This window comes from Strongylocentrotus purpuratus, unplaced genomic scaffold (assembly GCF_000002235.5).
Source record: "Strongylocentrotus purpuratus isolate Spur 01 unplaced genomic scaffold, Spur_5.0 spur5_scaffold_8, whole genome shotgun sequence".
Lineage (NCBI taxonomy): Eukaryota > Metazoa > Echinodermata > Echinoidea > Camarodonta > Strongylocentrotidae > Strongylocentrotus > Strongylocentrotus purpuratus.
In genome coordinates this window covers 32,936,894-33,008,982 of record NW_022145614.1, presented here as the reverse complement: position 1 = coordinate 33,008,982, position 72,089 = coordinate 32,936,894, and the positions used below count along the sequence as shown (strand labels likewise).

Sequence of the window (72,089 nt, the reverse complement as noted above, 5' to 3'; positions counted from 1 at the left end):
TTGGTGTGTGGATGTGCGTGTGTTTATGTTTGTGTGCCTGTACGTGTGTGTGTTCCTGTGCGTGTGTGTGTGCGTGTGTATGTGTGTGTCTGTGTGTCTCTGTGCGTGTCTGTGTCTGTCTGACTGCCTTTGTTCAATGCACTGTTTTATTCCTCAACTAGTAACTTGACGCAAGTGAGATTTGGCAGTCTTAATTGTCTGATGTTCAGTCATGCATGCAGAGATTCAAATGAAAATGGTACCTAAATGTACTGGAAAGATAACTCTATCAAGACATATCATGAAACCCATGATTAAATATTCAAACAATACAACTTTTTAAAAGTGGGACATTTTTTCTGACTCACTCTGTAGAGGTGTCGTGGTGTAGTGGATAACGTCACCGGACTGTGGATCACATGACCAGCGGGTCGAGGCACGTAAGTCTCCTTCGGCAAGACATTAATCTACATTGCTATTATACACCCAGGCGTAGTAGATTAGGTAGTTGGTAGGAATTTATTCCTTGAATACTTTTAGCGCCGTATGGCAGCTTGGCTAGAACCAGGATAATAAAAATACTTTGTGGGCACCATGAGCATCCCCTGGGATGGGTACGTAAGCAATATAAATTTAGCTCTTACCATTCTAAATTTCTAATCATATTATATGCAGTTTTAAGTGGTTTGGTGTCTTAAAATATGTATGTTGCTAATCCATCGCCCACGGACTATCTGAATAACAACCGTTTAATAGTGAATAAATGAATACATGAATGATTACATGTGTGAATGTTTCATGATGATGGTTTAAGCTTAAGCCTGACATATAGCAGGATATCTATCATGACAGGACCTCGGACAATATCACAAGGTCCATCAAATTTGGAATACATTAGGAAAGAACTTGATCGGGGTTGAATAAAGAGACATTGTTGGATTTTTTTAAAGTGAGCAACAAAACAACGGAAAAAGGGGTATATACAGTGCGTCCCAGAAAAAAAACCAAACCGAGAATTATCGATGTTTCATCATAACTTAATCACAATTATAATTAATACATGACACATATTTGTTAAGCTTAGATCCTCCTCTGTCAATTTTTTTTTTTTTTTTTTTTTGGTAAAATGAATTTATTGATAAATATACGCTTTTGAACAAATCAAACAATCATACACAATCAATTGAAATAACATCGTAGCATCTTAACATAGTTCAAATAAAACATGTTTCGTTTTCTTGAATAACAGTGTTTTAAAAAATGCAGGGCTTTTTTGTTTTACAGTTCCTTTCGATCTTTAATCGGTTGTGGATTAGTCTTTTGAAAATACAAAGAATAGATACTTCATGAAACATGAGTTTGCGATTTTCTGCTGGTATAAATGTTAAATAAACTGCGTATATTTTGCATATATGATAAGAAAATTTTAACTTTTAAATATTTTGTTTTTCAAGTTATAACCTTCAATTAAAACGAACTTGTCAAAAGAAAAATTAACATTGTAAAGTTTTCGAATTATGTCTCCAAATTTTAACCAAAACAATCTTGTGCTTGCATTTTACAAATAAATAGAGATTGTCGTGTAACTGATTATCATATAAACATAAGGGATTGTTACACAATTTCCATTTGAATAAATTATACCTATTTGGTAATAAGTTGTGTAATAACTTAAAATTGAATTCTGATATTTTGTTTTCTTTCATAGCTTGTAAATTAAATGACCATATGACTTTCCAGTCGATTTGTAATTCTGTACTATTTAACATTTCTTCCCATTTCTCTTTTATTGGAGGTCTAACAATTGAATGAATAGATGTCAATTGATGCAACTCATGTGATGCATATTTCACGCATGAGTGATTAAAATCAATTTGAAGAAAGGGTACCAAAAAGCATTTGGCGGACGACATCTGAATTTCAAAGAGAAAATCACATTTCTAGAAAGTTCATTTTTTGCCCTTTCATATGACACCTCAATCAGGAAAAATGAGCTAGGAATAAATAAAGGTTCTGTTTGTTTAAAGTAGTGCTTGTATTTCCATAATTTGATGAAACGAATTCGTTTTCACTGGCTGCCTGCCGTAGCAACAAACAGAGTTGACAAAAGACTTAACTCCGTTTCGTTGACGATCAGCCATGCATCGTGTCTTTCGTCTTCTTTGTTCAAATGCCCATTTCGTCTACCTTCCAAAAGGTCTAATAATCATTTGATGATTATAATAATTTATGAATAATTATCAGACCATATGGATAGTAGACAAAATGAGCTTTAGACAAACTGGGAATAAGACCGACTGGAAATTAGACTAAATGTGTAATAGTCCAAAAGGGTAGTATATTTATTGGATATTAGACCAATGGAAAAAAGACCAAATGACTTTTAGCGTAAATGGTCATTAGACCAAGTGATAACTAGACGAAATGATTACTAGACAATGTGGATATTAGACCATATGGGAAAAGACTAATTGGGTAGTAGACGAACTGGTTGTGAATCAAAAGGCAATAAACCAATACGGCAATAACTTTATGGATTTCATTCCATTTCTATGATCAAGCATAATACAGGAATTATAAAGGGTTATATCCAATGACGATCATGGGGAGCTTATATACACCTGAAACAGGGATAAAAATAATGACCGATAAGAAATGGAATTATTATTTGGTAAAAGTCAGCTTGAGATGATGAGGGGTGGACAAACCGGGAAGAAGGGGGGAGGGAGAGGTGAAGGGGTCTTTAAAACACTGATATTTCCATCCCCATGTTCTTCCTTCACTTCTTTTTGTATCTTCTCTGATGAAGCAATTCCAGGATTGGACAAATGGGGGTGAAGCAGGAGCACCAAGTTTGATAAGTGCATACTGAGGAGTTGGTCTAAAATATAGGGAATTGGGAACCCCCCTCCCCCGAAGGTCTATAAATCGTCTTGACCCTTTACTCCTCTTTAAGTTGATTATTCGTGTATAGTGATATTAGTTGCTCGTAATATGAAATCCATAGTTCAGATCACGAGCACTTGACTTTGATTTTCACTTCGGGTTACTCTTGAAGTAAATCAACCTCAGTCATCGACATGACTTTAATGAACTTTATATTTTCAGCTGGTATCAACAACCTAGATTTGGTTTTGTATTCATGAAAAAAGGGTTCAAAGTCACCTTTGCCAAAGATATCTTATTACATGTACGTATTATGTACATACACGAAATTGCATAATGATGGAACACCCTAGAACGAAAGTGTGTAAATGAAGGCGTGTGAGACAAAAGTTAATGACTGAAAGAATATTATATATATTTTTCAAACAACAATACTTCAAAGGCTATTAGATCATTCATTCAAACAAGTCATATATCAGGATCATATACGCATAATCATCAGTTGATATTTTTCACATAGCAAGTGAGATCACTGTCGATATAAAATAATCATTGAAACAGGCCTGACCTAAATCAAACGAGATTTATGAATTATGAAACGATCAAAATATGATGCAAAGACCCGTTTGTCTCTCTTCCCTCTTAAAAAACGAAAATATTATTTGAACATTTCAGATCGAGCATTTGTTTTTATATATATTTTTTTAAATTCAATATTATTCACTTTTATGCATGCTTTCCCGACAAACGATTCGTGGGTTTGCAGAGGTTAGTACGACCTGGCAACAAATAATCGTGCATATTATACTTGATACAAAAAATTATAAACCTAATTCATATGGAATACCGGAAGCAAAACAAATTGAGTGCAGAAGTACCCGTTCCTATATTGGTATTATTGACATGAACTTTGACAACATAAAAGAGACACACACGTCATATAAAATATGTTTATTGTTCTGAGCTTTAATAGATTAGCTCTTATGAACTTCATTACGACATGCATTAAGTGATAAACCTTCGGAAGCGCAATAATAATCAAAGCTGTAACGAGAAGGAGATCGCAGACATTTCTGCGCTATGAATCATTATTGAGGGAACAGGTTTGCTTTGATTGATTGATTTATTCGAATTTATTCCATTTCAAATCAGTTGTTTCCACAAAAAAGAACATAGTTGACAAAGTAAGTTCAAAATTATGAAATGAAACGGGAACCTACTGGGAAGCATAACTTGTTTTTTTTGTAGGTTCCCTAGAAATAATATAATTTGAACATATTTTCATAAACCATTTTAGAGTGTCTAAATATACGAAAGAACAGAATGACAAGACGGGACACAAAGGACATGAAACTGACATAATAAGAGAAGACTGGACATGACAAAACAAGACATGACAAGACAAAACAAAACACAGCTGCAAACTACATAAATTAGAAGAAAATTTAGAGGGAGAGGGAGAGGGAGAGGGAGAGAGAGGGTGAAACAGGGAAGATGTGGGCGGTCTACCCATATCCTATCAGTTTAACCCGTAGGAGACATGTATTTTTGTATTAAATTATGTTTTAACCCTCTACTAAAACGTTAATATGTAGGTATATCTCTTGGCGTCACCTGTGACTGATAGGGGAAAAGCGAACTAAATCATTGTAACCCTCGGGTATCTCCTCCCGGTATAACTGATTGGAGGTGTGCAGGTGGAACACTACACCGGGGTTTCCCCCTATACTCTTATACGAATAGTGCAAAGGTGGTTCTTAATGTGCAAAGGTGGTGCACACGGCCTCCATTTAACGTCCTATCCGAGGGACGGAGTGTTCTCCACTTAACATAGCCTGCGATCTTCAGTCATCCGCCTTGGTTGGATTCGAACCCGAGATCTTTGGTTCGACAGGCAGACGCTTTATACCGACTGAGCCAACTCGCCAAATCTCTAACTGGATCTGAAAGAGAGTTCTAAAGTTTTGAGCCTGGAAATCCAAATGATTTATTCTTGCTTTTGGTAAATCTTAAAAAACCCGGCAGACCGAGTAGGATAATGATGAATATCATTGACATTCTTTGTAAACATTCGTAAAAAACATTTGGCAGTTCATTTCTATTTAAATCATACAAAATATTCCCAAATTATAACTGTTTAAATCTGTTATCTTTAGAATGCTACGTGTGTGAAAAAGTGCATCTAGGTGAGCTCAAAAATCAGAGCGACATATAACACGCAGCACTTCAATTTAAAATTCTATTTAAATGATACAGTGAGCACAATTACCCGACGCTATAATTCCGGTGGATCGACGTTGGATTAACTTTACAAATATTATTTACGTGTTCCTTTCAAGAAATAGTTATTCCCCCCCCCCCAAAAAAAAAAAACAACAAACAAAAAAACAACAAAAAAAACATTGTATTTAAAACTCTTTGAATAATAGTAAAATCGAAACAACAATGCCTGGAAGTTCATTGATTATGTTACTGAAAAGCATGTACTTCATCTTTTGTGGATTGAGGGATAATTTATTGGCTTTGATCCATTCTGAAACACGTCGATGGTCGATGGTGGCAAGCAAAAAATGTGGCTTTACGAACAATCATTGCAGGGAATTCACTTTTTAAACTAATTAGAAACAGCAAAATACAAAAAAAAATTACATTATCATTTGTCAGGAAGAATTGAAAATGAAAAGAAAGAAATAAAGAAATCCTTTTAAAGATACTATGTCCCTTTTGCAGCCAACATCAAATTCTGTAGAACTTTGCAGGAATTATGGATATGTCATGTATGTCCTATATATAAAATGTAAACGTTAGCAGTGTCCTAATAATTTATTCAAATTATGCAAGGAAACCCTTTTACTTGCTAGACTTCACTGTCAGACACTATTGAGTGACTGACTAGCTTTTTTGCTTCTTTGGTAATAACATACTTAAAATGAGATGTAAAAGGGTACTTGAGCATTTGTCTACATTAATAACCCACTACTTGTGGACAAAATTAAACTGATTGAATCTTTGCGCAGCATAAAACGTACGACCATTCGGGACAATGGTCTAAAAATCAGACTATTACTTACTGGCTCTATAGCTCTTAAGTCGATTCAACCACTAATACTCGTTATTTTCCCACTTAAAGACATTTTCAAGCCCCTCTTTATCTAGGAAAGTTCTAAATTAGTATTATCTTTCAAATGCCGTTGGATTTTAACTTTTTCATTTTTCTTGGCCTGCAAATGGGACATAGTACCTTTAACACTCCCACGAAGTAGCTGAATGGTGTACGTGTCATATTATTAATCATGCATGGATGGCCATCGTCCATCGTCATGAAGCACTCATTAAATACAATTATAATGTTCATTAAAGCAACAATTTCCGGGAATGGTTCATAAAAATCTTCATCTTTGGTCTCATGGGAAATTTGACATCGCTCGGGTATCTCGCATGATAACATATGTTATATAGATCACTAAAATTATATATATATTTTGCCATTACATTATAACTGTTGCAATGGAACCCCCCCCCCCCCCCGATGGGAATTGTTTTACTTTTGTTTACTCCAGCCAGACCAGGGAATGTCTTACTCCCAGTATAAATGGGTATATGATATATTGTATTGTTGGTATAAACATTGCCTAGTCACAGCAAATAACTCCTTGGTCATAGTCATAATGAGAAGAAGCAAAATCATTTACCAATAGCATCTAAATATATATATATATATATCTAATGTATTTACATCTCAAGTTTAAAGTAAAGTGGAAAAAGAATTATCAATTATTATCTAACGCTGATAGTAACAAAAAGATTGATTGTTATATAATCATTCACAAGAAGAGTTAATTTGGTTCGATCGATTTATTTTTTATGTAAAAATACAAATTTTAGAGAACCCTTGTCGGGCTGTCGGCAAATGCTCCTCATTGATGAGTGGATTTTCTCATAAAAATTACAATATGAACTTAACTGAACACATCTTAAACTGGTCGGATATTTTTACATGAAATCCCACAACTATTGCAAAGCCAGCAACTATTTATGAAATCATTTCTGATAAATAATTGGATATGATAATAAAAATGAGCAGACGTTACTCACCAGATTGACTCGCTGCGTAATCCACTAACACAATAAAAACTAGTATGAGGACCAGTGAAGAAGAAAGATCCATTTTATCCATCTGACTTGACCACTAATAAAGTAGATCAGTATCGATGAGATGCATTCGCAAAACACAGAGATCACTGCGATGAACTTTGCACCATCTGACGACCTTGGCGCGGCGAGACCCTTCCTGGATTGACTGAAGGTTGAATGGAACGTACAGCCCGATCCGTTGGGTATCACAAGGCTTGTAATGACCCGTGTCCATCAAGGTACTGAACTCCTCTCCAATATTCACTTTTGAAACCAATTACTTTCAAACGCAATGACTTCTGAACAGATGATTATTCTGACTTCAATATTTTGTGCAGTGAAGCAATAACATCGTTTGTATTCCTGAAATAGAGTCATGAATTTGTGATGAGAGGTACGTCCGTGTGAAGGTTCATGCGGAGGGATGTCATACTGGGTGTTACAATAATCTTATAGGTACGTAACGCTACTGGGTGGAAGTTGATGGATTGAACCCCGGATGATACGTGTATGGCTTAATATAAACATCACTTTCCTCACTGGTAGTCTACAAGCACAGACTTTCATTGTACCACAGTGATATCATCGCGATGACTGTGTCGGATGATTGATGATGGTTGTGGTGGTGTGGTGGTGATGGTGATGATGATGATGATGATTATGAAGAAGATGACGATGAATATGATGGTTAACATGATGATGTCGATGATGATTATTATTACTATAACGATGATGATTATTTTTACTATGATGATGATGGATGTCGGATAGTTATGATGATGATCATGATTATGAGGATCATCATTTCAATGATAATTTTAATAATTTTATTATTACATAATGTCAATATTGAAATTGTAATTAATATCATCCTCCGTCATCATAGTCGTCTTCTACGTCATCATTATCATAATCATCAACATCATCACATTTTGTTCATTTAACGCGTTTCTTTTGTCGTGCATTTAACATTTGTTCCCCCCCCCCCCCCCCCAAAAAAAAAAAAAAAAAAAAAAAAAAAAAAAACGTGTTTTTGTTAGCTCTTATCACTAGTTTGAAATACACTATGCCTTTGTCGTTAATCAGGTAAAATAATAATGTTACATTTTTAACATGGGATCTTCTAACATGTATACTGCGCTAAGAAGAGCAATGTTTATGCCGACTTTACAAGGTGGGCATATCATATAAGCTCGTGATATTTTCTTATTTTTCTCAATGAGAAGGATAAGGTGACTGCTGCATTCTGCATACTCTGATATTTTCTCGATACCAAGTTGCAGATAGGTTTCAAATTTTATAATTTGTTTTAGGACCTTATAATAAGGTTTGTAACTATGTCCTTGAAGAGGTTCATCTGATCTGTAATTATTCCATGAATCGAATTTCCATTGTATCACAACCAAAAAGACTGACAACAAATTCAGCAGATGGATCAGGGAGGCGGTGCGTATCCAGAAAGAACGGGACCATGTCAAGAGCCGCGACATGGGCAAGTTTACTGTATATTCCCATCCTCTTGGACTGTCGTACCCCATCTAGTGGCGATAAATGATATTATGTGTTTGCCTTAGGTAGCATCTCCGTTTTGTGTGTGTGTAAACATATAGTATTCATTGTTCAGCAGAGTTGATTACATGATTTTAAAACCCAACTGAAGATTTAATTGTTTAAACAGAAACAAAATCGTTTCTGTCATGACGGCACATTCCGGTTTGTTATTTCTTGTGAACATTTTTTCCAAAAAGTTATTTAAAAGGCTATATACTTGTAAAATATGTTATAGTATTTTCATTATTTTTTTGTTCTCTTTTAAAGACCGTCACCACTACTGGGCAAGAAGGGATTAGACCACACAGCGAGCCATCGAGGTCACTGTGACATGTGGCTATCTCATTAACTCAGCTCTCATTTAACATAAGAAAAAGAGGATCATGGGGGACCAACAGGCACCGATTGGGCGTAGTTTTTCGGTAATTAAAAAGATTAAATCTTTCTTATAGCAATTTAACACGTTCTTGTATTTGATTATCGTTGTTCTTGTGACTGATGAAGTATTTTTTAGGAACTTTGTTGTCTGAATTCGTAATAATGAGTGATTGTTTTGAAGCCTCATTCATTATGTTCGTCTACATTTTATCAAATAACACGTCGTATTTGCCTACCTATCTTCGTGCTATGACTTTCTGGTAAATGCCCTTCTGTTTACTGGTTATATTTTCTATATGCTTACAATTATAATATTGTAATGTTTCTTGTATTGAGTTTGGGGGAGAAACAGAGAGGTAGGGGCGAAAAGGATAACATTGTAATGTTTATTGTATTGAGTGGGAGTGAGAGAGAGAGAGAGATTCCTTTTATCTGATTCACTCACATTTTTGTTTAAAAAAAATTCAATTTGACATGAGAAAGATACTGTTAGCTCAAATTCTACTAGTTTGAATAATTATGTTTCCAATTTAATATTACAGTTCTGTATATTGTTCTAGCAAGAACAGGTTTACCAGAGACTTACATTTTCTGGTCGCATTATTTTCTTCAAAAACGGTAATCTAATTTTTCTTCTTCAGAAGTTATAATACTTTTGAATGGATACAGAAAGTGGAGTCGCAAAATGAAGTCAGTGCCCATACCACTTTCTTCCTTTCTTACTTTCTTTAGTATACCTTCTCTTCTCCCTGTCTGTCCGCCTCTCTCCCCCTCTCTCTCTTTCTCCCCTCTCTCTCTCTCTCTCTCTCTCTCTATATATATAATATATATCTCACTCTGTATCACTTTAGAACTATATGTCTCTTTATATTTTTGTTCTCGCGTTTTCTTTAAACCACGTCTCTCTCTACCTATAGTTCTCCTATGTCTCCCTTCTTCTTTCTCTCTCTCTCTCTCTCTCTCTTACTCAAACACACAGACTTAAATGATGCAAATAACGACACAGAGCAGATTAGACCTCAAGATAACTAGTTTAATTGTAATAAGAGACATAAGTATCAGTATTAATCTAATTATTATACACAAAAACCAACACTCACATGTGCACGCACCCCTCACACACACATGTGTGTGGTATATATACATATATGATATAAGAAAAAGTATTCAATATTCCCAGAAACAAGGGTTGCCTCTTCCATACAAAGATGTCTTACGTGGGCCTACGTGTGACTCTAATCGGTTGAAATTAAAGTTTATGATTTTATGTTTTGTATGTTTTGCTTGTTTTTAATTGTTTAATCGGATCTTTTGCAAGATTCCCAACAAGGCTAGCCAACAACACATATACCACTAATAACTAATGCCCCCAAACGAAAGAGTTGATATTTGATTTTAGATAGAAAAGGGCAGGGGCGTACGCAGGATTTTTTCAAGGGGTGGGGGGTTTAAAATCTGGCCCAAAATATTTTGCTCCCGAAAATTTGAAAATCGCGCCGGCCGAAAAGTCGCTCAGTGGGGGGGGGGGGGGGGGGGGGGGGGGTAAGCAGACACTTTTTTTTTTTTTTGGTCTCGGAATTTGAAAATTTGACATTTCTTTTTCGTTGGGGGGGGGGGGGTAAGGGGTAAGGTCACTTTACTTTAGCCGTGGGCATAATTTTTTTTTTTTTTTTTTTTTTTTTTAATTAAAAAAAAACAAAAAAAAAAAAAACAAAAAAACAAACAAAGGGGGGGGGGGGGGGTTAAGTTTTTTTAGGGGGGTTTACACACATAAAAATACCAAAGGGGGAGGGGTTTGAACCCCCACCCCCCCCCCCTGCGTACGCCCCTGGACAAGGGCATCTTTTATTAAACCAATTCAGATGAATGGTGTAGATATTGACATTGTGGAAAAATATATTATCGTGAACAGAACAATGTAAGGTTGGTTGCAACGGGAAAAGCACAGCAGAGTATTTTTTTTTTCCTACGAAAAATGAAGTCCATCCATGTGGATAGGACGATTTGAGTTTGTTTTATATTCCGATAGTACAGAGTGTTATTTTATTTTATTCTATCGTATGGTTTGCATTTTCTAGAAAAGGGGTTCTGGCGAAAGCAAGACTTGGTGGAAGATTGTAAAAGGAAAATCGTCCAAAAAGCCAACGAAATCATGATAAATTGCAATCATCCGTTATTTTCTTCTATGAGTTTCTCCGATCAGGGAGAAGATTGAGATCTCTAAGATGTAGAACACAGTAATTTACAAACACATTCTGTCCGTATTCAACCAGGGCATGTAAATAATGGCCTTTTTCTTTGATATTATGTATCGAGTTAGGAAATGATTAAAATGATTATTTAGTAAAATCAATTAGCGGTTAAGTATACGGTAATCATTGGCTCATATATATCAGTATTTACATTTTCAATTTATCAGATTTATTCCGATATACTTCAAATCAGTTTAAAAGCTAAATTTTCAATGTGTATAGTGGTAAATAATTTGTATGTATAAATATGAATGAAGAAACTTAAATTACGTAATTTAAGGAAACCAAAGAAGCCCCACCAAACGAATATCATTATTACGTATGCCATATTACTTTTTTCATCACCAACATGTATCCATGTTTTGTATCACCTTTCTGTTCTTTGTAAACTTTGTTCGGGCCTTTGTCTTTTACAAGTGAGCAAACCAAAGATCCATGTTGAATGACATTGAAATCGAATTTTTGCTGTTGATGTCATTATTATTTTGTATATTGTTTAATCGGATCTTTTCATGCAAGATTCCCGACAAGGCTAGCCAAAAAACAGAGTTTGAGTAAATCGCAGATTTTGTATAATATCGTATAATATACATACAATCATATATTATTAAACAAAGAATAATACCCACTTCGCTGGCGATGGAACATACTGTCATCGCAGAAGTAATCTCGAGGAAGCTATCAAACTAAAAAAAAGTGTAGCTCCCGAGATCACCGAGGCGATGATAGTTAGCCCACCGGCCACAGTAGTCAGTAATGATTATCTGCTATATTTCACCTCAACAACACTTTTAGGTCTAGTAGATCTAGTTATTGATCTAACATTGTATGTTCACGCCACTACTGCATACAGTTCACATTATAAAGGTAAATTTTAATTCATATTTCATAATCAGACTAGATAAATAAAGAAAAACATTTATTCACCAACAGAACCTTAATCTATTTTGTGAACATCACATACATATCTAATAACATGACAAATATAATGTTCATGTCCGTCTGAAAACGCAGGTACTTTGTACAAACTGAACGTTTTATCCACTTTGCATCAGCTCCCTTTTTTGCGGAAGAAGAAAGAAATATCAAATCATTTTAACCGCGATATAAATATGATAAAATATATGCTGAAATATGATATAAATATAATATCATTTAATAAAATATAGTGAAAATATAGTTAACAAATTTAAATTTATTTAGACTTTTTTGTTAAGGGGTATAACTTTAATACGTGTTTTCTAAATATTAAAACATTTTTTGATACGATAAAATAGCATTGCCAAGTTGTATTTAGGCAACAACAAAAAATCAATTATATTTCAATTTATATACAAGGGTAGTAACAATTTGTAAAATATTAGTAAAAAAATATATAATTTAGTGTACCTTTCCATCCCACTATCACTTTCTATAACGAAAAATAAAATTTGTGGAGGGGGGCATCCATTGTTAATTCATTAGTCAGAATGCAAATAACATATATAACATGTTGGTAGGTAGGGCTAGTCATGTTTGTCTTACCTAGCAAGAACGAATAAATGCAATTTGAAACGTGACTATTGAGATACATTTATTCGTATCTAGGCGCTTTACTAATGCACATGCATACACATTACGAAAATGACCTATTGAGAAGGGTTCGAGACATACGCGACGACTCTGTGACTATTTTGAGAGAAAATTTAGTTTAAAATTCCAGCAACACGAGAGGAAGGACCGGCTAGTCACGCGAGGTAATTGAGAACTATAGAACCCCACGAAAGTTTCGAGATAATTGGGAAACTCCCTTGCGAATGCCGTTCGAGTGTTGCGCTAACAGTCGCAGCTTAGTGATTTAATGGCTCTTAATAGACCTCTCTCCCCCTCACCCACCCATTCAAGGCTCTCTCTCTCTCTCTCTCTGTTGACGAGTGGGAACTGCAGCCGGAGTTTTACTACCCCTTCCCTTCTAGCAACTTATGATAAGTATCTGCGCTTTCTTCCTTCCATTTATATTTATAGTGTCTAATGTTTCTCACTACATTGTGTGCGTCCATCCTGTGTTCCAGTATTACTACGACCGCTTGAATGCTCTCTTCGAGAAAGAGTCGTCCACAGCGTTGAGTTCTGCGAAAATGTTCGCCAGAGTTTCTTGACTCGTTTGTTGGCACCGAATGAAATGAAAATGAAGACGCCTTGGAGACTGATGACGATGATGAAGAGATAGTCCATGAAGGGGACTCTGATGACCATAGCTAAGAACCCAAATAACCAGGCGAATCCAAGAAGAGCTGAGATCTATTTACAAATGACGAGAAGGAGGAGAGATGAAAGGAAACAGTTCAGCTATACTTGTGCTTCAAAAGTGCGACACTTAGTTGTAGTGAGAATTATTTGAAGAGAAGGACCAAACAGAAAATAAATTAGAAGGTGGTCAGGAAACAGAGAGAACAGATAATAGGACAGAGACGGATTGGGAGGGTGAAGAGAGAAAGACAGAGGGGGGGGGGGGGGGAGAGAGAGAGAGAGAAAGATAACAGATAATAACACATAGAGACAGATTGGGATGGTGGAAGGAGAGAGAGACACACACACACACACACAGACCAACACACATACGCACACACACACACACACACACACACGTACGCACACACACGCACGCACACACCCATAAACAGAGAGAATCATTATACATAATGTACGACATGTATATTGTTTTCACGGTTATGGTAATATGAAATAATTAACACAGTTTTTTTTATAAACAAAGATGCTAGATGCATTAGTAGTGCTACACGCAATACCATCTTAAAGAACACACTTAAAATGCTTTCAAAACTTTAAACAGGTGATCAATAATGTTGGTAACCACATATTACCAAGGTGTTTAAAACTTGCCAAAACGAAGGTTAATTTTCATTTTAACACACTGAACAATGGCCATTACTTGCAACCTGCGAGAACGTGTTATGAATCCCCCCCAACTTTTGTTTTCCCAAACGCCCCCCCCCCCCCCGATAGGATCAGACCACCAGAAGAAGCCAGGATGGACTGATGAAACGTCGCGGAGTAGCAAGTAGATCCACTTCCAGTAATCGCTTCACAATTCGCTATTAATTTTAGAATCATTATGCATTGAGGAAACAACACTCTTGTTTGGAACCTACCTTGACATATATTCTGAGCTCAACCGTCCATTGTTTCAATTGAGAGTCCTGGCCAGATTTTAGCATAGATGTTGTTTTCTTGATAGAATGAACTCCATGTACCGTGATGATAAAAAACACGAGATTAGATAGAAGACAAAGAGTCATTGGAATAAAGAACATTACTATGCTAGATAGTTTGGCAAGCCAGCATGTATTACTGTCGTATTCCAATAAAGGACCATTTTGAAATCCTCCGAACTGAAGTAACAAAGTGATCGAGACAAAGACGAGAGGGGTGCCCCATCCAATAACAAGAAAAAACACCATCTTACGACCAAATGTGCTAGATGAAAACGATTTCATCTTACTTGCTGCGAAGCTCCGACTCAGGTCCCAAGCAAGGATAGTCGTCCAAAAAAACGAAGCAAGGAAGAAGAAATGTGACATCGCAGCAACGACTATGCAAGGTATTCCCAACTGGGAGACTAAAAGACGAATGTACTGAAGGAAGATTTGTCCAAGGAACAACGCAACAATGAAATTCATTATGGATACACCTTGACGATTCCTCAAGGTAGAGAAGGCAACGTAAGTTATCAATGTAGCAAAGAGACAAACTGATGATGTGGCAAAGAGAACATGTCCTAGGATTATCAATGTCCTTCTACTAATGGGTGTGACCTGATCAATATAGCAGATGCTTATGGAACCATCGGGATGAATCAGAATGTCCTCTGTGTCGTACATCTGACCTTGATACAGAATAACAGACTGGTTTCCTTGATAGTCCCATTCAATGGAATCATTGGAAACCGTGAAGAAAGAGCAGGTTTGGAGGGCAATCTCGGTCCCACACATAACAAACTGATACTCTGATGAGACGTTGTCACTGCTGAACTGCATGTTGGTGATATTACTCCACCATGTTGGTCGAATATAAGTTCCATTGAAGTAAATAAGAGACTCATTGTTGATAAGAGAAGGCGTAAGATCTAAATAATATCCAGCAAACATTTCCTCGGGACAACGATATGTAATGTTTTCAGGATTTTCTTCGACATAACAGGATTGACTAGTTGATATTACTATGTCCTTGCAACCGTCACGGCTAGGAGTTTGAAGTTGATGTATGATGTCTCTCTGGATTATATCAAGAGATGGGTTCATGTCATCTCTGTAAATCACACTAAATGTTATAGTATCATTAACCACGTCTGTTGAAGACCTAACTAGACAAGGTGGGGGAACTATTGCCGATATTGTAATGTTATCCATGGTCACCTCCCTGAAACAAACCATCTCTTCTAAACACTCTACAGTTCCGTTACTTTGTTTGACTCCAAAATATTTGGATTGACAGACGGGCCAATCGGATGATATGGGAGCGCAGTTACCATTGTCATCCATTTCAAATCCTTCTATGCATTGTACTACTAGGGGCCTGATGGGTTCGGGCATTATAAAAATATCAATTATTCCTTCGTTATGCATTGGTTCGTCATACTCATACATTGGTAAATTCCGTGCATCCACATCAGTTATTATTGGTTGGCATATGACCAAGGGACCTCCGTTGCAATTACTGCATGCAGGATGCTTCCTTACAACGCCTTCAATAATGAATGGTTTGTAATAATACTGACACTCGCTGGCTATCTCTTCATTTGTCCCATTTGGACAACTTCCAGTTGTATTCACGAGGCAAAGTCGAGGTTTCGGAATAGTTTGAACAGTAGGCATGATATCAGATCCGCTGATAATCATCGAAACGTTGGACTGTAATGCGGGCATTGGTGTCATGCAGGCAAGGGTATACTCATATCCCCACCAACATTGTTGGTCTGCTGAAATGACAACAGCTGTCAAAGAACTTTCAGTATACCCATGGCAAGTAGCACAACCCAGGTTTCTAAAGTATATGTTGTTGTAGATATAAAGAACATCTATAGTTGCATTGGGAGGAACCTCTTCACAATTTCGTTTGACATCCTCCTCTAAAGACCATCCTGATGGGCACCTAGCAATCATCCTGTAACCATGTCCAAGAAATGGGTAGAATAGTGGAAGGAAAGAATCAACGATACATTCCCATACGTCAAGGTCTAATACAGTCTCGTTTGATAGAGTCTCGTTTGGTAGGGTCTCGTTTGATAGAGTCTTGTTTGATAGAGTCTCGTTCGATAGAGTCTCATTTGATAGAGTCTCGTTTGATATAGTCTCGGCTGATAGAGTCTCGTTTGATGGAGTCTCGTTTGATTCTGTCTCGTTCAGTAGAGTCTCGTTTGATGGAGTCTCGTTAAAGATTGGTAGAGGGTAGTCTGGACAGCAATCACCAAAGAATTGGCACATGTCATCGCACCTACATACAGTCGTTTCCTCGCCACCATAGCAGAACTCCTCAACACAGGTATCCGCGAAGAAAAACTCTGTGGAAAAGTTTCAAGGTACATGTATCGGTATCAATCATATTGATGTATTGTGAATCTTTATTCATTCAATAAAAACTAAACAATTCAGAAGACACAGAACAGGGTATTAAAGTAATGGTTGGGCAGTAAATTTACCGGTATTACCGCCAGATAATATTAGGAAAAAAGGCAAATACTGGAAATATTCAAAAAAGAACATCTTTCACAGTGAAAAACCTTAGGTTTTGGAAGAATTTACAATAGCATTTGATATGAATATTAAGACATATATAAAATAGTAATGATCAGGGTTCCAAATATTTATTTAATGAAATATCAATCTCAATATAAAATCGTTTCATGATTCCTTGGAGGAGGACACAGAATTGCAGTAAGTTTAGACTTGTGCGATTGTCTACGATTTGAAACCGATTTGGATGTTATTCTGACCAGAAGGCTTAATTGCATCAAAATTCTGGTTGTTAGTATTCCTTTCACTAATTACAATCATTACATCTCATAAGCATGTTTCTTAATTAAGTTGTTTTTTCGAACAATTGACGTTCCACAATTTTCATTGATCAATCCCCTGTAAATTTTGCCTGAGTGAAAACCTTGATGTCAAACCCAAAACCCCAGCGCTGTAACCGAAAATAAAAGCCGAGACAGATAGTTCATCAATTACCTATATAGTTTCTTGGAGTATAAACTTCGAAGTTTACCCTAAACCCAGGCTCTGTAACTGAAACATCTGAGGTAAAAACCAGCCACATCTCATTGTTGTTAGAGACTATGATATCAGGTAGAGAAGAACCTGAGAGAGTAGCCAATAATGATGCTGTATCATCTGGATCAAGACCAGACCCAATCCTCAAGATATCAGGGTAGAATTCCAGATCAAAGGTGCTAAAAACTGCCATGATCTGGTAGTCTGCTGGTCCAGAAACAAGCCATTGAGTGTTGACGTTATTTGGATAGTTGTTTGGGTAATTTGGTGAAACGATCGTCAAAGACTCGCCAAAACCAAAGGTAACAACTTCTGTTCCGTTGCCAAGATCTAGAAATATATGTTGAAGATTCGTGTGGTTTGAGGTTGGTAAACAGTATACGAATAAACACTGTTTTGGGAGGTTCTGGTTGAAACTATGAGCAAGAGGTGACTCCAAAAGTACTATTAATTTTGCTGAGGTGCGCAGCCCTGAAGCAAATGGTATTATTTGAGTCACTTCGGCCCATAGTAATGACCAGTACCTGGAAAAGAAGAAAGGTTTTATTTTTTTTACATTCTGCATCAACATTTAAAAAAATAATTAAACTCTTGAATAGTAATCCCAAATATTACTCCCTTTGTCAAAGTTAAAGTCACTTTAATACTTAACGCACTGCGACATGAGTACTGTGTAAAGTTTTACTAGCGGAAACAGTACTTTTAGTTAAAATACTATTTACAAAATAATGTGATTATTTTTTATCATGTGACACACTTTGTAACAATCAAAAACTAAAACATTTTTGATGCAGGATATAATAAACAAATATGCACTGTCTTGAGAGGTTCTGGTTAAAGCTATGGGCAAGTAAATGGTAAATCAGTAAAAGGAAATTGTAATTAATTAATTATTACATCATAAGCAAATATCAATTTCAAGTGGTTTTCTCGAACAATTAAAGTTTCACAATTTTCGTTGATCAATTACCTGTATAGTTTCTTGCAATAGAAACTTCGATGTTAACCCTAAACCCAAGCTCTGTATTTGAACCGTCTGAGGTAAAAACCAGCCACATCTCATTGTTGTTAGAGACTATGATATCAGGTAGAGAAGAACCTGAGAGAGTAGCCAATAATGATGCTGTATCATCTGGATCAAGACCAGAACCAACCCTCAAGAAGTCATGGTTGTATTCCAGATCAAAAGTGCTAAAAACTGCCATGATCTGGTCGTCTGCTGGTCCAGAAACAAGCCATTGAGTGTTGATGTTATTTGGATAGTTGTTTGGATAGTTTGTTGAAACGATCGTCAAAGATTCACCATAACCGACCAAACCAACTTCTGTTCCGTTGTCAGGTTCTAAAAAAAAAGAAATTATTAAACATTAAACATTTATGTTGTTTGATGGAGTATTTCCTAGATATCGAGCCATGGAGAGTGACTGTATATACACACCCACGTACCCCTCACGCACATCCACAGATATAAGGCCCTAGATGGTTGTGCGAAAATTCGGCAAACAGAGCTTTATACTCTCGATATAGAAAAATGAAGATCTTTGATGAGATGATCTTGGCCAAAATAATCTTGGCCGAGATGGTCTTCGATGAGATGATCTTGGCCGAGATGATCTTCGATGAGATGATCTTGGCCGAGATGATCTTCGATGAGGATGATGTTGGCCGAGATGATGTTGGCCGAGATGATCTTCGATGAATTGATCTTGGCCGAGATGATCTTCGATGAGATGATCTTGGCCGAGATGGTCTTCGATGAGATGATCTTGGCCGAGATGATCTTCGATGAGATGATCTTGGCTGAGATAGTCTTTGATAAGATGTTCTTGGCCGAGATGAACTTGGCTGAGATGATCTTCGATGAGATGATCTTGGCCGAGACGATCTTCGATGAGATGATCTTGGCCGAGATGGTTTTCGATAAGATGATTTTGGCCGAGATGATCTTGGTGGAGATGATCCTGGCCGAGATGATCTTCGATGAGATGATCTTCGATGAGATGATCTTGGCCGAGATGATCTTGACCGAGATGATCTTCGATGAGATGATCTTGGCCGAGATGATCTTGGCCGAGATGATCTTCGATGAGATGATCTTGGCAGAGATGATCTTGGACGAGATGGTCTTCGATGAGATGATCTTCGATGAGATGATCTTCGATGAGATGTCATCCCCGGTATGCCTAGCATGTCAGCAATATGAGTTTATGAATTTACAACGCAGCTACATGTAGAGGTGTCGTGGTCTAGTGGATAATGTCACCGGACTATGGATCGCATGACTAGCGGTTCGAGGCACGTAACTCTCCTCCGGCAAGACATTAATCTACATTGCTATTATACACCCAGGCGCAGTAGATTAGGTAGTTGGTAGGAATTTATTCCTTGAATACTTTTAGTGCCGTATGGCAGCTTGGCTAAAAGCAGGGTAATAAAACCAAAAGTTTAGTAGACTTATTGGACATTAGACCAAATGGAAAATAGATCAAATGACTATTAGCCTAAATGGTCTTTAAGCCAAGTGATAACTAGACGACATAATTATTAGACTATGTGGAAACTAGACCATATGGGAATAGACAAGTTAGGTAGTAGACGAACTGGTTGTAAATCAAAAGGTAATAAACCGAAACAGCAATACATTCATGGATTTCATTCCATACCTACGAGCAAGCACTATACAGTGCGTCCCAGAAAAAACGAAACCGAGAATTATCGATGTTTACCTGATATATGACATGTTTGAATGAATGATCTAATAGCTTTTGAAGTATTGTTGTTTAAAAAATATATATAACATTAACTAACTTTTGTTTCACATGCCTTCATTATTAAATCCACTTTCGTTCCAGAGTGTTCCATCATACGCAATTTCGTACATGTAATATGATATATTTGGCACAAGTGACTTTGAACCCCTTTTTCATGAATATTAAACCAAATCTAGATTGTTGGTACCAGCTGAAAATGTATTGTGGTTTGAAGTTTCATTAAAGTCATGGCGATCATGGAGATTGTTAGACTTCAAGAGTGATAATTCTCGGTTCCGTTTTTTCTGTGACGCACTGTATATAGCAATGACATAGGGATATATCCAATGGCGATCATTGAAAGCTCAACAAACCGGGAGGAGGAGGGAGGGGTGTTCCCCCATCCCAATGTTCTCCCTTCACTTTTTGTTCTATCTTCCCTGAAGCAATTCCGGGATTGGCCAAATGTGGGTGCAGGAGGGGCGCCAAGTTTGATAAGTGCATACTGAGGAGTTGGTCTAAAAATATATATAGGGTTCAGAGACTCCCCCCCCCCCGAAGGTCTGTAAAATTTCTTGATTCTTCACTCCTCTTTAAGTCGGTCATTAGTGTGTAATGATATTAGTTGCTTGAAATATGAAATCCATAGTTCAGATCACGAGCAATTGAGTATGATTTTCACTTCGGGTTACTCTTGAAGTACTATGATCGCCATGACTTTAATGAAACTTCAAACCACTTTATATTTTCAGCTGGTACCAACAATGTAGATTTGGTTTTGTATTTGAACAAGAAAAAAGGGTTAAAAGTCTCCTTTGCCAAATATATCATATTACATTTACATATTATGTACATACACGAAATTGCGTACGAAGGAACACCCTAGAACGAAAGTGGGTTTAATAATGAAGGCATGTGAAACGAAAGTTAATGACTGAAAGAATGTTATATATATATATATATATATTTGTTAAAACAATACTTCGAAGGTTTTCAGATCCTTCATTCAAACATGTCATATATCAGGATCATATACGCATAATCAGCAGTTGATATTTTCCACATAGCTAGTGAGACATGTCGATATAAAATAATCATTGAAACAGGGTGGACCTAACTCAAATGAGATTTATGAGTTATGAAACGATCAAAATATGATGTAAAGACCCGTTCGACTCTTTTTCCCCTCCTGAAAAACGAAAATGTATTAGCAAGTTCAGATAGAGCATCAGTTTTGATATAACTTTGTTTTATTCAATATTACTCACCTGTATGCATGCTTTTCATTCTCTCACCATTATCTTGATAAGCACACAGCAGTACTGAATGAATGTAGTGTTATTACATTTTATTTCATTTCATTTTATTCCATTCGTCATATAAAAACAAACATAATTATAACATTGATATTTACAGATAAGTAAAGAACATACAAACAACATAACGAAAGATAAATACAGAATACAATTATATATACGAATGAGGAAACCGGCAAGAGAGAATATTAAAGTCCCATTTGGTGCTGGTCCCTTACGACACAATAAATAATGTTACCTTTAACTATTACACCTTACACCTAACAACTAACACCTAGCATATAACACCTGATTGCATATATATATATATATATATACATATATATTGTATCTCTGTTTAATAAAGTCAGGCTTGCTTTAATATTAGGAGGTAATTCATTCCATAAAATTGGTCCTTTAAAGAAAATTTGATTTTTTTTTTTTAGTTGTATATGAAAATGTGATGATTGCCTAGTTCCATATGAATGTATTTCAAACGAACTTTGTTTGAAAGACTAGGGGGGATAATACCTTTATGACATAAAAACAAAAAATATTAGCAATATTATTATAATCATTCAATTCAAATATATTAAAGCATTTAAAGCGGACAAAAATAGGTTTTGTATTGGCATGATAATGGGATCCAGAGAAGTATTGCCTTCTTTTGTAATTTATATAACCTATTCATACAATAATCACTTGAATTCGCCAAAACAATATTTAAAAAATTTAATTGTGATAAAACAATGCATTGTATATCATTAAAAAATCTTATCAGAGAGATGTTTTAATTTATGTAAAATACCAACTACTTTCGAGAGTTTAATCCAAATTATTTCAATATGAGTGTGCAATGACATCTTACGATCAACTTGAATACCTAAAAATGGCAATGAATTACAACACTGTACAACATTTACATTAATTTTTACTTCAATATCATCAGTTCTAATGTTTTTGTTCGGAAAATTACATAATTGGTTTTCTTTACATTTAAGATTAATTTAGCAATATACAACCATTGAGAAATGTTCTGAAGCTTATGGGCGAACCAATATTATTCACTGTCGCTCATATAGTTGGAATATATATTTTTTACCCCAATTTATGAAAGTATTTTGACAAATTTTTTATTCATAATAGATCTAGATAACAGTATACATTCTCAGATTTTATTGAATAATAATTTGCCAGTATTTGTTTTGCGATTCATATAATACGAGCGGTTTTTTAAGTTAAACGATATTTCAGATTGATTTCAATTCATATAATACGAACGGTTTTCAATTTCCGCTTTTGAGTTTTACCTACAAGAACATATATGAACCTCGTATCCCCTTCGCTCGATCTTTGCCATGTCGCATTGGGGTTGAGTAGAATATTTTTGGGAAATCTTCAAATTTACCAGCAATTTGGCGATAAAATATCTTGATTTTATTTTATTTTATTTTATTTATGCTTTTTTCCAAATACAATAACTGAATAACAAAGAAAATGTACACGTTAGGTATATAAAAGTATTCAAAATATGATTTACATTTTACGTTTTATAATGAACTTGATATTTCTACAATATATTATTATGAGAGTAAAGTTATATTTCTACAATATATTATTATGAGAGTAAAGTATTATCCTAACTATATGTGGAAAAGTGCAGGGGACAACCATTATAAGCGACGCTTGACTTTATGGTGGCTTCATAAGAAAAAGGGGAAAAAATGCAATGATTTTTTCAATAAGGGACTTAGGGTTAGGACTCGGTTGGTCCAGAGGTTATAGAAATCAGTTAGTGTAATAAAATGATGGTCTGGAGAGTAATTATTGCCAGAGTATGTGTCGTAGAATCATACCACCTCCAACATGCCTCATGTAAAAGAAGGTTAGGAACATGGTCACGAAGGAAATATTAAACTTTAGGGATAGTTATTCACATCCTAGCACTGGAAGAACTTTCCTCCATATATTTATGTACTATAGTACATAAATATATGGAGAAAAGTTCTTCTGGTAAATTCTGTAATGATGGAATCAAATAACTTTCACAAAGATCTAAACTGCCATTTGTTACTTAAAATTCAGAACTTCCCATATTTATAACACCAACATACTTACTAAATTCAAGTTCGATACTGACATAATTATGCTGTTTTAACTGTTAAATGGTATTGTTCTTATTCTCATTTTTTCTGAACTTTGTTTTGATTTTGTTATTAGTATACGGATTTGAAAAATATAGTGATGACGAGGTGAAAATGTGGGAAAATCCTTTTCCTAATTGTACTTCAACCTGTGAGCAAGATGTGTTTCATTCTGCTATAGCTGTATAATGCTTTACCCTATTTATACTGCGGCCAAAATTTAGGGCGTTCACCGTATGTAGACCGGCCTAAATCACTGCGGTCGTTAACGATGGAGGTGCCCGTGGACGCACCCCTAGGACCGCCCTAACGCTGGGGCGCCCTAAATTCTTCTTACCCATTTATACTGGGAATGAGACCGCCCCCTGGACCGGACCCGGGTCGTATTATTTGGAACCAATATCATGAACTAATATCATTTTTTCTTCCAATATATCTTCATATCTCAAGTGAATTTAACTGAAGAAGCATTATTTTCCAAATTAAAATGATTGTTACTTTTCGGAAATTTTGACATGAAATCACAATACTATTGCAACACCTGCAAATATTAATGAAGTAATTTCTGATCAATAATTGGATATGATAATAAAGATTAGAAGCCGATACTCACCAGACTGACTTGCTGTGTAATCCACTGACACAATAAAAACTAGTATGAGGACCAGTGAAGAAGAAAGATCCATTATATTCATCTGACTTGACATTTCAACTAACAAAGTAGATTTGTATCGAGAAGATACCTTGGCAATGAATACACAGAGATCACTGCGATGAACTTTGCGTCATCTGACTGCCTTGGCGCGGCGAGACTCTACCTGGTTTGACTGAAGGATGAATTGTACGTAGTTCGATCCGTGGGTATCACAAGGCTTTTGTCCATCGAGGTACTGAAATCCTCTCAACAGTTACTTTTTTAAACGAATCACTTTCTAACGCAATGACTTCTGAGCAGATGATTATTCTGACTTCAATATTTTGTGCAGTGAAGTAATAACATCGTTTGTATTTCTGTAATAGAGTCATGAGTTTTTGATGAGAGGTACGTCCGTGTGGAGGTTCGTGTGGAGGGAAGTCATACTGGGGGTTACAATAATGATGTAGGCAGGCTACTGGGTGGAAGTTAAATGGTTTTAACCCCGGATGCTATATGTATGGGTTAATGTAAACATCACTTTCCTCACAGATAGTCTACAAACACAGACTTTCATCAGTTCTACCTATTTTCTATGCAGAAAAAAAGAAGAGTCTTTTGTATACAATGTTTGGCAGCAACGATTAGCACTGCCCTCCGATTTTATTTGGAATCCGGTATTGGTATTTAAGTTCATTACTATACGAGATAAAAGAATCAAACAGTTTAATTTTGAACTTTTGCATGTGTTTTGACCGTCAAAATATAACCTATATAAATGGAAAATTAAAAATGATTATGGTTGACTACGTTTAATATTTAAAAACAAAAAGCAAAATAAATGGTAGAACTCTATTAATTGATTTGAAGTATGAACTGATGCCACATTTAAATTCTAAAACAAGAGCAAAGGTTAATGGAAAACGGGTAAAAGCTTTGGTTGATATGCTAAGATAATATTTCAATTTGTATATGTATATACATTATTGTGAACGTTGTAGAAATGTAAAATAAAGTTCCCTGAAAAGGTTACAAAAAAAAAAAAAAATATTGTATGATGGTGATGATAATAATAATAATATTAATAATGATAATAGAGAATATTTATTAAGCGCATAACAAATTGGAATTTCTCTCTGCGCTTTACAATCATGAAAAATCTTAATATATAAACAACATAATAAATTCAATTCAATTCAATTCAAATGAACCTTTATTTTCTTCCATTCAATTTGACAACATATTTGACATCTGTTCAAACATTATAATTTATCCGTAGGAACATAAATAATGATTAAAGAACTTTTACTACAAGAAAGAAGGCGCAAATAGATAAGCAAATAACAAAAAAATATTTATGGGAAAGTAAACCAATTCACCTATAATTACACCTAAATAAAACTAGTTGACATTACATAAAACAAATTTAACAAACAGACACCCATTATGTCGAACTAACCAGCAAAAGGACAAAGCAGTTCTAGGAAACCCTCGAAAACAAATAAGTTTTCAGGGCTCTTCCAAAGCCGTAAGTGCTCCCAATTAGCAACTCGAAGCTGGTCAGGAAGTTGATTCCACAAGACAGGCGCTGCCGTTAAAAGTGCTAGTAGGGACAGTCAGGAAATTCTTTGTTGAGGAACGGAGATTTCTACCGGGTATGTACGATGAAATAATATCAAGAAGATAAGTCGGGGATTTGTGAATCATTACCTTGCAACACAACATAAGAACTTTATAAACATTTTTTTCTTTTACAAGTAGCCAATGAAGGTGAGTTAACATGGGTGTTACTGGAACCCTCCCCCTTGCTTGTTCAACAATTCTTGCAGCACTGTTTTGCACAATTTGCATAGAGCATTACTAACAGCAATTAATCATAGAGGAAACGAATGCATGAATTCATTTCTCAGTGGTTTTCTTATTAAGTAAATTTCTTATTTGTCCAATTTTTCTAATTGCACAAATTGCTGAACGGCATGTCATGTTGAGATGATCTTGAAGTTGCAGTTGATGATCCGTATACACCCAAGTTCCTCGCTCCTGCTTGAGACCATTAACTACTACAGAAGCAGGTGAACGATGAGCTAAACTTTGATGAGAAATGAAAAAGCTCAATCTTGCCAGCATCGATCTTTAACATGTTCGTATGAGCCCATGAAACTATGTCCATCAAGACAGTTATCAACTTTCATAGTGGCTGCCTGCTGACCGCTTCCGGAGTAAGTCACGTAAATTTGGGTATCATCTTCGTATAACATCGAACTAAATCCATGAGAAGAAACGATGTGATAATGGTGATGATGATGATTATGATGATCATCATAATAATGATAATTGTTAATACTATTATTATTGCACATTGTCAATATTGAAATCATAATTATCATCATCCGTCATCATAATTGTCTTTATTATCATCAACATCAACATCTTTTGTTAATTTAACGCATTTCTTTTCTCGTGCATTTCACATTAAAAAACAAATTTAACGTCTTTTCGTTAGCTGTCATCGCTTATTTGGAATACACTATGCCTTTTTCATGAATCAATCTAAATAAATATTTTAAAGATGAGATCTTTTAGTATGTATATTTCGCTACGAAGTACATTGTTTATGCTTCCTTTACAAGGTGGGCGTAACCTATCAATTCGTTATATTTTCTTATTTTTTCTCAATCATTATAGGTAACTATTGCATACTCTGATTTTGGTCAGTGTGTTTTCTCGATACCAAGTTGCAGATAGTTTTCATATTTTGTAATTTGTTTTTAGAACTTTATAATATTTTTGTATGTGTTTATCTTCATGTATTATTTTCATTAAAACCAGTCTGTCCTTCTAGGACTATATCGTTTTTTCAGAGAGATTATTATTTTTGTCGTATAAGTGAGAATCCTTAAGCGTCAAAAAATGATAATATGTGTTTGCCATAGGTAGCATCTACGGTCTTTTCATAACATCACGGGTGAGTTGAATCTCTTCTCAGTGATTTATAGGCACTGCAAGATTGCTAGGAGAGTTTGTTGAACCACGCTCCCAAACGTGAAGAGTATAAAAACAAATCCTTATATTTGTCACCAATCGCACATTATCATCAATCTCATCATTAGTCTCATCAACGCCAGACTCAATATTCCACATACTTCGCTGAAATCCAATGTAATGTGTTAATAAATCGTCCCCAAACCAAATGTATGTGGGTGGCTGTATTGGGAACCTTGGGAAATGGTGTGCATGGTTATAGGGATCTGTTTTAGGGTGGTAACAATGGAATGGAATAATGACAATTAAGTGTATCTTAACCCCATATCAGTGATAATGATGATAATAATAATAATATTAATGATAACAATATTAAGAATAATGACAGTAATGATAATAATGATAATAATAATGGTAATAATGATAATAATGATAACAATGAAAACAACATTAGTAACAATAATAATAATAATAATAATAATAAATTAATCAATCAATAAATCAATAATGATATATGAGATTTGCAACGCGCCAAATACACTTGAAATCAAAGACTCAAGGTGCAATTGAAAATTAACAAACGAACAAAACAACACCAGTGCTTAAGGCCCGGTCACACAGAGGGGACGCATGGAGAACGCACGGCCAGCGCATTGAAAAATTGCGATTTTCGCCAGTGCGTTGTCGTGCACCCAACTTTTGTCGAAGCTACAGCGAGCTGACACCAAATGCATAGCGTGTTGCTAGCGCGCTGAGCGCATACAGGGCGCATGCAGTGCGCATACAAACCGTACACAGAACGCACATGGTAACAACTTCCACGAATGCAGAGCGTGTTGCTAGCGAGCTGGACGAATGGTCCACGCATGCACCGCGTTCTCAACAGAGGTGGTCACACATAGACGACGCACGGCCGGCGCATTGGAAATCGGAAAAGGCCGTGTGCCTAACTTTTGTCATGATTTTGGAAAAGCTAGCGAGCTGACACAAAATGCACAGCGTGTAGCTAGCGCGCTTGTGTATACAGGGCGTGTGCTTCGCGTATGTCTGGCGCTGATCTAGCGCGTTCCACGCATGTCTGGCGTGCATTTGGCGTGTACATTTATGCGTCGAGCTCCGCGCACACTTTTGAGCATGCTCAAAAAAACCCTACGCACACAGCGAATGACGACGAATGCATAGCGTGGGTCCAGCGCGCTCGACAAACGAGTAACGAATGATGACGCACGCCTAGCGAACGACAACGCACTGGCCCAAATTGCAAAATTTCCAATGCGCTGGCCGTGCGTCCCCCATGCGTCCCCCTCTGTGTGACCGGGCCTTTAGAAGGAAGATGCAACGTTATAAATAAATGAAGGGCCAACCTCGGTCGATCTCAACGAGGATGTAACCGTATCTTGTCGTTATTTCCTTTGTAATTATATTCATAAAGTAGTTTACGATATAACGACAGGATAGCATTACACTTTGCTAGCCCTGAGAGCCGAGGGTGCTTGGAGTATGAGGTTACCCCATGTATCAATACAGGGTGCTGTAAGGATGAAGTGAGCATGGACCTAACACAAAGTGTGTAAAGTTCATGCTGGGAGCGAGTTTTTAAGTGAAAAGACGCTCTGTTAAAGGTAATGCAAAGTTTTGGGAAATGTTTGGAAAATAGGATGGATAGTAATTCTTTACAATTTTGATATATTTAGATGCCCCTGTGGATGTTTTATAAGCACTAGAAAATGTAGCCCCTGAAACACTTCTGCTTTCGAGAAATTGAATAATAAAAAAATTACCGGTGCTCCCGGTAAATTTCAAATATTTCAAATAGCGCCTAAGGCCATCACATGGTAGCGCTGAGACCATGAAAATATCAGAATATGAAGTTTTGATATATAATTTCGAAACGGAAATGACAAGTCGGTTGATTGCAGTCAAGAAACATAGTTTTAGACCTAAAGTAATGTCGGCCTTGTGAGGGCGCTATACAACATAAAAAGTTTATTGTGTACAATTTCATCATTTTAGACCCGAATTCAACCGCGACAACGATCACTGAAATATTGTAAAATCGCATATGCTTCCCATAATTTTCAGCTGAACCAAATTCATGATCCCATACCAAAACTTTGTACTACCTTTAAAAACAAAATGTGGTTACTCTTTTCTTTGTTTGTGGGAGAATGTTGCTGGTGGTGATATACGGCTGCAACATGTTAATGCACCCCTCTGCTCCCTAGCATACTCTAGGTGCCTACGTACATCGCTTAGTTATGAGTAATTAGATACTACTGTAGTGGTACCTGTTACGTAACACAGACATTCTGCTCGGATTGGTTGGTTTAGGATACGCTCATACCGAGTTTTATAATTCCAGATTAATATCCTTCCTGCCGTGTTTATGTAAAGAAGTCGCGATTAAATCAAGAACTTTGCCAATTTGAAGGGGAAAATTATCTTCCTGACTAAATTAAACTAAAAGATCCTTCGTATCGGGCATCCCCCTCCCCCCTTCCGCCGAAACCCTAAAAGTCCTATTGGACGTTTCGTAACTCCAATAGATATAATCTGGTATGGACAACCTTAGAATCAGGCAGACAACCATCCGTAATTATCAAACCAAACTACCATTTATATCAGTTGTAGGTCACATGTTAAGACGGTGTGGAGTAATCTTTACTGGTCGTGAATAAAGCTGCATTTCGTTGAGATCAAGAATTATTTGAATACCAGTGAAATTAAATGATTATTTCTTGTTTACGCTGATGAGTCAAAATGAATTCTTTTTCATCGAGCATCGCACGTTCTATTTGGATTGTTTCCATTTTATTATTGAGTCAGTCTGGTGAGTACTCATATCTTGATGTAGATTAAGTATAGATTTAGATTTAGAAGCTTCGAGCTACTTAACTCGTTACTCTTAAATATTTCAGTAAATATGTTATCATATTGCGGCTTTTTGTCATTATTGTCATAAAATACAGATCCGTGACTTGATGTAAGGTATCGGGATATAATTATAACATTATCAACGCTTACGATATCTGGATAGCTTGTCATAAAACGCCTGTGAATACTTATAAAAGTCCACCCCCCCCCCTCTCCTCCGTAATTCTGCATTTCAGTTATTCTTGTATATTTTCCTTTTTGTTCATTTTTTTAGGGCTAATCTTTTACACTTAATCTTAGTAGTTTGTGTTGTTATTTATTTATTGCTATACATAATATTCATATCTTCATAATAAACTATACCACCAGACCATATTATGCACCATTATTTAAGAGCCACCTATTTCAAAAGTTGGCTCGGAAGTTTACCTAATTCACATGAAGTATAGATAACCGAACTGAAGGAAGGATTCTTTCTTGTCCCCTTGAGGTACAGTCTCAGCAAAAGTTACTTAGAAAGAGAGTGAGGATTCTATTCAAGTTATTTTTTGTGCCTTCCAAATACTAGTGCATAACATAGAGAGCATAACAAAAATACCTTCTGGTAACAATAATATTCTAAGTAGATCTCGGTAAATATAATTGAACATTACTAACTTAACAGTTCTCATGATCTGACCATAAAGATAATATTTTTGTTAAAAAAAAGGCATGTTAAAAAGCTCTGCTGGTATATTACTTGCTCCAAAACTGCGTTTAAGTAGTTAATGATTATGTCATGAAAGGGAAAGATCATTTGATCAAAAGAACAAACAAGATGTTGACACAGTGAAACGGGTAGGTGGCCAGTTGTTTCCACTCTCCACTCACAACAGTATATATTTTCAAAATGAACGATTTTTTGTTCACTTTTCCTCAAAATTTCATCAAACTGATTCCTTGATTTTTCTTTCACATCTCCACACACTACAACCCACATATCTGACTATCGATCTCTGTTCTACGCACGCTCTCCAGTCTCTTCACTTAATTACCATTTGAACATAAAAGAATGGCGGTCACTCTGGACATATAATTGAAACAAATGAAAACAAGAAATGCAAATGTAATATACAATTTAATATGTACCACTGAATACAAATACATACGACTGTGTACAAATCTATTAATATTACGAGGGTAAATTCATCTTCTATATCGCAGCTTAATAAGGATAAATTTATCTTCATTTAACAGCTAAATGAGGAAAATTTATCTATGTTAACACAGTTTAATGATGATTAATTTATCTTCATTTAACAGCTACATGTAAATGAGGATAAATTTTTCTTTATTGAACTGTGGTAATGAAGATAAATTTATCCTCATTAAACTGTGAAGCATGAGATTCTTCATATACGGTTTGCAAAGACGTCATATCACTTCGGATCCGTCATTCTCGATTTTGACAAATTGTTCATCCCTGTTAGCTCCTGTGTTTGGTTATGAACACGATCGCTACAACTTTCAATAAATCATTTAAAATCACTTAATAACAGCCTTATGCGTTAAATTGTGCAAACATTACAATGACATATAATATGATCTGAGCATGCTTTTTCTGGGAAGTACAATAGGGTATCGAAACACTACCCTGTCGTTGATTTTTTTAAATGTCTTTGCTGCAATTGAAAATAAAATGATATTATTGAATGTAAACTTCATAAATCGAAAGAGAAAACAAAATAAACAAAGAAATGCTTAACATCTCCAAGTTCCCATCCTACCTTTTTTGCCTCCTCTTTTGAAATCAACAAATATTTTGAAATTACCTGACCTATCTCATTAATCAAGTACAACTTACATATTCAAGGCGAGGGCATTTGTATTTCACGATGTAACGAAAACGGGAAAAATAATGACGTGCTTCATATATAAAGTTGATTAATAAACTTATTTAAAAAATAAGTTGGCCGTAATATAAATCAAAATATCAAAATTTCACTTCAAACTAGAGGTGTTGGTATTGTCATTTTTCTTATGAACGATTGAAATGGGATTTGATTAGTAAATATGGATAAATTATAGTAAATATCATTTTCACTTACTTTTTGGTCCAATTTACATTCAAACACTAAAAATTGTTTATAATTGCTTAGATTATTGAATTTAAAATTCATATTTCATTTTAAATGACTGATCTCGCTTTTTCTAACATATTCGAAAGCTGACATATTCATTTTTTTAAATACACTATTCAAAATTTGTTTCGTGATGTATACACTAGCAACATTATTTAAAAAACCCGGAAAGATCAAGAAATGTAACTCCATCAAACCATCGGGATATAACAATATTGATACACCGGATTTTATATTTCAGGACGTGAGAATGTATTATTGTATTTTTGCATACATTTGTATAAATTAGCATTTTAGAATAGGTGCCATTTATCGAATTCGTGGCAACATTTTAAATAAATGCTGTTGATGCATAATACTCCAATGCAAAAATTGAAGTTTTGTCAATTCTGTCCCTGAGATTTTATTAACCGTCCTGACCACATATTATAGGATATGCTTGTCAAAATACAAACACAAATCTTTGAATTATTGATACCAACTGAAAGTATAGAGTGTTATTAAGTTGACTAAAGTCATGGCAACTAGCATGCAATCAGGTCAATTGAAACATCAAAGTGAGGTGGTCTTGATCTGAAAAGAACTATGGATTTCACATAAGTTTCAAGCAACTACTAAACCATTATACACTTTCATAAACTTGAGGTGGATCATATTAGGCTTACAGGTCTGTTGGTGGGAAGGAGGGGGGAGTGAATCGCAAAAATGAATGTATTAAACATCCTGATATTTCTAAACAAGCTCCTTAGTATGCACGTATCAACAAATTAATATATCTTGTATTTAAAAATTATTGGTTTATGATTGGTTAAGATCTCTTCCTATGACCAGAACTATTTTTATTATTTGAATTATTTAAGGTTGCTCTGAAAAAGCCCTATTTGGAAGTTGAACATTGTTTGAAATCAAAAGTTAAATATTTTAAATAAACATTTTATGCAGGGTATAACACAAATACACCCTGTCTTCTTTTCGAGGTACTGGTATAAACTATGGGCCTCGGTAACTCAAATGGTAATATTTAAAATTAATAGTACTATTGCTCATAGTTTCAACCAGAACCTCCAAAAACAGTGTTTATTTGTATACTGCAGGCGCGAATCCAGGGGGGGGGGGGGCGAGCGGTAAGTCGAGAACGTTTTCATTCTCTAATATTTTAATGAAACGTCGAAGCTTCCGCGGGAGTCGGGGGAAAAAACTGAATTTAGACAAGGATTAAGAGTCGAGAACGGTACAACGAATCGTCTTTTTTCTCTATTGATTAAATAAAACGTAAAAGCTTGGGGGAAAACTTAATTTAGACGAAGATTAAGAGTCGATAACGACACAACGAATCGTCTACTTTCTCTAATGATTTAATGAAACGTAAAAGCTTTCGCGCTTCTCGCGGGATGTAGGAAAACATAATTCAGACGAGGATTATTTTAGGGAATGGTACAACGAATCGTCTTCTTTCTCTAATAATTTATTGAAATGTCAAAGCTTCAGCGCTTCGCGGAGGAGGGAGGGGGAAAACTTGCCCCTCCCACCCCTAATTACGTTACTGCTGGTCACCATTACGTACCAATATTTGGCTCGCATAATTTCAAATTTGGGCCTCTCCCCCTAAGAAATCCTGGATCCGCGCCTGGTATACTGTTTGCCAATCTCAAACCACACGAATCTTCAACATATATTTCTAGATCTTAGCAACGGAACAGAAGTTGATACTTTTGGTTTTGGCGAGTCTTTGACGATCGTTTCACCAAATTACCCAAACAACTATCCAAATAACGTCAACACTCAATGGCTTGTTTCTGGACCAGCAGACTACCAGATCATGGCAGTTTTTAGCACCTTTGATCTGGAATTCTACTCTGATATCTTGAGGATTGGTTCTGGTCTTGATCCAGATGATACAGCATCATTATTGGCTACTCTCTCAGGTTCTTCTCTACCTGGTATCATAGTCTCTAACAGCAATGAGATGTGGCTGGTTTTTACCTCAGATGTTTCAGTTACAGAGCTTGGGTTTAGGATGAACATCGAAGTTTATACTCCAGGAAACTATACAGGTAATTGATAAACTATCTGCAGCAGCTTTCATTAATAGCTTTATACAGTGCGACCCAGAAAAAACGAAACCGAGAACTATCGATGTTTTATCATAACTTAATCACAATAATAATTAATAAATGACACATATTTAAAAAGCTTAGATCCTCCTCTTTCATTTGATGCAATATAAAATAGCAGAAAATGAACTTTCTAGAAATGTGAATTTTTCGTCAAAATTCAGATACCGCCCGCCAAATGACTTTTTGGTTTCCTTCCTTCAAATTGCTTTAAATCAGAAAGGTATTTTTAACCATTAAATAGGCAGCAGAGTGCTTGAAACCAATCAATATATTTTTGAGAGTAACTCTGGGATATTTGGATGGGAGGAAGAGTACATTATATAATCCAATCGTATATACAAGAATGTTAATAGTCTTAAATTTCGGTATGGTAATATTATTTTCTGTTTGTATTTCAGACAATATGACGGCTTCTTCTTCATCACGTGACAACACTTTTATCAGTTCATCTGCAGGTAAAAATAGAATATTGATAATGAATTTATAAAAAGGATACATTGGGATATCTTGGATAAAATATCAGATGAAAAATGCTTCGGATTCTCTGATCCGGTGTGACAGCCACATCTGATGGATCATAACGAATAGTTTACCATGAAGAAACATGTTCATTTCAGTCAGCTTGAATTTTGCTCATATTCATAAAACCTTACTAAGCTAGTTGTCAACTAAATACATAGGCCATAATACAAAGTAAAAGGCCCAGACTGATATATCATACATTAGCCTACTCAGCTTCCCTATTATATGTGTATTTCATATTAATCAAATATTCCTTTTCATTGCTATGATTAGATCTACATAGAATATGTTAATCTGTAAAGTGGTGAATATCGACCAAATTTATCGACTAGTATTGCATTTCATTTCTTTATTAATTCTCATTATCTTCATTATCTTTACAACAAGTAATGCTATCTTAAAGTTTCTTGGAGCACCAGTCGCCTTGGTAAACCAGTACCACCAAAGCAATAAGACTAGGAGTCAGTTACAGATCCGGTCTTTGTTTGTCCATTGTGATTAACCAGACAACATTTTGATGATAAGCAATAAACCTCTATTAAAACAGTATGAAATTTTCTTCATACACGATAAATCGTATGAATGACTTGTGTACTTGTGGTGCTGTCGTCCCGGCTTTATTTCGTGTAAGGATATTGCTTCACTTAATGGCTGCTGGGACAACAGCACCACTGCGCCTAGAAACAATGTATTAGGCGCGTTATAAATGTGATTTATTATTATTATTATTATTATTATTAATGATTATGATATCTTCTTAATAACCTCTTATTTCCACAGAAAACATGGATTCATATCAGTATGCAGATAACACATGCTTTAACGAATCATGCTTTGATGGCGAGGAAACTTTATGTAGATGCGATGATATGTGTCAATTCTTCGGTGATTGCTGTCCAGACTATCCTGTACTAATTTCCAACGGGACTCGGTCAAACGAGACAGGATCAAATGAGACTCTTTCAAACGAGGCTCTATCAAAAAAGACGCTATTAGACATTGGCGTATGGGAATGTATCGTTGATACTTTTCTTCCACTCTTCTACCCAGAGCTCGGACATGGTTACAGGATGATTGCTAGGTGCCCATCAGGATGGTCTTTAGAGGAGGATGTCAAACGAAACTGTGAAGAGGTTTCTCCCAATGCAACTATAGATGTTCTTTATATCTACAACAACATATACTTTAGAAACCTGGGTTGTGCTACTTGCCATGGGTATACTGAAAGTTCTTTGACAGCTGTTGTCATTTCAGCAGACCAACAATGTTGGTGGGGATATGAGTATACTCTTGCATGCATGACACCAATGCCCACATTACAGTCCAACGTTTCGATGAATATCAGCGGATGTGATATAGATATGCATATTGTTCAAACTATTCCGAAACCTCGACTTTGCCTCGTGAATACAACTGGAAGTTGTCCAAACGGGACAAATGAAGAGATAGCCCGCGAGTGTCAGTATTATTACAAACCATTCATTAGTGAAGGTGTTGTAGGTAAGCATCCTGCATGCAGTAATTGCAGTGGAGGTTCCATGATGTGTATCGATGAACGGAAGGGCACAACATTCAGCATCCTTGAAGTTTTTCATTTTGACTACGCCGACCTAATAAGACAATGTATAGAAGGATTTGAATTGGATGACAATGGTAACTGCGCTCCGATATCATCTGATTGGCCCGTCTGTCATTCCAAAAATGTTGGAGTCAAACAAAGTAACGGAACTGTAGAGTGTTTAGAAGAGATGTTTTGTTTCAGGGAGGTGACCATAGACAATATTACAACATCTTTAATACTTCCACTACCTTGTCTAGTAAGGTCTTCAACAGACGTGGTTAATAATACTATAACATTCAATTTGATTTACACGGATGACATGAATCCATCTCTTGATATAATCCAGAGAGACATCATACATCAACTTCAAACTCCTAGCCGAGACGATTGCAAGGACATAGTAATATCAGCTAGTCAGTCCTGTTATGTCGAAGATAACCCTGGAAACATTACATATCGTTGTCCCGAGGAAATGTTTGTTGGACAATATTTGGATTTTACGGCTTCTCTTATCAACAACGAATCTCTTATTTTCTTCAATGGAACTTATATTCGACCAAAATGGTGGAGTAATATCACCAACATGCAGTTCAGCAGTGCCACCGTCTCATCTGAGTATCAGTTTGTGGTGTGTGGGACCGAGATTGCTCTCCAAACCTGCTCCTTCTTCACGGTTTCCAATGATTCCATTGAATGGGACTACCAAGAAAACCAGTCTGTTATTCTGTATCAAGGTCAGATGTACGACACAGAGGACATTCTGATTCATCCCGATGGTTCCATAAGCATCTGCTATATTGATCAGGTCACACCCATTAGTAGAAGGACATTGATAATCCTAGGACATGTTCTGTTTGCCGTATCATCAGTTTGTCTTTTTGCTACGTTGATTACTTATATTGCATTTTCTACCTTGCGGAATCGTCAGGGTGTATCCATAATGAATTTCATTGTTGCTTTGTTCCTCGGACAAATTTTGATTCAGTACGTAAGTATTTCAGTCTCCCAGTTTAGAATACCTTGTATAGTTGTTGCTGCGTTGTCCCATTTCTTTTTCCTTGCTTCGTTTGTTTGGACTACTATCCTTGCTTGGGACCTGAGTCGAAGCTTTGCAGCAAGTAAGATGAAATCGTTTTCATCTAGCTCATTTGGTCGTAAGATGGTATCTTTTCTTGTCATTGCATGGGGCACCCCTCTCGTCTTTGTCTTGATCACTTTGGTACTTCAGTTCGGAGGATTCCAGAATGGTCCTTTCTTGGAATACGACAGTAATACATGCTGGCTTACCAAACTTTCTAGCATAGTAATGTTCTTTGTTCCAATGTCTGTATGTCTTCTATCCAATCTCGTGTTTTTTATCATCACGGTACATGGAGTTCATTCTACCAAGAAAACAACATCGGTGCTAAAATCTGGCCAGGAATCACAATTCAAACAATTGGCTGTTGAGCTCAGAATATATGTCAAGGTAGGTTTCGAAAAACATTTTTACAGTGGCTGCTTAGAAAACGTTAAACAGTATTTCTCTTTCCATCAGAGATTTAACCTGTCCTGCCACTTTCAAGAGACCCCCTGAAACATACTTTTCCCCTATTTGATTTAACCTATTTTAAGAGTTTTATGTTTCTCTTTACAATATGTTTCTTTTCTATGTCATATCGTCCTTTTATTCGATACAATTTGTATTATTATAAATACCACTATCGTTTTTATTGTTATTTTCATTAAATATTCAACATTATTATCCAGCAAAATTCTCACTTGCCCATTTTCTTTTCAAGCCCTCCTACGTTATATGCTCTGTACGACGCATGAAGAGTTTTATCATCAGAACTAATTTCACATATGAGCAACATTTAACCTTCTTATGCTACTGCACGAACATTTTGGAGAAACTTGGTGTCTCTGTAAGATTGTAAGATTGTAAGATTTTATTGACTCTATCGATCCCCTCTTGGGGTATGAGAGTACTTACATATTTACAACATAGTATCAATATAACAATAGTATAACAATGATAAACATGTGAAACAAAATATGTAGACAAAATTACGAATTGAGTGGCCATTTCTTTTTTCATACATGAATATAGGCCTATAATGTTTTTTTTTCCTCATTTCGAAGCATGTACAATAATAGGAAACAACCGTCCAATATATTGCACTATCTACCTCCCCCCCCCCCCCACATCACCCTCTATCTCTCTCTCTACCGCCTCTGATTTTTTTCTCCTACCTTTAAAGAAATTCTCATTACAAGTATATTGCTTAATGGGTACAAATGAACTCTTCTTCAAACATGCTTTCAATCGATCTCTCTTCCTTCTCGTCATTTGTTATAGATCTCAGCTCTTCTTGGATTCGCCTGGTTATTTGGGTTCTTAGCTATGGTCATCGATGTCCCCTTCATGGACTATCTCTTCATCATCGTCATCAGTCTCCAAGGCGTCTTCATTTTTATTTCATTCGGTACCAACAAACGAGTGAAGAAACTCTGGCGAACATCTTCGCAGAATTCATGGATGTGGACGACTCAGGCTGTCTCGGAGAGAGTTTTCAAGCGCTCGTTGTAGTACTGGAACACAAGTTGGACGCACACAATGTAGTGAGAAACATTAGACACTATTAAATATACATGGAAGGAAGAAGGAGCAGATACTGACCGTAAGTTGCTAAAGGGGAAAGGGTAGTAAAACGGCAGGTGCAGTTCATACTCGTCAACACAGAGAGAGGGAGTAAGTGAAGGGGTGGCGTGAAGATATTATCGATTAAAGGGAGTGTTGAGTTTTCGGTATAGAGGGCGCTACACAAAATATTTGTGTGTGTCAGGTAATGTGTCTAATTTGAAAGAGCATACAATTTCATTAACCAAATCATCTTTGTTTGATCAAAATCGTATAAAAGACGGCTAAAATATTAATAAATTTAACCATTTTTGGGACCCCACAAATATTCAATAATTTTGAACAGCCGTTGAAAGAACGATATAGCGCCTTATACGTTTACTTCCAGCCAATGCCAATGTTGGCTTTATCATCTTAGGTTATAATATGCACAACCAGCCGGCCCGTGTATTGTTATTATTATTAAATTAGCAGTCACCGTAATTTATTTAAATGCGGAGCTGAATTGGTATGATCGGATTAAATTTAAATTTCACACAGGTTGGGGTCTAAAATTACCTTCATAGCAATTTTAGGCCCCAAAGGGGGACTCGAAATGTCATAAATAGGAATAAGAGCAATCATAACCGGGCACTTCGAAGGTCTTAATTGCGGTCTTAAACGAAAACCCAACTGTTCCTTTAAGAGCTCGTATCTTGCGAAGTTGCGACAAATTCGAATAGCATTCGCAAGGGAGTTTCTAAAAATAGAAATTATCTCACAAATCTTCTTTCTAAATAGTCACAGTCGTCGCGTGTGTCTCGAAACCGTCCCGACCACTTCTCAATAGGTCATTTTCGTAATGTAACGAAATGAATGCAATGTCATATGTTTTTTTTTAAGTGACTCGATACGAATAAATGTATCTCAATAGTCAGGGATTTCAATTGCATACATCAGTTGTTGCTAGGTAGAACAAACATTATGGCTTACCCTATCTAGCAACACAACGAATATGCAATTTGCGTTCTGATTATAATTGAAATACAATTATTCGTAACATTTCACGTGAATGAAATACTTCGTATCGAGGCGCTTCACAAAGGCATATGCCTACATTTGGTTACATTACGAATTTGTTTATTTGTTTCCGAGTATAAGAAAGTGCGAGAAAGTGAGACAACTTTGTGAGGGATTCCAGTTGGCAACCTAATAATTAAATTGTGACGTATTGGAAATAAACTTGACAAAAATAATAATCTGCCATTCCTGGTGCGAGATGCCCTGTTAGTGCATTCAAATTGCGGTTCAAAATAACTAATTCTGTACAAATGTTGATATCTAAGACGCTTTGAGACTAAATCGCTGACCCCCAAAATGAACGACATTCGCACGAATGGCACACCGCCCCCCTCCCCCCACTCAGTGTTATTTAGGGTACTCATATGCTTGTTCCAAACGACCCCCCCCCCCCTCTTTTCAGCAAAAGTCCGGTGTGTAAAGTCAATACGGGTCGACCTTTTTCTTTTGTTATACGAGCCTTTTTCAGCCCCCCCCCCCTTTCAGCAAAAGTCCGGTGTGTAAAGTCAATACGGGTCGACCTTTTTCTTTTGTTACGAAAAGGACATTTTGGTAACACGCATGGGGTCCGTCCGTTCTCGGAGTGGGGGGGGGGGGGAATGGCACACGACACATTCTGTATCTCCTGCTGGTCACGAGCTGTGGCAGTTAAGTGGGAACTACCTTTAGGGCCGACACTTGGGGGACGATGACTGCTATACCATCTCCCCTATACAGAGCATACCTGAACCCCTCCTCCCCCCTCGCAAAAAAGGGAGCTGATGCCAAATTGATAATGTATTTGATTCAACTTCTGATCAGTGTGTACGAAATACCCGCATTTTTAGACGGCCATGAACATTTTTATTATTCATGTTATTAGATATATTTGTGGCATTTACAATAAAGATCAGGGTACTGTTGATGGATCAATGTTTTTCCTCATTCATCTAGTCTGATTATAAAGTATGAATAACAATTAACTCGTTTATGTGAACGGTATGCACTAGTGTAATGAACGTTAATTAATCCAATGTTAAATCGAGACCTAGATCTACTAAACTTAAAAGTGTTGTCGAAGTGTAAAATGAAGCAAAATAGTCATTACTGAATACTGTGGCCGGTGGGATAAATATTATCGCCTCGATGATCACGGGAGCTACATTTTCTTAGTGTAGATAGCAACACCGAGATTACTTCTGCGACGATAGCATGCCCCACCGCAAGAGAAGAGGGTATAATTGTGTGTTTAATACATGTAATATATGATAATATGTATATTGTACGAGATCTGACAAAATCTGTGATTCACTCAAACGTTATTATAAGTGCTATCTGTTTTGTTGGCTAGCCTTGTTGTTAATCTCGCATGAAAAGATCCGATTAACAATTATTAAAAAAAAAAAATTAAATCATCAAACTTAAACTTAATTTCAACCTATTAGAATCGTACGTACGTGAGACATTTTTGTATGGAAGAGGCAACCCTGGGTTCTGGGAATATTGAATACTTATTCTTATATATATGTGTATATACCACACACATGTTTTGGGGTGTGTGGACACGTGAGCGTGTGTTTTGTGTTTGTATAATAACTAGATTCATACCGATACTTATGTCTCGTAATTCGAATTAAACTACATTTTGAGGTCTAACATGTTCCGTTATTTTGCCTCTGTAAAGTCAATTTCTTTGAGTGAGAGAGAGAGAGAGGGGGTGGGAGAGAGATAGAGTGAAAGAGAGAAAGAAAGAGACGGACAGACAGAGAGAAGAGAAGGTCTACAAAAGGGCTAAGAAAGAAAACATGTATGGGCACTGACTTTATTTTCCGACTCCACCTTCAGTTTACATTGAAAAGTATATTACTTCAGAAGAAGAAAAATTAGATTACCGTGTTGGTAGAAAACAAAAGCAACACAGAAAATATAAATCCCTGGTAAACCTGTTATCTTTAGAACAATATACAGAACTGTAATATCAAATTGAAAACACCATTATGCAAACAAAATAGAATTAGAGTAACAGAAGCGAATCATGTCAAATTAAATCTTAAAAAAATAAACATGTGAATGAATCCGATGAAAGCAATCTCTCTCTCTCTCTCTCTCTTACTCAATACAAGAAACATTACAATATCATCCTTTTCGCTCCCACCTTTCTCCCTTTCTCTCACTCAATACAAGAAACAGTAACATATTATCAAGTTCACCGCAACCTCTCTATCTCTCTGTTTCATTACAATAATTATTTATTCCTTTCTCAATACAATATTAACAAATTTACCTCTCTCTACAAACAATATTATCATGCTAAGCTCTCTCTTTCAGTACAATGACAATTTTCTATCTCTCTCTTTCTTTGTTTTCATTTTTTTTGTAATTACTATAACAATTTTGTCAAAATACAACAATATATTAAATGCATATGAAACTGTTTTAGAATAAAACTAAGATTAGAAAGAAATGTTTATATCACACGTTGACGAATGAATATTTCAATCATTAGATGTATATGATCAGCAATCAATGATCTGAGACATAACAGATTTATTCATTGAAGCAAAACAGAGTTTGATCTATTCTACAGACGAGGGTATATCACTTACATATCATGTATATTATATTGAAGAAGTTAATTTTCATTGTATTAAGTCAAATGTGATATTTAACTACAATATGTTGAAACTTGTACAATTAAAGATAAAGTTGAGTTCTGGTCATGCGATTGCATTGTGAAAGAAAAGGTGTGGAATTGATCAGAAAAAGTTGATCATGTAGCATGTTTTTTGTTTACCAGAACTCAAGTTTATCTTTAATGTATTCGATTTTGTTTGTTGAGAGAAAAAGAACAATACCAACTCAAAAACTAAAACAATCGGGATAACATTAGAATCAGCTATTATTTTGGTACGCGTAGGAAAGGCACAGTAGGTCTTATTTCCAAAATTATTTCTTGTCACATTAATTTTTTCAAGATGCAAGTGTTTCAATGTTGGAAAAATGTGTTAATTTTATTCATAGATAAGCTAAACGATAGTAAGAGTGAATTTGTGGTTATAGGAACTCCACAACAGATCTAAAAAAATAAGCATTGAAAGTGTAAGAGTTGGATCCTTCAATGTGATACCCTCTGTTACAGCAAGGAATTTAGAAGTATACTTTGATACTGATTTGAACATGGAAACACATGTTGAAAATATATGCAAATTAACATACTATCTTCTGTAAAATCTCTGACGTATCCGCAAATATTTTGATCAAGAAAGTATGAAATTGGTTGTACATGCTCTTATCACAAGTAAGCATGATTATTGTAATGGGTTGCTGTTTGGAATGCCTGATTCTCTGATAGCTAAGTTACAAAGAGTCCAAAATGCATGTGCAAGACTTGTCTGTCGTCGGTCGTGGGCGTGTTTGACGATGGCGGACTTATCCCAGTCGCTGAGTCTGAAGCTGGTTCTGTGCTCCTTGAGTCTTGTTTCCAGATTTCTCCCCGTTTCACCAATGTAGACTTTTCCACATTCGCATGGTATTTTGTAGACTCCAGCTTTCTTGTGGTTTGGATGCTTATCTTTGTGAGAGTAGAGTATCGAATGGAGTTTCTTGGAGCAACTTTGTCGAACTTGGATGTCTGCAGCTTGAAGGAAACGTTGAATCTTGTGATAGGCTTGACCGATATAGGGTAGAACAACAGTTTGTTTCGGTGGTGTAGCTGCGGATTGGTTCTCTTCAGGGATGGTGTTGGCTGCGGGCTTGCTGGCGGGAGTCCTGGACTTGATCTTATGTCTTGCTGGATTTCCAGATGGTCTAGATGGTCGGCATCGCTGAGTTGATGGGCTTGGCGGATGAGGGCGTTTGGGACTGATTGTAGTACGGATGGATGGTGGACGGATCTGTAGTGAAGATATCTATTGTTGTGTTGGAGTTTCCTGTAGACTTGGTGAGCGGGCTTGCCGGATGACAATTTGGTAAAGAGGACGTCTAGGAAGGAGATGCTGTTGTTTTGCTTGGTCTCCATGGTGAATTTGATGCTCGGGTGATGCTGGTTGTTGTGGGCGAGGAAGTGGTCTAAGTCACGTCTGCTATGTGGCCAAATGACGAATGTGTCGTCGACATATAGGAGCCAGAGAGAAGAGCGTTGTGAGAGAGTCTGAAGTGACGTTAATTGTTTCGAAGTGCTCCATGAAGATGTTGGCTATATCCGGTGAAAAAGGCGATCCCATGGCTGCGCCTTGACGTTGCTGGTAGTAATAATTGTCTCGCCATTTGAAGGAAGTTGAGGCAGAAGTACGTAGGTCGTGTATTTCATCCGGTGTCAGGGGAGTTCTGTCGGGGATGTTGTCGTCAGCTTCGAGGCATTGTTTGACGATTCGGCAGGATTCGGTGACAGGAACATTGGTGAAGAGAGATTCAACATCTAAACTGACCATGATGTCTGTATCGTGTTTGGTGGTCTTGGAGAGTATGTCGACGAAATGCTTCATTTCAGTCAGCTCGAATTTTGCTTATATTCATAAGACCTTACTAAGCTAGTTGTCGACTATTATTAGGCAATAATACATAGTTAGTTAATACAATCGCACTAAAGACTTTTAAATAGTCATATATTTCGGTTTGGTAATATCATTTCCTGTTTGTATTTCAGACTATATCACGGAATCTTCTTCATCAAGTGATTTTCTGGACATGAGTAATATTGACTCGAGCGAAGGTAAAAACAGAATATTGATAATCACTGGAGAAAAAAATGATATATTGGATAAATAACCAGATGCAAAATGCTTCGGATTCTCTGATCCGTGTGTGACAGCCACATCTTGAATGTGCTGGATTATAAAGAATTCTTCAACACGAAGAAACATGTTCATTTCAGTCAACTCGAATTTTGCTCATATTCATTAGACCGTACTAAGCTAGTTGTCGACTATTATTAGGCAATAATATAGTATTAATGACTGCTTTGAGAGAAATAGTTGTTTTTATACGCTCAAGGGAAGGTTAGAATTGTGCTATTGCCCCGAGGCGTGCCGAGGGCAATAGCCCAATTGTTACCTTCCCGAGAGCGTATAAAAACAACTATTTCTCTCAAAGCAGTCATTAATACTTTTATATGCCAAAAAAAAAAGAAAAAAAAAAAACTTTTGTCAAAGATGGGATTCGATCTCTTGCGTGCCAAAGGTGATGTAACGAAAACCGCCGCCTTAAACCGCTCGGCTATCGCGCTCTGTTACCATACACAGCATTTTTTTCCCTTATATATACATTAAAATGGATTGAAAACGGCTTCGCGTGGTGGAAGCTTCGCAGCTGCTCCATTAAACAGGCCCTTCTTTTACTTTTGCAATGCATATTGGCACGAATTTAGATCAAGATCTATCGGCAGATGTTGTTTTTTTGTTTTTGGAAGTTTATTTTCGTCTTAATGTCAATATGCAAGATAAAATTATCGGTAAGATCGATCGAGATTCAATTGTATTGAAATTATCGACCAATTCTTCGCACACGTACGGTATCCTCGATCGCTCAGACCATTTTTTAACATGTAAACCTATGGGGTAACCATGGAGACTGACCTATTTTCCCAATAACCATGGTTATTGGGATTTTGAACTGTTTTTTAACCATGGTTACCGGGAATTTTCGGGAACAGTTAAAGTTTATGAATGCAATTTCGACCAATCAGATTGCTGGATTACTTAAGTGAGGTATATAATACATAGTTAGTTAATACAATCGCACTAAAGACTTTTAAATAGTCATATATTTCGGTTTGGTAATATCATTTCCTGTTTGTATTTCAGACTATATCACGGAATCTTCTTCTTCTTCATCAAGGGATTTTCTGGACATGAGTAATATTGACTCGAGCGAAGGTAAAAACAGAAAATTGATAATCACTGGAGAAAAAAAAATGATATATTGGATAAATAACCAGATGCAAAATGCTTCGGATTCTCTGATCCGTGTGTGACAGCCACATCTTGAATGTGCTGGATTATAAATAATAGTTTAACACGAAGAAACATGTTCATTTCAGTCAGCTCGAATTTTGCTCATATTCTTAAGACCTTACTAAGCTAAACATACAGTAGGCTTGCGGGTGCACCATGTGAGAGAGAGAGGGAGGATTGAGGAGTCCTGAAAAGGACTCTCGGTAATCGTTCTTGAGGGTGTGAAGTCCTGAAAAGGACTGTCGGTTTAGTCTTGAAAATGACTGTTGGTTATCATTCTTAACTTATATTTCTAAGGAGAGCTTGGAGAGGATGGGTGGCGGGAGTGGCTCGACGTTTCGAACAGGTTGACTACCCGTCGTCAGGAGTGGAGAATAGCTTGGGTGCGTGAGCTTAAGTCACCGCGGTGCGGACGTGGGGAAAATATACATGACCGTGTGGGCTTGAGTCATGGGGAGTGGACATGGGTGGTCTGCCTGTCCGTCTGCTTGTCCGTCTGGGCTGGAGTCTCCGGGTTGCGGACTTAGGAGAGGTTCGAATCCATGAGTGGGGTGTGCTGTGGGCGAGACGTTGTGTGTGTCCCCGACGTAGGCGGCGTTGTAGTCTGCTGTCGTCTGCTGTGCATTAGCTGGGAGGCTGGTGGCTGCTTAGAGGGTTCGGCGGGTGGCGATGGTTAATGTACAGGTGTCTGCGAGGGTGGTGAAGGCGGTGATGGAGGCGGTGGTAGAGGAGGAGTGACCGGGTACTTGTGTATGAGGGGTTTCCAGATGCCGTTGATGTATAATCTTGAGTCTTGGGGCACTGTATTGTGGCGGTGAATTTAGATGGCTTCTCGGATTCGGCTTGCATGCCAGTTCTTCTTTATGGAGATGAGATGACTGTTATCCCATTCGATTGTGTGTTCGTGTTGCTGGGCTAGTTTGACGATGGCGGACTTATCCCAGTCGCTGCATGAGTCTGAAGCTGGTTCTGTGCTCCTTGAGTCTTGTTTCCAGATTTCTTCCCGTTTCACCAATGTAGACTTTCCCACATTCGCATGGTATTTTGAAGACTCCAGCTTTCTTGTGGTTTGGATGCTTATCTTTGTGGGAGTGGAGTATCGAATGGAGTTTGTTGGAGCAACTTTGTCGAACTTGGATGTCTGCTGCTTGAAGGATACGTTGAATCTTGTGATAGGCTTGACCGATATAGGGTAGAACAACAGTTTGTTTCGGTGGTGTAGCTGCGGTTGGTTCTCTTCAGGGATGGTGTTGGCTGCGGGCTTGCTGGCGGGAGTCCTGGACTTGATCTTATGTCTTGCTGGATTTCCAGATGGTCTAGATGGTCGGCATCCCTGAGTTGATGGGCTTGGCGGATGAGGGCGTTTGGGACTGATTGTAGTACGGATGGATGGTGGACGGATCTGTAGTGAAGATATCTATCGTTGTGTTGGAGTTTCCTGTAGACTTGGTAAGCGGGCTTGCCGGATGACAATTTGGTAAAGAGGACGTCTAGGAAGGGGATGCTGTTGTTTTGCTTGGTCTCCATGGTGAATTTGATGCTCGGGTGATGCTGGTTGTTGTGGGCGAGGAAGTGGTCTAAGTCACGTCTGCTATGTGGCCAAATGACGAATGTGTCGTCGACATATAGGAGCCAGAGAGAAGGGCGTTGTAAGAGAGTCTGAAGTGACGTTGTTTCGAAGTGCTCCATGAAGATGTTGGCTATATCCGGTGAAAGAGGCGATCCCATGGCTGCGCCTGGACGTTGCTGGTAGTAATAATTGTCTCGCCATTTGAAGGAAGTTTAGTTGAGGCAGAAGTACGTAAGGTCGTGTATTTCATCCGGTGTCAGGGGAGTTCTGTCGGGGATGTTGTCGTCAGCTTCGAGGCATTGTTTGACGATTCGGCAGGATTCGGTGACAGGAACATTGGTGAAGAGAGATTCAACATCTAAACTGACCATGATGTCTGTATCGTGTTTGGTGGTCTTGGAGAGTATGTCGACGAAATGCTTCATTTCAGTCAGCTCGAATTTTGCTTATATTCATAAGACCTTACTAAGCTAGTTGTCGACTATTATTAGGCAATAATACATAGTTTTTTTTTTTAGCAGATGTTTCTGCATTTATTGATAAATCAAATATAAAACATTCAAATAACAATAATAGTATATAATATAATTGATTTACATCAAGAGTGACAACTTAATACACACAAAATAAAATATTTAAAAAAAAATAAAAAAATTAAAGCTTGAAAGTATGGAGGTAAGTAAAAAATAATCAACATAAATGCAGAGGCCAACTATCATAAGCAAAGAAGCTTGAGGCGATAGCAGCCGGGAAGGGGGGGGGGGGGGGGTACATGGCGCTGTTTTTAGGAGAATGTAGGGGAATAGAGAGTCACATATAAAGATTTTGTTCAGAAAGTATCTGAATAAAAAGTGGAAAGAAATTAAGAAAAAAGAAAAAAGAAGAAAAATGTGCAAGTTTGTGCAAGTGGGTGTGTGCAGGTGAAGTAAGTGTTCGATTCGTATTGTTAATGAACTGGTCATCTAAAATTAATTTAAATAAACAATCAAAACCTCTGAGACCCTTATGATGTTTTTGAATATGTAGATATTAAATATTTTTTCATCGATGCTTTGAATGAATAAAGAGTTGCAGAGTGTTTAATATTGTCAGGTAAAGCATTCCAAATGTCTGGACCATGATGTCTTATCGATTTATAGGCCATAATAATTTTGGGGTTTGTTAAGTGGAAATCAGATGAGTGTCGTGTGGGATAAGAATGTATATCACTATTGTAAACAAAAATATTTCGAAATGCCAAAGGTATAGTATTTATCCAACATTTATACATAAAGATTGCAGTTTGAAAACTGTGAATGTCAGCGATTTTTAATGTTTTTAGTTTACAAAATATTGGATCAGTATGGGCTAAATAATGTGAATGTGTACAAAGACGAAGTGCTTTCTTTTGGAGACGATATATTAACATAATTTTCATCTTACTACTATTGCCCCAAACTATGTTACAATAAGATATGTATGACAAAATGAAGGAATTGTAAAGCATAAATAGTGACTTTTGTGATAGATAATATTTTAATTTATATAAAATGCCTATGCTTCTCGAGACTAGCATGCAAATGTTGTTAATATGACTATTCCAAGTTAGGTTTGAATCAATCATTACACCTAAGAATTTTGTAACTTCTTTTTCAATTATGGGCATGTTATCTTTAAAAATATCATAATGAAGTACATGTTTAGAGTGTATGTTTTTGAAATAAATACAATTAGTCTTATTAATATTTAAAGAGAGTTTATTGGATTTGAACCAAGATGATAATTTATTTAGTTCTAAATTGAGGGTTGTAATAAGAATGTTTAAGTCTTTATGCGAATAAAATACGTTGGTATCGTCTGCGAACAGAACATATGTGAGGAGTGGTGATGCATTAACAATATCATTCATATATACTAAAAACAGTAGGGGACCTAATATGGAGCCTTGTGGTACTCCGCATTCTATGGTGGAATTAGATGTTGTAGATTTAAACATAACATATTGATGTCTATTACGCAAATAGTCTTCAAACCAAGAAAGTACAATCCCTCTAACTCCATATGCTTTTAATTTATGTATTAATATACGATGGTCCATGGTATCGAATGCTTTCGATAAGTCCATAGTTAGTTAGTTAATACAATCGCACTAAAGACTTTTGAATAGTCATATATTTCGGTTTGGTAATATCGAATGCTTTCGATAAGTCCATAGTTAGTTAGTTAATACAATCGCACTAAAGACTTTTGAATAGTCATATATTTCGGTTTGGTAATATCGAATGCTTTCGATAAGTCCATAGTTAGTTAGTTAATACAATCGCACTAAAGACTTTTGAATAGTCATATATTTCGGTTTGGTAATATCGAATGCTTTCGATAAGTCCATAGTTAGTTAGTTAATACAATCGCACTAAAGACTTTTGAATAGTCATATATTTCGGTTTGGTAATATCATTTCCTGTTTGTATTTCAGACAATATCACGGAATCTTCTTCATCAAGTGATTTTCTGGACATGAGTAATATTGACTCGAGCGAAGGTAAAAAACAGAATATTGATAATCACTGGGGGAAAAATGATATATTGGATAAATAACCAGATGCAAAATGCTTCGGATTCTCTGATCCGTGTGTGACAGCCACATCTTGAATGAGCTGGATTATAAATAATAGTTTAACACGAAGAAACATGTTCATTTCAGTCAGCTCGAATTTTGCTCATATTCATAAGACCTTACTCAGCTAGTTGTCGACTATTATTAGGCAATAATACATAGTTAGTTAATACAATCGCACTAAAGACTTTTGAATAGTCATATATTTTGGTTTGGTAATATCATTTCCTGTTTGTATTTCAGACTATATCACGGACTCTTCTTCTTCTTCATCAAGTGATTTTCTGGACATGAGTAATATTGACTCGAGCGAAGGTAAAAACAGAATATTGATAATCACTGGAGAAAAAAATGATATATTGGATAAATAACCAGATGCAAAATGCATCGGATTCTCTGATCCGTGTGTGACAGCCACATCTTGAATGTGCTGGATTATAAATAATAGTTTAACACGAAGAAACATGTTCATTTCAGTCAGCTCGAATTTTGCTCATATTCTTAAGACCTTACTAAGCTAAATATACAGTAGGCTTGCGGGTGCACCATGTGAGAGAGAAGCTTCGAGGCGTTGTTTGACGATTCGGCAGGATTCGGTGACAGAAACATTGGTGAAGAGAGATTCAACATCTAAACTGACCATGATGTCTGTATCGTGTATGGTGGTCTTGGAGAGTATGTCGACGAAATGGTTCATTTCAGTCAGCTCGAATTTTGCTCATATTCATAAGACCGTACTAAGCTAGTTGCCGACTAAATACATAGGCAATAATACATAGTTAGTTGACAACTAAAAATAGGCCCAGCTTGATATATCATACATTAGCCTACTCAGCTTGTATTTCATACTAATCAAATAATCATGTTGATTGATATGATTAGACCTACATTGATTATGTTAATCTGTAAAATGGTGAATATCGACCAAATGTATCAACTAATATTGCATATCATTTGTTTTTATTACTCAGTATCATATTTCGTATTACAATAAATGACGTAGCACCAGTAGTCTTGATAAACCAGTGCCTCCGAAGCAATAAGACTAGAAGTCAGTAACAGATCCGGTCATTGTTTGTCCATTGTGATTAACATGAGAACAACATTTTCATAACGTGGGATACACCTTTCATAAAGAAAGGTTACCCTATAAACGATAAATCGTATGAATAATCACGATATCTTCTATACCGTTTATTTTCACAGAAAATATGGATTCATATCAGTATGCAGATAACACATGCTTGGCGGAATCATGTTTTGGTGGCGAGGAAACGACTGTATGTAGATGCGATGATATGTGTCAATTCTTTGGTGATTGCTGTCCAGACTACCCTCTAACAATTTTCAACGAGACAGGATCAAACGAGACTCTATCAGACGAGATTCTATCAAACAAGGCTTTACCAAACGAGACGCTATTAGACCTTGACGTATGGGAATGTATCGTTGATTCTTTCCTTCCTCAATTCGACCCACGCCTCGGACATGGATACAGGATGATTGCTAGGTGCCCATCAGGATGGTCTTTAGAGGAGGATGTCAAACGAAACTGTGAAGAGGTTTCTCCCAATGCAACTATAGATGTTCTTTATATCTACCAGGACACGTACTTCAGAAACCTAGATTGTGCTTCTTGCCATGGGTATGAAGAAAGTTCGTTGACAGCTGTTGTCATTTCAGCAGACCAACAATGTTGGTGGGGAGATAATTATACTCTTGAATGCATGAAACTAATGCCCACATCACAGTCCAACGTTTCGCTGAATATCAGCGGATCTAATATCATGCCTTCGGTTCGAACCATTCCCAAACCTCGACTTTGTCTCGTGAATACATCGGGAAGTTGTCCGAACGGGACAGACGAAGAGGTAGCCCGCGAGTGTCAGTATTATTACAAACCATTCATTGTTGAAGGTGTTGTAAGTAAGCATCCTGCATGCAGTTATTGCAATGGAGGTTCCTTGATATGTATCGATGAAGTGATTACAGTACCATTAGAAGGCGCAATTGATATTTTTCGTATTGACTACCCCGACCCAATAATACAATCACAATGTATAGACGGATTCGAGTTGGATGACAATGGTAACTGCGCTCCGATATCATCTGATTGGCCCGTCTGTCAATCCAAACATTTTGGGGTCAAACAAAATAACGGATCTGAAGAGTGTTTAAAAGAGATGGTTTGTTTCAGGGAGGTGACCATAGATAATACCACACTAACTTTAACAGCTCCGCCACCTTGTCTAGTTAGGTCTTCAACAGACGTGGTTAATAATGCCATAACATTCAGTTTGATTTACACGGATGGCATGAACCCATCTCTTGATATAATCCAGAGCGATATCATACATCGAATTAAAACTCCTAGCCGCGACCAATGTAAAGACATGGTAATATCAGCTAGTCAGTCCTGTTTTGTCGAAGACAACCCTGGAAACATAACACATCGTTGTCCCGAGGAAATTTTTGTCGGACACAATTTTGATTTTACGGCTTCTCTTAGCAACAACGAGTCTTTTATTTTCTTCAATGGAACTTATATTCGACCAAAATGGTGGAGTAATATCACCAACATGCAGTTCAGCAGTGCCACCGTCTCATCAGAGTATCAGTTTGTGGTGTGTGGGACCGAGATTGCTCTCCAAACCTGCTCTTTCTTCACGGTTTCCAATGATTCCATTGAATGGGACTACCAAGAAAACCAGTCTGTTATTCTGTATCAAGGTCAGATGTACGACCTAGAGGACATTCTGATTCATCCCGATAGTTCCATAAGCATCTGCTATATTGATCAGGTCACACCCATTAGTAGAAGGACATTGATGATCATAGGCCATGTTCTATTTGCCGTATCATCAGTTTGTCTTTTCGCTACGTTAATAACTTACATTTCCTTCTCTACCTTGCGGAATCGTCAGGGTGTCTCCATAATGAATTTCATTGTTGCCTTGTTCCTTGGACAAATCTTTCTTCAGTACATACGTCTTTCAGTCTCCCAGTTTAGAATACCTTCTATAGTTGTTGCTGCGTTATCCCACTTCTTCTTCCTTGCTTCGTTTGTTTGGACGAATATCCTTGCTTGGGACCTGAGTCGAAGCTTTGCAGCAAACAAGATAAAATCATTTTCATCTGGCTCATTTGGTCGTAAGATGGTGGCTTTTCTTGTTATTGGATGGGGCACTCCTCTCGTCTTTGTCTCGATCACTTTGGTCCTTCAGTTCGGAGGATTCCAGAATGGTCCTTTCTTGGAATACGATAGTAATACATGCTGGCTTGCCAAACTATCTAGCATAGTAATGTTCTTTGTTCCAATGTCTGTATGTCTTCTATCCAATCTCGTGTTTTTTATCATCACGGTACATGGAATTCATTCTACCAAAAAAACAACATCGGTGCTAAAACCTGGCCAGGAATCACAATTCAAACAATTGGCTGTTGAACTCAGAATATATGTCAAGGTAGGTTTCGGAGAAATGTTATTAGTATTATTATTATTATTATCATTTAATATTCAAGAGTAATTTTCCAGCAGCATTCACACCTGTCCATTTTTTTTAGCCTTCCTACAATATTTGCTTTATAGGCGATACGACGCATCAAAAGTTTTATCATCAGAACTAAGAATTAATGTCACATTTTAGTAAAATTTTACTGACTTATTCTACTGCTCGAACGTTTAGGAAAATGTGTGTATCCCTATTTATCATGAAACAAACTATGCTTTAGTGGGTATGAACTCTCCTTTAGACATGCTTTCTCTCGATCTCTCTTCCTTCTCGTCATTTGTAAATAGATCTCAGCTCTTCTTGGATTCGCCTGGTTATTTGGGTTCTTAGCTATGGTCATCGATGTCCCCTTCATGGACTATCTCTTCGTCATCATCATCAGTCTCCAAGGCGTCTTCATTTTTATTTCATTTGGTGCCAACAAACGAGTGAAGAAACTCTGGCGAACATCCATGGAGAACTCAACGCTGTGGACGACTCTTTCTCGAAGAGAGTATTCAAGCGGTCGTAGTAATACTGGAACAAAAGATGGACGCACACAATGTAGTGAGAAACAGTAGACACTATAAATATAAATGGAAGGAAGAAAGAGTAGATACTGACCATAAGTTGCAAAGGGGAGGGGGTAGTAAAACAGCCGTCGCAGTTCCTACTCGTCAACAGAGAGAGAGAGATTAAGTGAAGGGGTGGGGTGAAGATGTCATCTATTAAAGGGATGATTAAATGTTGGCATAGAGGGGCCCACACATAATATTTTTTGTGTGAGATAACTAAAAACCGAGTGTCAAATTCGGAAGAGCATGCAATTTAAATGAAAAATCATAAATAATAAATAAATAAATCCATAAATGTAACCATTTTTGGGGCCCCCACAAATATTCAATAATTTTGAACCAGCCGTTGAAAGATCGAAATAGCACCTAATACGTTTTATTCCAGCCAATGTCAATGTTGGCTTTTTCGTGTTAGGTTATAATATACACAACCAGCCGGCCCGGGTATTTTTATGATCATTAAATTGTCAAATTAACGGTCACCGTATTTTTTTTTAAAGCGGAGCTGAATTGGTTTGATCGGATTTAATCTAAATGTCACACATTTTGGGCTCTAAAATTACCTTCATAGCAATTTTAGGCCCCAAAAGGCCACCTGAAATGTCATAAATAGGAATAAGAGCAATAACCGTGCACTTCGAAGTCAATTACGGTCTTAAACAAAAACTCAGTTGTCCCTTTAAGAGCCCATATCGACAAATTCGTATAGCATTCTCGAGGAAGTTTCCAAAATATCAATTACCTCGCGTGAATAGCAGGTCCCTTTTATCGTGTCGCTGGAATTTTGAGCATGGTCTCAAATTCGTGCTACAACTCTTCTCTCAAAATAGTCACAGTCGTCGCGTGTGTCTCGAAACAGTCCCGAATACTTCTCAAAAGGTCATTTCGTACTGTAACGAAATGTATGCACATGACTCTTTAAAGCGCCTCGATCCGAATCATTTCATCCACGTGTTACGAATAAATGTATCTCAATAGTCAGGGTTCCAATTGCATGCATTAGTTGTTGCTAGGTAGAATAAACATTATTACTTGCTCTACCTAACAACACGTAATATATGCAATTAGCATTCTGACTATAATTGAAATGCAATTATTCGTAACAGTATAAATAATTATCTACGATACCTTCAGGATTACATTCAGGTAGACTATTAACATATATTGAAAATAAAAGGAGACCAAGAATTTAAACTTGTGGCACACCAAATTTGATGGTTGATGAATGCGACTTGGCTCCTTTGAATTGAGTCACTTGTTGTCGATCACCTAAATATGATTTTAACCAATAAATAGTCCTATTACTACAACCTACACAAGCTAGTTTATTTAAAAGTAGCTCATGGTCACGGTAACAAAAGCCTTCCGAAGACCTATATGAAGGCAAATATTCATCGACCATTGATTTACCAGTTTTGCAAGGGCAGTAGCTGTTGAATGTTTAGGTCTAAAACCAGACTGATTAGGGTGTTAACATTTTATTCTCGTCCAAGAATGTATGTTGTTTACTATCTATGTTATTTGCAATCACTTGGGGATGAGTTTCATTTTTATATGCCCTGCCTTTCGTTCAGACAGAAACTTGTTCATCGATAAATATTTTATTGCAAAACCAAATACACTGAAATGTATCAGATTTTTATAAAACTCCAATAATGTACAAACACGTTAACAATACGTTTATTAAAATTCTGTCGAAAAATAATGCCTCGTTTTCATTAAGTTCAATATTAACTTCGTTTCTCGTTGAATAAAGCGTCTATTATCTTTCACCGAATGCAAAATATTGTACCATTGCACTCAGACACATTCACTATCTGTATAATGATTCAACTTGGGTTCAGTTTGTACAAGTACCCGCGTTTTTTAGACGGCCATAAACATTTTATTATTCATGTGATATAAGATATGTATGTGACATTTGCAATAAAGTTTTAAGGTTCTGTTGGTGGATAAATGTCATTCATCTCGCCTGGTTATAAAATAGGAATAATAATCAACTAGTTTAATATGTGAACTGTATGTACTAGTGGCTTGAACATTAATTAATCCAATGTTAGATCGACACTTAGATCTACTAGACCTAAAAGTGTTGTCAAAGTGGAATAAAGCAAATAATCATTACTCACTACCGTGGCCGTTGAGCTAATTATCATCGCCTCAGTGATCTCGGGAGCTACACTTTCTTATAGTGAAGATATTAATCCCGTGATTACTCCTGCGATGATAGTCCATCGCCAGAGAAGTGGATTTAATTGTTTGTTTAATATAATAGTATGCACATTTAACGAGATCAGACAAAATTTGTGATTCACTAAAACGTTATATGGGGTACCTTGGGGCACATTTGTCTTATTGATTAACCTTGTTGGGAATCTTGCATGAAAAGATCCGATTAAACAATTGAAGAAGAAAAATAACAACAACAGAAAAAACATTAAAACATAACAAGTTTTATATGGAAGAGCAACCCTGGCCGGGGTTCTGGGAATATTGAGTACTTGTTCTTATATATAAGTATATAAACCACATACATATATGTGTGTTGGGGGGGGGAGGGGATGTGCAGATGTGAGTGTTGTGTTTTTTTAGTATAATGATTAGATTCATACTGATACTTATGTCTTGTAATTAGAATTAAACTACATTAATCTTGAGGTCTAATGTGTTCCGTGTCTTTATTTTGCATCTTCATAGTATGTGTGTGCGTGCGTGTGTGTGTGTGTGTGAGAGAGAGAGAGAGAGAGAGGGAGTGAGAGGGGGAATGGGAGAGAGAGAGAAGACAGAGAGAGAGAGAGAGAGGGCGGAGGTATAGGGGATACAGAGAGAGAGGACCGAAAGAGAGAGAGAGAGGGGGGAGGCATAGGGTATACAAAGGTAGAGGACCGAAAGAGAGAGAGAGAGAGAGAGGGAGGCATAGGGGATACAGAGGTAGAGGACCGAAAGAGAGAGAGAGAGAGGGAGGCATAGGGTATACAAAGGTAGAGGACCGAAAGAGAGAGAGAGAGAGAGAGAGAGAGGGAGGCATAGGGGATACAGAGGTAGAGGACCGAAAGAGAGAGAGAGAGAGAGAGAGAGGGAGGCATAGGGGATACAGAGATAGAGGACCGAAAAAAAGGGAGGCATAGGGGATACAGAGATAGAGGACCGAAAGAGAGAGAGAGAGAGAGAGAGGGGGGGGGGAGGCATAGGGGAAACAGAGGTAGAGGACCGAAATAGAGAAAGAGAGAGAGAGAGAGAGGGAGGGAGGCATAGGGGATACAGAGAGAGAGGACCGAAAGAGAGAGAGAGGGGAGGCATAGGGGATAGAGAGGTAGAGGACCGAAAGAGAGAGAAAGAGAGAGAGAGAGAGAGAGAGAGAGAGAGAGCGAGAAGTGGTTTAGAGAAAACAAACACGAGAAAAATATAGATAGACGCATAGATCGAGAGTAAAAAAAGAGAGTGCTATATATATATATATAGAGAGAGAGAGAGAGAGAGAGAGAGAGAGAGAGAGAGAGTAAGAGAGAGAGAGGGAGAGAGAGAGAGAGAGAGTGGGACGGACAGACAGGGAGAAGAGAAGGTCTACAAAAGAGCTGAGGAAGGAAGTGGGTTGGGCCCTGACTTCATTTCCCGACTCCATTTTCTGTGTCCATTTAAAAGTATATAACTTCTGAAGAAGAAAAAGTAGATTACCGTGTTTAAAGAAAAAAAAGGCAAAACAGAAAATGTAAATCCCTAGTATAACTGTTCTTGTTAAAATGTTAGAACATTGTACCGAACTGTATTATCGAATAGCAAAAAAATAAATATAAATAGTAGAAATCATAGACCTTAGAGAATCGAATCATGTCAAATTACATTAGAAAATGAAACATGTGAGTGAAATAGATAAAAGTAATCTTCCCCTCTCTCACTCACTCTCACTAAATACAAGAAACATTACGATATTACTGATCCTTTCGCTCCCATCTCTCTCTCTCTTACTCAATACGGGGTAATGATTAAATAGTGCACCTTGGAATAGAATTGTCTAGACAGACGGCGCTATATAAATGCCTATAATTATTATTATTATTATTAATAATACAAGAAACATTACAATATTATCGATTTCTCACCACCTCTCTTTCTCTGTCTCAATACAATATCAATTTAATTCTTTCTCACTACAATATTTTAAATTTCTTTTTCTCTCCCAAAACAATATTATCATATTCAGCTTTTTCTGTTAATACATTTATAATCTTCATTCTCCCTCTTTCTCCCAATTATTTTTTTCTTTAATTTCTATTTCGTTATCGTTTGTTTCGAGTTGACGAATAAATTCTTCAATCATCAGGTGTATATAATCACTGATCAATGATCTGAGATATGAATGAAATATTCATTGAAGCAAAACAGAGTTTCATTTATTCTCCAAACGAAGACAAAGCTGATTCTAATGTAAGCCCTGGTGGTTTGTTTGTGTTGTTGGTATTGTTCTTTTTCTCTCAACAAACAAAATCGAATACATTAATTGTACAAACTTCAAAATGTTGTAGTTTTATATTACATTTGACTTATTACAATGATACTTTACCTCTTTAGTACAATATACATGACATATAATGATTGACAGCTAATTCGGTACACGTAAAAAGTTACATTAGGTCTTATTTACAAAATGATTTCTTATTACGTTTTTTGTACAATAGACAAATCACACTTCTGTTATTGTGATAAAAAGGAATTGGTTTAATATAGTAGTTGAAAAATAAGAAAACAACCCATATCTTAAAAGTGAAAGTAAAGAAGAACAAATAATAACTATACATGTGTCTTTCCCCTCCCACATAATAACTTACACACGCATACATACACGCATACATACACGCATACATACACACACCCACACCTTTACACGCAAATTCCCACACACACTCACCCACCCACTTGCAAACACCCATGCGGCACCGTCACAAAGGTAACCCTATTTTTATTTTTTATTTTTTATTCTAAAGTATTCTATATTTTTAATAAACATCTTGAAGGATGGATCGAGGTTCATCATCAGATTCACTGTTCACAAAAATAACGTATTTTATCATAAGTATAATGTGGTTTAACAGTTGCTCTTCCTCAATGTTTGGCCCTTTTATTCCAACGAGAACCCCTTTCCAGTCTTACTGTGGATATCCGGAAGATCAAACACGTTGACACACTCTGCCCAATTTTTGTTTTCACGTATAAAGAACAAATATTCGATTGTATTCGTATGCAGGGAGTTATCGATGAAAAGAGTATCTTTTATGTCTTATGAAAAAGATCAACGAATTTCTCTACGTAACAACGAGATACGGACTGTAAATAACATTTAAAACAATAATTCCCACAACAATAATAATACCAGACATACATTAAAAATTTATCCAAATAAATACTATGCATACAGATCAAATGGCCAGCCGACAAAACATTACATTATTTATAGAAGTCATATGAAATGATCATTTTGTTTCGATCAGTGTTACATGCAATATAAATATAGCAATACCATGGTATCATGTGCTGAGAGCCAGAGGGGCGTTAACACTGTATCAAAGAATGACTTCTTTCAACACGGATAAAACAATTCAGGAACTTGTGTATGTAGATCGAACGAAAATGTAGTCATGGAGTATGCATTCAGGATAACGAAATATAATATACTATAACAACATATAAAATTGTATACATTATAGAAAATATAACCAGTTAACAGAAGTTTTGAAGCTTCAGACTCAAGTACAACTTAACCTAGAAAATTTTGAAGAGACTTTTGAAAGCTAGAAAGGCATTCACTAGAAAGGCATTCACTAGAAAGTCAGAGTTCGAAGATAGGCATATCTGATCTGTTTTTCATAACGTTTCGGTGAACATAATGAATAAGGCTTCCAAATAGTCACTCGCTATTACGAATTCAGACAACAAAGTTCCTACAATTTTGTTTACTTCATCAGTCACAACAATGATACCAAATAAAAGAACGTGTCAAATTGTTATGAGGCAAATTTAATCTCTTTCACACATTAATAGTGCTTAATGTTTCTCACTTTTAGGTCCATCGTGTGCTCCAGTACTACCTCGCGAGAATTTACTCATAGACAGGAGAGATGAGTTCTCCACAAATGTTCGCCAAAGTTTCTTCACTCGAATGTTGGTACCAAATGAAATGAAAATGAAGACGCCTTGGAGACTGATGACGATGATGAAGAGATATTCCATGAAGGGGACATTGGAGACCATAGCTAAGAACCCAAATAACCAGGCGAATCCAAGAAGAGCTGAGATCTATTTAAAGAGATTTCAATAGGAAGTTTGCAGGAGAGTGTTGGTTTATCCAGACATTAAAATGAATACATAATATATTTTGCCGGTTTATAATTATTGCGGACAATTTATACAGCCATCCGCAATATTCTAAACCTAGGGGTGTTTTGGTGTAAACGTGTTTTTGGTGTAGAATTTCTGTAAATAAGTTTTCAAAAATTAATCGACTTTTCTACTTCAGCCACACCGACTGACTGTCAATAGCCGGAACAGAGAAATACATAATTCAAAATGACCAAAAAATTGATGATAAACAATATATGGCGCCGGGTAGTCAGAGGTTTAGGCCGATTGCCCGATTTATTCCTGCATAGCATAGGGATCTTTGTGTTATATGAAATACGTTTAATAATCCCTTTAATTTGAAACATACCTTGACATATATTCTGAGCTCAACAGCCAATTGTTTGAATTGAGAGTCCTGGCCAGATTTTAGCACCGATGTTGCTTTCTTGGTAGAATGAACTCCATGCACCGTGATGATAAAAAATACGAGATTGGATAAAAGACATAACGACATTGGAACAAAGAACGTTACTATGCTAGATAGTTTGGCAAGCCAGCATGTATTAATGTCGTATTCCAAGAAAGGACCATTCTGGAATCCTCCGAACTGAAGTACCAAAGTGATCGAGACAAAGACGAGAGGAGTGCCCCATCCAATAACAAGAAAAGCCACCATCTTACGACCAAATGAGCTAGATGAAAATGATTTTATCTTGTTTGCTGCGAAGCTTCGACTCAGGTCCCAAGCAAGGATAGTCGTCCAAACAAACGAAGCAAGGAAGAAGAAATGGGATAATGCAGCAACAACTATACAAGGAATTCTAAACTGGGAGACTGAAAGACGTATGTACTGAAGAAAGATTTGTCCAAGGAACAACGCAACAATGAAATTCATTATGGATACACCTTGACGATTCCGCAAGGTAGAGAAGGCAACGTAAGTTATCAATGTAGCAAAGAGACAAACAGATGATATGGCAAAGAGAACATGTCCTATGATCATCAATGTCCTACTGTCAATGGGTGTGACCTGATCAATATAGCAGATGCTTATGGAACCATCGGGATGAATCAGAATATCCTCTGTGTCGTACATCTGACCTTGATACAGAATAACAGACTGGTTTTCTTGGTAGTCCCATTCAATGGAATCATTGGAAACCGTGAAGAAAGAGCAGGTTTGGAGGGCAATCTCGGTCCCACACACCACAAACTGATACTCAGATGAGACGTTGGCACTGCTGAACTGCATGTTGGTTATATTACTCCACCATTTTGGACGAATATAAGTTCCATTGAAGAAAATAAGAGACTCGTTGTTGGTAAGAAAAGGCGTAAAATCCAAACAGTATCCAACAAACATTTCCTCGGGACAACGATATGTAATGTTTCCAGGATTGTCTTCGACATGACAGAACTGACTAGCTGATATTACTATGTCATTGCAACCGTCACGGCTAGGATTTTTAATTCGATTTATGATATCACTCTGGATTGTATAAAGAGATGGATTCATGTCATCTCTGTAATGCAAGTTGAATGTTATAATATCATTAATCTCGTCTGTTGATGACCTAACTAGACAAGGTGGGGGAACTTTTGCCGATGTTGTAATGTTATCTATGGTAACCTCCCTAAAACAAACCATCTCTTCTAAACACTCGACAGTCCCTTTACTTTGTTTGACTCCAAAATGTCTGGATTGACAGACGGGCCAATCGGATGATATCGGAGCGCAGTAACCATTGCCATCCAATTCAAATCCTTCTAAACAAAATGTCTGTATAGGAGCGGCTACGATATGCTCGTTCAACATTTGGAAAATATCTACTAATCCATCAGGTTCATCATACATTCTGTCATCGGAATCTGAACCTCCATTGCAAAAACTGCATGCAGGATGCTTACTTACAATACCTTCACCGACGCATGGTTTGTAATAAAACTGACACACGCGGGCTATCTCTTCATTAGTCCCGTTTGGACAACTTCCCGTTGTATTTACGAGGCAAAGTCGAGGTTTCGGAATAGTTTGAACAGTAAGCATGATATCAGATCTGCTGATATTCATCGAAACGTTGGACTGTAATGTGGGCATTGGTGTCATGCATGCAAGAGTATACTCATATCCCCACCAACATTGTTGGTCTGCTGAAATGACAACAGCTGTCAAAGAACTTTCAGTATACCCATGGCAAGTAGCACAACCCAGGTTTCTAAAGTATATGTTGTTGTAGATATAAAGAACATCTATAGTTGCATTGGGAGAAACCTCTTCACAGTTTCGTTTGACATCCTCCTCTAAAGACCATCCTGATGGGCACCTAGCAATCATCCTGTAACCATGTCCGAGCTCTGGGTAGAATAGTGGAAGAAAAGTATCAACGATACATTCCCATACGTCAATGTCTAATACAGTCTCGTTTGGTAAAGCCTTGTTTGATAGAGCCTCGTTTGAAAGAGTCTCATTTGATCCTGTCTCGTTTGACCGAGTCCCGTTGGAAATTAGTACAGGATAGTCTGGACAGCAATCACCGAAGAATTGACACATGTCATCGCATCTACATACAGTCGTTTCCTCGCCATCAAGGCATGATTCCTTAAAGCATGTATTATCTGCATACTGATATGAATCCATAGTTTCTGTGGAAATAAATGGTATAGAAGATATCGTAATTATTCATACGATTTATCTTGTATGAGGTAACGTTTCATGAAGCTTTATGAGAGGTATATCACCCGTTATCGACACATTATTATTGTTGGTTAATCACAATGGACAAACAATGACCGGACCTGTAACTGACTCCTAGTCTTATTACTTTAGAGGCACTGGTTTATCGAGTTGACTGGTGCTCCAAGAAACTTCAAGGTATTAAACATCATTCATTATTAAGAATGATGAGAATTATTAAATGAATGAAAGGCAGGAATATTTGTCATTATTAGGTCGAGAAATGTTGGCGATGTTCACAATTTACATATTAACATAACGTATGTAAGTCTAATTATATCAATGCAAATTAATTGGTTAGTATACATGTTGAAACTGGGTAGGCTTATGTCAAATAATAACTTTAGGTAGTACCTATTTCTATTTGCAAACTATGTATTTTTGACTATGTAAATAGTTAACAACTAGCTTAGTAAGTTTTTTTTTAATATGAGCAAAATTGTGGTAAAATGTTCTTTATGAACCGTCATTCAGGAGGCGCGATGGCTCAGTGGTATCAAGCAGGAGGTCCTATTTATTTATTTATTCAGTTTTATTTAAAAACAGGGTAGTCTTTTCAGTGCCAGAGGCCTGCTTTACAAAAGAGCCCTATCCATACAAAGATTAACAAAAAATAGAATACATTGTAGAAAACAAAGACATTATATAAACAACATACCATAAGAGAACTAAACAACTTAAAAACTAGATCAAAATGAACACAAGGCCTGAAATATTAAACATTTAAGATATTATTGATACAATACAAAATACAAATACAAATACACATGCCATAAAGAACAGACATAAAATCAAAAGGGTAAAAGGTAAGAAATAAAACTGGGTTCGAAACCACGTCAATGCTCTCGTTTCCCTTTCCCTAAGGCATTGGTCATCATTACCAAGTCCCTCGGAGAGGAATGAAAGCCGTTGCTCTCCTGGTTGCTTACTTAAAAGCATATACATGCTTTCGAAGTAGTCAGGTGAAACAATCATCAACCGACCATCATCATACCCATTGAGATACGGCTGTCACACCGGATCAGGAAATCGGAAGCATTGTGAGAGGGCGGGATTGCGTGTGATGGGATATTATCCCATCAAAAATTATCAAAATGTATCCCTTTTTTTTTAGTAATTATCAATATTATATTTTTACCTGCAGAGTCGCTTGAATAAAAACTACTCATGTTCTGGAAGTCCGTCATATAGTCTGAAATACAAAAACAGAAAATGATATTACCATACCAAAACATAAGACTATTCCAAAACCTTTTTCTGCGATTATAATACATTCTTTCTCCCATGCGGATATCCCAAAGAGACTCTCAATGATATAGGTTTCAAGCACTCTACTGACGTTATAATCTTCTTTGTGGAAGTGCAATCAAATTACCTTTCTTTAAAATTAAAATGATAATAAACGTATGAGGAAATTTCAACCGAATCAAAATTGATAAAACTGTCAAAATAAAGATTCAGGTTTGAAATGCAGTCATCATATCGACTTTAAGGCAATTAAGAATGATTTCATCTATATTTATAGTGACTTACATTAATTGTTGTGTACAGTTATTATGTTGAAAATAAAAGCATACTCAAGATGCGGCTGTCACATACGAATCAGATAATCTGAAGCAATTTGCATCTTGTATTTTATCCAATATATCAAAATGTATCCTTTTTTTTCAGTGATTATTAATATTCTATTTTTACTTTTAGAATCAATACTACTCATGTCGAGAAAATCACTTGATGAAAAAGAGTCCGTGATATAGTCTGAAATGCAAACAGGAAATGATATTACCATACCGAATTATATGACTATTACAAATCTTTAATGCGAAGGAATTATATATTCTTGACGTTTCAATCGTCTCTGTGGAAGTGCGATCAAATAACCTCTCATTTTCCAGTAATAATATGTAGAAATTTTCGTTGAATAAAAATTGATAACAAATAACCAGTTTTGTTTGTTATATAAAGCTAGTGTTTGGGCGAGGTTTACGTTTAAAATGCAGTAATCTACCGACGGAAGACTTTGATCAAAACAATGCAGACTGATGTTATCATTATTAATGACATACATTGATTGTTGTATAAAGCTAATATGTTGGAAATAAAAGCTGAAGGTTCATCAATATTACCTGCATAGTTTCCTGGAGTATAAACTTCGATGTTTACCCTAAACCCCAGTTTTGTAACTGAAACATCTGAGGTAAAAACCAGCCACATCTCATTGCTGTTAGAGACTATTATATCAGGTAGAATAGAACCTGAGAGAGTAGCCAATAATGATGCTGTATCATCTGGATCAAGACCAGAACCAACCCTCAGGAAATCATAGTTGTCTTCCAGATCAAAGGTGCTAAAAACTGCCATGATCTGGTAGTCTGCTGGTCCAGAAACAAGCCATTGAGTGTTGACGTTATTTGGATAATTGTCTGGATAGTTTGGTGAAACGATCGTCAAGTTCCCTCTGTACGTACCAAATTCTGTCCCGATGTCAAGAGCTAGTTAAAAGAATAAATAATTCGTGCTCTTGGTTAAAAATGGTTATACAACCACATGATTGTCATTCCGAAATAATAGAATATGAATTGAAAGGGAAAGATGCTTATTGTGTTTATGGGGAAGAGTGATAACCATCGTATTCATCTAGCGAAAAGATAGATGGTTGGGGGAGAGATATGAAGTACATGATGCAGGTAAACGGTCTGCCTGTCGAACCAAAGATATTTGGTTTGAATCCAACCTAGGCGGATGACTGAAGCCAGTGTTGTGTTAAACTTGTTCCTCCTTTGTTTATATTAGAGTCATGCTAGTTTAGATGGGAAAACACTTAAATGGAGGCTCTGTGAAGAGGAGATCGAGTTGCACGTTAAGAACCCACTGCATCATTCGAAAAGGGGTAGGGGTAAACCCCGTTGTAGCGGTGCACCGGCACGTTCCAGTCAGTATTATAAGTGGAGGAGAGACCCAAGAGTTACAGTTATTCAGTTTTCCCCCTCTCCGGCAGAGGTGACGCCAAATATACTTATAATATATCTTATAATGTCATATGCTTATCGTGAGGGCATATAGCAATTACTATTACAAAAGCTCATATAGAGGCCTCGATGATCATAATTCCATCTCGTGTTTTCTCTTGTTCTGTTAAAAAATCGTCTAGCTATTCTTGACATCTTCAGCCGACATTTTGTAAAAACAAGTCTTATCGACAGTAAAAGTACAGGGCAATTTCGCTCTCCTAATGCAGCAATAACTATCTAAATTGTATTCGTTATAAAATGTGATAACTTATATTGTAAGCAAGGACCATATCATTTCAATAACAATTGCTCAATATGTTAATACGTTACATACAAAATTATGAAACTATCACTTGGCAAGAGGATAGTTATGACTATTCTAACGGATGCAATAACCAGAAAACAAAAAATGAATAATTGCCACCTTTAGATATGACGCGACGCACAATTAGATTAGCGCACAATAATTTTGTTGCGACGCCTTTAATAAATTGCACATTACTTTAGATTGATCGTGTAGTGTCACAATGCTTATCAGTAAGTATTTTGGCGTAAAGTCGGCTTGCGAAAGTAAATTTCTTAGATGCGATCTGAATAGGACTTCAGACGTTTTACTTAGCTTAGCAAAATCTTTAAGTAAAAGTTTAACTTAAACAAAGTATGTAATTGAATACTGCCTCAATTGCTTTGCGATGAAAGCAAGAATATTCAGGACTGTAACCTTACTAATAACAATGCTGGTTTATGAGGTGACGTGAAGACATAAGTTTGTAACAACAGATATGATGATATCATGTTCGCTGCATTCAGCTGGTATGGTTAAATTAATTTTCATGAAGACGCGTGGAGGATTTACCTTTTCCTGTATGTTTCATGTAGGAATGAAAAGACAAAGCTTACCAAATATCCTGGGGTGGGGGAGGATCCAACCGCCGGCGAGGGCGGGGGCCCAACAGGACTCCCAACTCGTGAGAAAATATTTAGTGGCGCCAAGCGGGGGAGGGGGGGGGGGGGGGTAGTGTTTTCTTTTTTTACTCAACACAACCCCCAACCCCACCCCCGCCTCCTTAAGCAAAACAAATTTTAAACTTTTTTTTCCAGGGGGGGGGGGGGGGAGGCCCATTTTTAAAGGTGTTTTTTTTTTTTCCGGTGCCCCCTCCCCTCCCCCGCCCCGGATACGTCTTTTTTGCGTAACCTAGCCATTCTAGAATTTCACTTATTTAAAGTAAACTTAGCTTTGCATTTGTAATTTTTATCTAGATTCTGTGTGCGTGCGTATCATGAATTTCGATGACTAGCGCATGACGTTTATGTCCTATTGAGCCAATCAAATGTAGCGACAGGATAGCTAGGTTACGGGGGAAAAAAGACGCGCCCCGGATACGCCACTGGGGGGGGGGGGGGGGGGGGGGGGGAGGGTCTCAGATTGGGTTTGGACGGGGTGTGCGGCTGAAGCCCTTAAACCCATACCAATTTTTAAGGGTCATTTTGGCAGAAAATGGTGCCCTTTATTGTGTTAAGGTTTTGCTCCCGGTAGGATGTAGGCTAAGTTTTGATCCTTCGTTGTACACATTTTTTGTTTTGCGTTCGCTCGAGGAGGAGGGTGGGGGGGGGGTGGGGGAGGAGGGGGATTACCCGTATATAAATCAGTGAGAAGTGAGCTCAAATTAATGATATTGATAAATCTGTGCGACCATCGGGAAGGACTTTTGATAAACAAGCGAAATGATTCTAATTATTTTTGCGGGATTTTGCATCTGTAATTATGGGTGTGATAGTATCCTGAAGTAAAAACTAACCCATGTTAAGGCCAAGATCTAAAAAGTGGGGGCACTTTTAGGGATTTTACAGCACAAATCACACCCCATGTTTAGAGATTTTTTTACATAAAAAAGGCACCCATTAGAACGGCACATCACGGTATATACCGCATTAGGCGAAGTTGAATGACGCTTTGGTTAATTTCATTTCAAACTGACTAGAAATAATTTATGCATTTGGACATTGACAGCCGGGAATGACAAACTTGATAACTTTGAGGCAAAAATCGATGCAAAATGATGATCAAAATGTTATTGACAATGGATGTGCAAGACCACGAAATGTTGGGACGAAATTGAATTCTAAAAGTATAAAATTAAATTTTTAAAAATGTGTTAAATATACAGGAAAACCGGCCTTAAGTAGGTCTCATCAATTGCTCACAAATCTCTGCTTTACAGGCCCTCAGATGTTGTAATCGAGCGTGAGAATGTTTATTTCCAAGACATCCTGAAATTACGGTAAAAACGATAAAAAGGGGATTAAACTCACCAATAGTAAAATTTACAGCAACAATAAGAACAAATCCTGCTCTGACGCTCAGTAATGAAAAATCCATTTTAATTGATCTGATTCAGAGTTGTTTGCAACAATTTGTGAGGATACTGTGAAGACTTTATTCGAGCGGTCTAACCTAGGCAATGATTCTCTACTCAATGCTGTATGGGAACCCTGATCTCTAGCTGATCGAGTACTGATCGAGGCCAGTCAGGTTTATAACCACTTGACCCACTTCAGTTTTCCTTGACCTTGTGAGCTGAATATCAATTACGTTGTCAACAATCGGATCTCATCTTACATGTACTTCATTATTATTTCTCTCTCTCTTACTCCCACTCTCTCTCTCTTTCTCTCTCTCTCTATTCCTCTTACTCTCCCCCCTCCCCCACTCTCTCTTCTTCTGACTACGTCTCCCTCTCTCTCTTCTTATGACTACGTCTCCCTCCCTCTCTTCATCTGACTATGTCTCCCCCTCTCTCTTCCTCTCACTCTTGCTAATGACAGATCATTGACGCGATACCAGGACATCTAGTTCATGGAAGGGTACTGTATAATTATGATCGGTGATAAGATTTTGTCAACGAGAAATCACTTTTTGTTTTAAATTCCCAGTTGGGGGAGGGGGTCGAGTGACCATCTAAACAAACAAATAAAACTATAAACATGGCAAAAAAACAACAGCAAAAAGTTACATTTTTCAGATGCGTTTTGGCTCAAAATATTGAGATGAGAGTCGGGGCACATAATTTAGGTTGTGTACTGAATGTGTATTCTACTTGGATTTCAAAATGGAGGAGCACATACAGCTGCCAGGCCCTGAAATCCCTTAGTGATTTAAGATAATCACATCACTTCATATCGTACTCATTGAATGCACAACATACACTATATGTCAATGCTAGAAAGCATAACGAGGAATTAGTATATCACCTTGGGGCACAACATTTAGGATCAACAAATCATTTACTTCTTAAACAAAGTGTGGGAAACACTCCCACTACGGAATAAGGACAAATTCATAAAGCAGGAATACTGAACACTTATTTAATAGTCAATATGAAAGATACATGATACAATAGTATACAATAACTTGCAATCATAACATTCAAAAGTCATTAACAATAACAGACGAGGCTGCTACGGAAATGATCCCTGAGATTCTACATAGTTGTGCATTGTAAGAGACTGATATAAACCTATGGCATAACTTATAATGAAACCAATACACAAGTACAATCTAATCTACCCCAGAATAAATACAACAGAAACAAATATATGACATAGCACTGACCCTCTTATCAAACTCCTCTCATACCAAGTTTGGGCTGAAGCAATGCGTATTTCCTAAAATGTTGTGTTATTTTATTTCATAAAATAATAATAATTATAATATGGATATTAATAAAGCGCCGGTATCCACCGTGCTCTGACGCTCACGGCGCTGTACACATATGACCCTGGTTGTAGCCTAGCTGCCAAAGTAACTAGCGCTCAAGCATATCAGGATCCCATTTACACATGGGTGGAGAGTGGCAAATGTAGATTAACGTCTCGGCAGCGGAACTTTACCCCCGTACCTTGTGACCTGCAGTCGGCGACTTATCCACTCGACCACAACTTGATGTATTCACAAATGAATGTTCCAAGATTTTGAGTAATGATGTCCTGCTTTTTATTTATCTTGTGTCTTAGAAACTAGACTACAATCCTTTAAAGAAAACCAAATTTAATTACACTCTAACAGCAGATCAAGTTTCAACCTATCTAACCGATAAAAAATTACAGCAATTCTGAAATCAAAGGAATTAAATAAATCACTAATCATAATAACTGGAGGATAAATCTAAACACATTTCTCATACCATACTCCAATTCTGTAATCAAATCATTCATTCATTTCTCACACTCGTACATAATCATGCTTCCCATTAGCCCAGGTGTATTTTCAAAACTTTAACAGTACCCTTAAAGATAAACTTGAGTTCTGGTAAAAAAAGAAAATGAATTCTCACAGAATCTTACAAAACTTACACTGAATGTTCAAGATTACAAATAAATGTCATGTGCCAAACAATTTTGGAAGAAAATGTATACTGGCTGAGTAATGAGCACAGAAAGATAAGGAAATCAGGGTAGTACTAGCCCCGACACCATGTGTGTTGTCCCATATACATCTTTCTGTGTATTAAAGTGATTGTTACTTTACCAAGACTCTGCCAAATTTATGATGATTTTGATGACTCCAGAACCTTGCATTACACACCATTACTAACATGCTATATGATCAACTTTTCTGATCCATTTCACACCTTTTCTTTCACAATGCAATCGCATTACCAGAACTCGAGTTTATCCTTAACTGCATGACCCAAATTTCACATAACCCACAAAAAATTTTTTTTTTTCAATCTTTAACTCACTGCAAACACTGACCATGATCTTCATTACTTCCCCATTTTGGGTTAATGTTAAATTTCACAAGTACACATTTCAATACCCAATGTTTGGAGATAAGCTTATGGACATACAGCAGCAAACAAATACATGATTCATATCCCTACCAAATTTTGTAATTTGTGAAGTGTGTGAAAATTTGATTTGTCCTGATTCATGTTTCTTGAGAATATGGCATATAAAAGCTTAAATCTAAAAGTATTCAGCAAAGGCCCTAATTCCACTAGTCCTCATTTAATTCTTGAGTTACGAAAAACATCCCCCACCCCCCCCCCCCCAAAAAAAAAAAATGAAATTTACAAGCAGTATGAACAATTTAGTTGTTCACTTTATATACATGATTTGGGTAATGTCATAAGTTTCTGCCTAAAACTGAGATATTTAATTCAACTCTATGGATCAACAATCTATTAATATCATACCAATAAAATACATTTCTTTCTTCAACACTATTAATTTCTTCGTAATAATAATAATAAGAATAATAATAATGTATTCAAGATAAACTCTCCATGTATGATTTGACCTTAATCACATCATATCTAGCATTTATTGAGCTGTATTGAATGGAATCGAGTAAATAGTTTATATAATCAATTTTTTCTACACACATCTAATGTACTGACCTTCTAACATGTTCTATACTATTAATGTACGTCAAAATCCTGTATTATCTATAGAGGATCATTAAGGTATGAAGCAATAAACTGCAGTGATTTTTTTTTCTCCAGAAAGCATGAAAGTGATTGGCAACTGCACGCAACAAAGCTCAGATGTGTATTCACTGAGCTTTGCGCTATAGGGTACAGTAATGTGGAGCCTATTTCACAAAACAGAAACATGAAAACCTGAAGATGTTTAACAAGTGACACACCTGCACACTGCACCCTGCACATTGTATATAGTGCACGGAGAACAACCACCATCACTTCACCAACAG

At 36.8% G+C, this 72,089-nt stretch overlaps 5 protein-coding genes across 6 annotated transcripts; 2 read left to right on the top strand and 3 right to left on the bottom strand.

Moving 5' to 3' along the window:
• Positions 1 to 12,352: 12,352 nt before the first annotated feature.
• Positions 12,353 to 14,427, bottom strand: LOC115918188 (adhesion G-protein coupled receptor G6-like). Its single transcript, XM_011681319.2, has 2 exons — positions 14,333 to 14,427; positions 12,353 to 13,460 (listed from the first exon to the last, which is right to left on the bottom strand). Exons 1-2 carry the CDS (start codon positions 14,396 to 14,398, stop codon positions 13,188 to 13,190), a joined length of 339 nt encoding a protein of 112 aa, XP_011679621.2. The 5' UTR covers positions 14,399 to 14,427; the 3' UTR covers positions 12,353 to 13,187.
• Positions 14,428 to 14,437: 10 nt separating this feature from the next.
• LOC105445595 lies at positions 14,438 to 24,717 on the bottom strand (the record flags this gene model as incomplete). The annotated part of the gene is made up of 4 exons (XM_011681332.2): positions 24,252 to 24,717; positions 18,420 to 18,791; positions 17,408 to 17,779; positions 14,438 to 16,740 (listed from the first exon to the last, which is right to left on the bottom strand). Coding segments are annotated over exons 1-4 (3,141 nt in total), but the record flags the coding sequence as incomplete, so codon positions are not given.
• Positions 24,718 to 29,640: 4,923 nt separating this feature from the next.
• Positions 29,641 to 40,515, top strand: LOC753861. 2 transcript variants are annotated; one of them, XM_030975490.1, is made up of 5 exons: positions 29,641 to 30,084; positions 34,237 to 34,302; positions 34,764 to 34,820; positions 35,668 to 37,916; positions 38,790 to 40,515. In XM_030975490.1, exons 1-5 carry the CDS (start codon positions 30,015 to 30,017, stop codon positions 39,018 to 39,020), a joined length of 2,673 nt encoding a protein of 890 aa, XP_030831350.1. In that variant the 5' UTR covers positions 29,641 to 30,014; the 3' UTR covers positions 39,021 to 40,515. The 2 variants fall into 2 exon arrangements, with proteins under 2 accessions (XP_030831350.1, XP_030831351.1); XM_030975491.1 differs by lacking the exon at positions 34,237 to 34,302 and having other exon boundaries at positions 29,642 to 30,084.
• A 7,898-nt stretch (positions 40,516 to 48,413) lies between these two features.
• Positions 48,414 to 54,681, top strand: LOC105445592. The gene is made up of 4 exons (XM_030975489.1): positions 48,414 to 50,151; positions 50,470 to 50,541; positions 51,433 to 53,690; positions 54,026 to 54,681. Exons 1-4 carry the CDS (start codon positions 50,127 to 50,129, stop codon positions 54,296 to 54,298), a joined length of 2,628 nt encoding a protein of 875 aa, XP_030831349.1. The 5' UTR covers positions 48,414 to 50,126; the 3' UTR covers positions 54,299 to 54,681.
• Positions 54,682 to 60,331: 5,650 nt separating this feature from the next.
• LOC115920420 (latrophilin receptor-like protein A) lies at positions 60,332 to 62,072 on the bottom strand. Its single transcript, XM_030976183.1, has 2 exons — positions 60,996 to 62,072; positions 60,332 to 60,583 (listed from the first exon to the last, which is right to left on the bottom strand). The coding sequence occupies exons 1-2, from the start codon at positions 61,989 to 61,991 to the stop codon at positions 60,332 to 60,334; spliced, it is 1,248 nt and encodes a 415-aa protein (XP_030832043.1). The 5' UTR covers positions 61,992 to 62,072.
• Positions 62,073 to 72,089: the final 10,017 nt, after the last annotated feature.

What these genes read in the sequence shown, in the direction of transcription:
- LOC753861 (XM_030975490.1), top strand. Translation starts at nt 30,015, where the DNA reads ATGAATTCTTTTTCATCGAGCATCGCACGTTCTATTTGGATTGTTTCC. An exon ending in TTTTATCAGTTCATCTGCAG is followed by an intron (nt 34,821 to 35,667) that starts GTAAAAATAGAA and finishes TTATTTCCACAG; the next exon opens with AAAACATGGATTCATATCAG. An exon ending in AGCTCAGAATATATGTCAAG is followed by an intron (nt 37,917 to 38,789) that starts GTAGGTTTCGAA and finishes CATTTGTTATAG; the next exon opens with ATCTCAGCTCTTCTTGGATT.
- LOC115918188 (XM_011681319.2), bottom strand. Translation starts at nt 14,398, where the DNA reads ATGCTAAAATCTGGCCAGGACTCTCAATTGAAACAATGGACGGTTGAG. An exon ending in AGCTCAGAATATATGTCAAG is followed by an intron (nt 13,461 to 14,332) that starts GTAGGTTCCAAA and finishes ATTTGTAAATAG; the next exon opens with ATCTCAGCTCTTCTTGGATT.
- LOC105445592 (XM_030975489.1), top strand. Translation starts at nt 50,127, where the DNA reads ATGAGTAATATTGACTCGAGCGAAG. An exon ending in TAATATTGACTCGAGCGAAG is followed by an intron (nt 50,152 to 50,469) that starts GTAAAAAACAGA and finishes TTTGTATTTCAG; the next exon opens with ACTATATCACGGACTCTTCT. An exon ending in TAATATTGACTCGAGCGAAG is followed by an intron (nt 50,542 to 51,432) that starts GTAAAAACAGAA and finishes TTATTTTCACAG; the next exon opens with AAAATATGGATTCATATCAG.
- LOC115920420 (XM_030976183.1), bottom strand. Translation starts at nt 61,991, where the DNA reads ATGTTTGTTGGATACTGTTTGGATTTTACGCCTTTTCTTACCAACAAC. An exon ending in AGCTCAGAATATATGTCAAG is followed by an intron (nt 60,584 to 60,995) that starts GTATGTTTCAAA and finishes CTCTTTAAATAG; the next exon opens with ATCTCAGCTCTTCTTGGATT.